Source organism: Typopeltis vanoorti, chromosome 2 (assembly GCF_054136105.1).
Source record: "Typopeltis vanoorti isolate ZY-2024b chromosome 2, IOZ_Tvanoo_1.0, whole genome shotgun sequence".
NCBI classification, from domain to species: domain Eukaryota; kingdom Metazoa; phylum Arthropoda; class Arachnida; order Uropygi; family Thelyphonidae; genus Typopeltis; species Typopeltis vanoorti.
Window position 1 is genome coordinate 143946502 of NC_143550.1, and position 72089 is coordinate 144018590.

At 34.9% G+C, this 72089-nt stretch overlaps 1 protein-coding gene and 1 non-coding gene across 2 annotated transcripts; one reads left to right on the forward strand and one right to left on the reverse strand.

Moving 5' to 3' along the window:
* Positions 1-10015: 10015 nt before the first annotated feature.
* LOC150109489 (SOSS complex subunit B1) lies at positions 10016-50246 on the reverse strand. Its single transcript, XM_090408578.1, has 6 exons — positions 49743-50246; positions 49428-49566; positions 42009-42080; positions 30000-30078; positions 27941-28052; positions 10016-10551 (listed from the first exon to the last, which is right to left on the reverse strand). Exons 1-6 carry the CDS (start codon positions 49822-49824, stop codon positions 10397-10399), a joined length of 639 nt encoding a protein of 212 aa, XP_090264704.1. The 5' UTR covers positions 49825-50246; the 3' UTR covers positions 10016-10396.
* A 298-nt stretch (positions 50247-50544) lies between these two features.
* Positions 50545-50616, forward strand: TRNAH-GUG (transfer RNA histidin (anticodon GUG)). Its single transcript has one exon. It is a non-coding gene; the product is annotated as a tRNA-His (tRNA).
* Positions 50617-72089: the final 21473 nt, after the last annotated feature.

Genomic DNA, 72089 nt, shown 5'->3' on the forward strand with positions numbered 1-72089 from the left:
CAAAGCTAGCGTCCTGTTATTATTATTATCTCTTAGGTTACAAAATTGAAAATCAGAACTTGCTCCCTTTCCTGGATACACTGGTCACACGTCTTTCCTCAGGCAGTCTATCCTTCACTGTTTACTGCAAGCTAACACATACCGGCCAATATATATATATATATATATATATATATATATATATATATATATATATATATGCTAACTCATATCACCACCCTTCGCAAAAACTTGGAGTAATTAACACCCTCAAAAACAGAGCTATAACAATTTGCTCTAATGAATGAGCTCTTAAACAAGAATTAAAAATTATTAGCAATATATTTATAAATAATGGCTATAACAAAAATACTATTAATAAAATTCTTCAAAAATAATATAGATTACAATAAAACCATAGCTATCCCATACATTAAAGGGTTATCAGAAAAAATTAACAGAATCCCACACCATTATAATCTTAATGCCACTTTTAAACCACCTTTAAAATTATAAAACATATTCAGCTCCTCCTGTAACCTAATAAATAATAATAATAATAACAGGACGCTAGCTTTGATGTAGTAAGTTTTTTTCCTCCCACCAGAGGTCAGGCCATTAGTTTTAACATCATCTAGTGTATACTCTAGATGATGATGATCTTAATGTGAAAGTCTAAATGTTGAATGTTTATTTTGGTTTATATTAAACTAAAGTTTTACTCTAATACGGTAGTTGTTTCCATAATTTTCATAATGTATTCTGATCACCGTGTAAGCACGAAGGAAAGGATTGCGAAACATCAGTTTTATATTTTGAAAGTGATAACAACAAAACCTCAGTTATTTATCTCAGAGTGAATCTGCAAAAGAAATGACAACATACTTTGATCTAGTTTGCTGTTAAGCTAGCAAATGCACCACATGTCTAATTTTTTTTTTAAATTCTGTTACTGTACTGAGTTGTACTGAAAAAAAGTTGTATCAATTCACAACTTTTTTTTTACAGAGAAATATGATCACTAGTTCACTGAAAATCATTTCTGCTAAAGCATCTTGATGATGCCTACAAAGCATTTATAAGAACATCAGTATGCACACATTAGTCTAACAGCATAATTATGTAGATAAACTCCACACATCTAAAATAAATGTGTAAAAAAAATTATGATAATAAGGTATCTCAAAATATGTATCTTATTTCAATGCAAAACATTTAATGTATAAATAAAGAAATTTGATATGTTAAGAATACCAAATGTGTATTTAGTAGTAATGGCATATAGTTAATACATGGCATTAGTCTAAGTGGATGTATGTTACCCATGAATCAGACTATAAAAAAATGCAGAAATGATTAATATTCAGGCTATCTAAGATAATTCTAAAAGCTCTATAGCAATTGCTACCATGACAGCATGACTCAACATTTGCAAGAACTTAAGCATAAAATTTAGTAATCCTTTGCGTCCACTGTGATATCAACAATGGCAAAGTAATATATATGAAAACTAAGAACACTCTGTCCACACGGTTAGCTGAGTGGTTATGCACTCCACAACCATACGCCTGGGAAAGGAGTGTCCTGTGTTTGATTCTCGTCGCCGTGAGGAGCTAAGGATCTTTCTCAAATATAGCCAAGTTAGCCAGTCTTGGGCATAGACTGCAGGGTTTTTCTCCAGTTTATCTAGAGTTTTTCCTCTTGCAAAGCAGGCAAACAGTGTTAAGAACACAAAGCTTCACAGATAATTACACATGGTTGAGCATGGGGTAACGACCCTACCTCATAGTGAGTTATGAAAACCCAAGAATGGAAGGACAAGGCCCTACATGGGACTGTAGTGCCAATAGAAGAAGAAGACTAAGAACACTTAGGATAACAAATCATATAAACTGTATAGCAAACCAAACTGCTTTGCTATACAGTGTTCCATGAATGTATTCATTTACAAATAAAATAATCTACCATGAAATATTCTTCACACTTTTTTTTTCTTTTTTTAAGTGGCATGAAGAATATGTTTATTTAGGACTGTCACTACATTCTTGGACATTCATATTATTAATTATGTTATTGTTGAAAATGATATCTTCAGCCTATCTCAAGATAAATATACAGAGAATTTAAAATAGGAAGTGATCACCATCTGGTTCTGACCAGGATAAAAATGGGTCACAATACCCAAAAGAAATATATATATGTGAAAATTTTAAAAAGAATTAAAGTAGAGCAGCTCATAGAGGTGAACTGTAGACTCAAATATACACATATTATTGGGGGGAAAAAAGTGAATAAGTTTGAAAAAAAAAAGAAACAAACCTAAGAAACCTAGTTGGAAAATGTAAAAAGAAGAAGACGAACAAAAAAAAAAAGCACTTACTGATTTAGCCAAGGAGGCAAGCAGTGAATTTGTCTGCCAGTACAGAAAAAATCAGAAATTATCAGTCAGGGGCTCAGAAGTTAAAGAGACAGTCCTGAAAAGGCAGAAATTATATCAAAAGTTCCTGACAAATAAGCCAGAGAGAGTGCCTTTAGGGAAGGAAATGCAGAGAAAAATTAAGAAAGCTATGTAACTAAAGAGAGGGAAGACTACAGAATATAAAAGATAAATATCATAAAGGTAGCAAAACATTCTGGATGCTAATGAAAATGCTTAGAAATGGAAAAAAACTGTTAAAAACAAAAAATCAAAACAAAGATAAGAATATTGTGGATATCTGGAGAAATCACTAAATAAAATTATCATCCTCATTGTATATCCTCAAGTGATGTACTTCTGTACATCACTTGAGGATAAACAATGAGTACCATCTTCATTCAGTAGTGTGTATAACTAGTTGAAAATATAGTACTTGTTTAGGTTCTCAATTCAGGATGATACAGTTGATATTTTCTGCATTCCTGTAATTTAATAATTTTAGCCTTTTTATTACTGATTTTCATGTCAAATTTGTTATGGAAGTTATTCAATTAAAGTATTCTAAAGACATGAAGGATTTATTTAAGAATATGACATTGTCTGTATAGAACTGAGATTTACATCTCCAATTTTGATACATGGCTTAATGCCAATTTCCTTCCTAATGTGATCCACACAGATTATGAATAACAGGGCTATAGCATGCATCTCGTCTTACATATGATTTTTCATCATACTATCTTTCCTCAACTTCCTTCAATTCTAACTGCTGATTACAACTCTATATAGACTATGTAATAGTCTGAATCATGTCCCATTTATCTCATAGAGTTGTTGCATTATAAATAGCTTTCCTCTTTTCAGCTTTGTTATATGCCTTTTTCCATATCTAGACAGCTATAAAACAATACAAATCTTTATTATGTTTCCATGATTTCTCAACTATTTGTTTTAAAGTGAAAATCTAATCCTGTTGACCACTATTTTGTCTAAATCCAGCTTGCTCAATTTTTCTTAACCGCAAGCATACTAGCATAAATCTTATCCAGAGCAGTCAGAGGCAAAATTCCTTTGTAATTCACATGTTCAATTTTATTTCCCTTTTTTATAGATAGTACTATGAAAACTTCACTAGAATATTTTAGTATAGAATATTTTATCTATGTTACAGTAATTACAATCATGTGTCTATTCTAACTCTAAAAACCATCTAACCAGGCCTTCTGCAATATGCAGGGCAGCCGATGAAAAAGTTTTATACCTCCATATTCAAATATTTCTGGTCGAATAACACAACTTCAGCTGCCTTTCCACATTTCAGGCTTCTGATGGCCTTTTTGACATCAAATATCATCCAAACTGCATTCAACATGAATATTTTCTACCATTGGGTCAGAGCTGTATAACTGAGAGGAGACCTCCACATAGCCTTTAAAGGAATCCGGAGAACTGACCAGAGCTTCTGACCTAATAACCAATCCTCACCTTCTCGTGGTGCACCCTGTTGGGTACCTACCCGGATACTGAATGAACGAGGATGGGCTGGCAATTTGGGATTTAGCCGACCAAATTGTATTCTTATCAGCTTAAACCAATATAGAAAATGATGGTACAACATCACAAAATTTCATGCCGGGTGGGGGGCGTCGCCCGGTTAAACAAGGCCCCCGTTGTTTTCACCAGGGAACCAGGGCAAACAGCGAAAAGTCAGCTACAGGAACAAATCTGAAACCACACCCAAACTCAACATCACCAGAGTTAAAGATCGGTACTATCAACATAAGAAGCCTGAATGGCAAAGAAATGGAGCTAGCTGATGAATCAGATAAGTACCAGATCGACATAATAGGGATGACTGACACAAAAAAGACAAAAACTGGTGAGATCTTTCTGAATAATAAATACAAAATGTTATATTCAGGAAATGATAATCAAGGAAAAGAAGGAGTAGCCACAGTATTCAACACAAAATACGAGGCTAATCTTCTTGAATGGCAGGCAGTCACAAGTAGAGTGATGTGGACAAATATCAGAATGGGGAATTGGACAATGAGACTTATTTGTGCCTATGGTCCCACAGAAGGTTCTACTAAGATAGAAGTGGAGAAATTTTTTGATGCTTTAGAAAAAGCAACAGACACAATGAAAAAGGAAAAGTTGGTCCTTGTTGGGGATCTAAATAGCAGAGTAGGAAATGATTGTCAGACATAGAAAAATATTTTGGGAAAATTTGGAGAAAAGAGCAAAGCCCATAATAATGGCAAATACCAGTTGGATTTCTGCTCAGGACATGGAATGGTTATTACTAACAACATGTTCCAACATAAAAATGTGCACAAATTCACATGGAGAGAAGAGGCAAGGAATAAGAAAAGTCTCATTGACTATGTTATTGTTGATAGTGATGTTTTCTCCCTAGTGCAAGACAGCAGAGTGTACAGAAGATTTCAAATTGGAAGTGATCACTATTTAGTCTTGAGCAGGATAAAATTGAATTTTGTATTGAAAAGAATAACATGTAAAAAAGTTTTAAAGCAAATAAAAGTCGAGCAGCTCTCAGATGTGAACTGTAGACTAAAATACACAAAGATTATTGAAGAAAAAATGAAAGAGTTTGAGAACAGGAACCAAACGTTGGAGATTCAGTGTCAAGCCTTGAAGAAAACCCTGATTGATTCAGCCAGACAGCCAGAGAGGCATGTGGTGAGGTTGTCTGCAAAGATAGAAAACTCAGAACTTCATGGCGGACACAGGAAGTTAAAGAGGCAGTGAAGGAAAAGAAGAAAGCATATCAAAAGTTCCTGGAAAATAAGTCAGTTTTTGCTCTTAGAGAATACAGACAAATGTAAGAAAGCAAAACACTATGTAAAACTAGCTAAACAAAAGTCATGGGAGGACTTTGGCAAGAACATAGAAAATAAATATCAAGAAGGTGGTAAGATATTCTGGAGGTTGTTGAAGAAGTTTAGAAATGGAGGAAAGAGTGCTATAAAAGGAGTTAGAGATGATAAAGGTGACTTGAAAACAGGAGAAAATGATATCCTTAAAGTATGTATCCTTAAAGAGTAATTACTTCGAAAAATTGCTAAATGAAATAAGCAGTAATAGCACAGTGGTAAAAAACACTGACCAGGCATGCAGTCAGGAATACATATCCATACTTGAAGTAGAAAAAAGCCAACAAAGGCTTGAAATGTGGAAAGGCAGCAGGAGTAGATGATATTCGACCAGAAATGCTGAAGTATGGTGGTATAAAAGTCTTGTAGTGGCTGCACTGCATAGTTCAGAAAGCCTAGACAGAGGGACAAATTCCCAATGATTGGAGTAGAGATCTAATAGTACCCATATATAAAAAGGGAAATAAAACTGAATGTGAGAATTACAGAGGTATTTCCCTATTGAGTGTTCCTGGCAAGATCTATGCAAGTATACTTGAGAAACGGTTGAGAAGAATTGTGGAAGAAAATCTTGGTGAAGAACAAGCTGGATTCATGCCAAATAGAGGCTGTCAGGATCAGATCTTTACGACAAATAGTTGAGAAAGCATGGGAATGTAACAAAGATCTGTATTTAAGTTTTGTCGATCTGGAAAAGGCATATGACAAGGTGCCAAGAGAGAAGCTATTTAATACGCTACAGTTATATGGTGTCAATGAGGCATTATATCAAGCAATACTTAGTCTTTATTTGAGTTGTAAGTCAGCAGTTAGAATTGAAGGAAATACAGGAAGATAGTTTAATGTTAAATTGGTGTGAGACAAGGATGTACATTATCCCCTCTGTTATTCATTATCTATATGGATCATATTATGAAGAAAAGTGGTATTAAACATGATATCAGAATTGGAGATGTTAATGTCAGCTCTTTGCTTTATGTGGACGATGTTATACTTCTAAATAAATCCGATACAAGTTTGCAAGAGTCCCTGGCTAAATTGAATAACTGTTGTAATAGATATGGTATGAAGGTCAGCATTAAAAAGACAAAGACAATAAAAATAGATAGAATTGTTGAAAATGTCAACTCTGTTGTGAACGGGGAATCTGTGGAACAAGTAAAACATTTCAGCTACTTAGGCACGATTTTTACTGAAGATGGTAAATTAAATATGGAAATAGACAACAGATTCAACAAAGCTGGTATGGTAGGCAGTCAATTGAATAAATTCATATGGAATAAGAGAGAAATTAGTCGGAACACTAAATTAGCTGTATTCAAGACAGTGTTCAAACCAGTTTTAACTTACGGATCTGAGAGCTGGGTCAGAAGTAAAACACTTGACCAAAGACTAGAGACTGCAGATATGAAGTCCTGAAAAAGATTAGAGGCTTGAACTCATGGTATCAATGCAATATCATATTAAAAATGAGGATATTAGGAAAGAACTTGACATTGTCAGCATACAGGAATGCGTTACCAGAGCTAATCTCAGGTGGTATGGTCACTTAAACAGAATGGGCGAGGAAAGGTTAGCATAACAAGTGTTTTCTGCCAGGTTGCAGGAAAACGACCCAGAAGAAGACCAAGATATAGGTTAATGGATACGGTACAAAGTGCCTTAGATGATAGAAATATAAGATCTGATAATGATAATATTGGAGTCTTGATAAGTAATAGACTGATTTGGAATAAAATTGTAGATAGGAAGTTAGTAATGATGTAAATTTTTCATGTAGTTCTATCATATCCTGTACACCCCTTGAAGGTGCATGTCAGGAATTTGATGATGATGATGTTCTGTCACAAGCAAAAAAAGAAAGAAAACAAAGCAAAAACAAAGCAACAGATATATCATAGCATGTGTATATTTTTAAAGCAAAGGATATTTACCTGACTTTTCCAAAATATATAGGAGAGTACAGAGTTCAAGATATCCCTGTTTTTGGTTTTGACCTGCAGTTATATACTCATAAATGCAGTTTATTCTTCATCAGGATTGTTTATGATGTTTTAAGATTTATGACCTATACTACGGATGACACATCATTTACTTACCTTGTAAATACGTACAGTAGGTGTGCTTTGTTCTATTATTATTAGGCGCTGTTAAATTTTTCTGATATTAACTTTCATCATTATTAATGTAAACAACTTAGCTTTCAGATATGACAAATGAGTGAGGTCCCAAAATTATTGAAATGAAACAAAAGAGAATTTTTTTTAATTTAGTTCTGAAAGAAATCTTTTATAATATTATTCATTTCAAAGCTTATTTTACACTAGCATATGGGGCAATTACTGTAAATATGCTATATTTAACATCAGTAATCAGATTCAGAAAATTTTTACTTATGAAACATTTTTTTAATAGCAAAATGCACTACTGTCATATAATTTATGATATTAGCTCATCCAAATGGCAAAGATTTTGATCTTTTGATATTTTTGTCTGGCAGAAAAATATCAAAATGACAAACCTTCCAACTAAAGCAAACATAACCTAATAGTATCTGAGGGTGTGACAAAATCCTTAGGGTATAATGTCAAGGAAAAAATCCATTTCTCATTCCTAGTTATAATCTGTTCCAACTGTAGCACATGACTATCTGATGATTTTGAATGCGAGAAAGAAAGAGAGAGTATAAAAAACAAGTGCTGCCATGTCATGATCCTAAATCCTGTAAGCCACAAATTCTCAAAAGATACATTCCTTAGACCTGCTACCATCTTGGTCACTTGTCTCTGGATCCTCTTCATCTCCTCCTCATCCCAAAGAAACTGAGGTGGTCAGATCTGTGCACAATAGTCAAGATGAGGTCTTACCAAGGCCCTGTAAAAAGGTATAATAATCTGCTTATCTCTGTTCACATCAAGATGTTTTTCAGTAACCAAGTAATCTGATGAGGTGTTTTAACCACTTTTGCAATATGCCATCTAAACTTCAATCCTATCCATTAACACCCCCAAATGCCTAGCCTCATCAATTTTTGGGATTACAGGTCCATAAATATGATGCACAGCTGGTAATCTTTTCACTCCAAAATGCCTTACACTTTGTCATATTAAACTGACATCCATTCTCCTTTGCCCATACTGCCAGTCTATTTAAATCATCCCACAAAATTTTAACATCATAAAATCATAAATAATAGTTGTATGTTTTTATTTGGTATATGCTCATCAACATGTGTCTCAATAAATGCTTCAATAAATTTCAGCTTCACTGCATTTGATTTGAAAAACAAAATATTTCATAATAGCATATGGGGCAATTACTGTAAATATGCTATATTTAACATCAGTAATCAGATTCAAAAAATTTTTACTTATGAAACATTTTTTTAATAGCAAAATGCACTACTGTCATATAATTTATGATATCAGCTCATCCAAATGGAAAAGATTTTGATCTTTTGATATTTCATAAAATTGTAGAGTATTAACTTTCTTTAGCCAATACATATGCAGTTGATAAATGCTCTCTTATAATTACAAAAGAACCACTTTATTTTTGTCTTTCTCTAGAAAATTCCTTTGAAAGAAAACAAAGTTTAAGAAATGACCAATGTTAGGAAAAGAAAGTGTATCAAAATTCATTTAAGGACTTATGTGGAGATCACCCATTATTTATAAGATTAATGACATAGAACACGACTGCATGCAATTTTTAGTTATTCAACTAGTTTCACTAATCCTATGATCAGCTTCTTCAGGAAAAAGATAATCATAAGTTCAGCAAATATTATATAATAGTTAAAAATTGCATGTGGTCACAAACTACAGTAATTCATCCTTAACTCAAAACAATTAAGCAATTATTACAGATTGAACAAATTCCATTTCCTTATTTAAAAACAGAAATCTAAAAGTATTCTCTTCTATTTTCTAAATGAATGATATGTGATTAGTTAAAGCAGGCAAAAGAAACTACATATGATCCAAAATATGTATGAGCAAAAAAAAAATTCAACAAGTTCTAAGCCAGTTGCAAAAATAAAAATAAATGAAAAACAAGCATTACAAGAAAGAGAGGCTTACATTTTTTTTTTCTTCGGGTATTATGGGTTGTTATGCAAAGTAAAATAAATCTGAAAGCAATACTGCTTTGTTTGTCAACCTAACTAAATTGTAAATTATGTAATAGCATATTTTTTAATCTATTTTATCAACATTAAAAAAGAACAAATTTCTTCTCAGATATATATTCAAGTAACATACCAGAAGAAAATATTTTCTCTACTTCTTTATTTTCCTTATTTTTCATGTAAAACTTCATAAAACTGTAAATTGCATTTCCAAAGTGGGACTATCAAACTCATTCAGTCTGATGATTACTGTAAAATAAGCCTTTGCAAAAGTGTGTGTTTTGTGAGGCTATGTTCTGCTGTGTACCGTAATAACTGTAATATGTAATGTCATATAATTGAAATATTGTACAAAATGCTTTTACATCAAATGTTTACATTTGGTGTAAAACTAAGGTAAAGAAACTGAAACATGCTGAGCAGAAATCATGTATGCACATATAATTTCTTTTCTGAAAAGTATTTTGTTACCATGTTTTAGTATATTATTGTAGCATTAACCAATAAAAATTATGAACTGTTTTAAAAAAAATATCTTCTTTATAATACTGAAACGTTGGTTTGTGTAATTTCAAAATGACTGATAAGCAGTAATGTTAAAATCTACTTTATTTTACAAGAATATTTCTAAATAATTATTTCGATATTTTATCTACCCTGGAAATCAAAAGTCTGACATCATTATGATTCTTCTGCTGTTTTGACTGTAGCAAAAAATTTGTATTTAGGGGGGAAAATTGGAGAATATCAAATGTAATTAGAATGTTTTTTTTATCATGATATCATCATTTTAATTTACAAGTGCAATGCTTTTTGCCAAAATCCTTAGCTTTCTTTTTAGCCCTAACCAACCATCTTCAGTTGTTTTTTTTTCCTTGATTATGCCTAATTGTTGATCCATAAAGAACAGCTCCAAATATCAATTCCGGATACCACCCAGGAAACAAGTTGTGTTTATCATTTAAACAACCCCTATCTTCGATTCATTCGCTGTTTGTTGTTATTTATTCCATTACTGTGATTAGCTGTTGATACAGGTGTTCGAATTGGCACCTGTGTATTTGGAAACATCGCTGGCCGAGGAATACCACGCTGAGTAAAAAGTGGAGGTCCTTGATTACCATTGCCTAAGATATATAAAAAAAAGCACACTTGCCAGAGTTATTAGCAATTCAAATACTTAAATTAATCTATTTTGTTTAAGAAAAATTTAAATGAAAGCAAATTTTTAATTTCATTTTATTGATATATTTAAATTGAACCAGAGAAGAAAGCCTAAATTATAAAATGCAAAAAAACACCTCTATTTTTTAAATTTCATAATACTACATTTTGAAACTATTTTCTTAAAGAAAAAATTTCATTTAATAAAGATAATAACTTAGCATATATAGTGTTAAATTTGATAAAACAATTTGATTTGCCAATTACTTGATGAAATGAAGTAGTTGTGTCATGAGGATCTTGTAGTGGAGGTACAAAGTATTTTTTGTTCAATAGCTAAAAAATTTGAATGGATTTTTGAAGGACTGTCAAATATTATAATTTTAAGACTTTCCAATCAGTTTTTATAAAAAGAAAGATTTTAAAAAGCTGATAGAGTATGACAATTATTTTGAACACATCTAAATGTCATAGACAAGACATGATGAAGAAAGCTTAAAAAAATGTCCTACTGGTAATACAGCAGACCCTCACTATTCACTGATTTACAGTTCAAGAACTTTAAGACTATTTTGCTTTCACCATCTGCAGTTGTATGAGTTAAAAGTCACTTTAAAAGTTAACAATGAAGCTCTGTAAATTCTCCAGAATCAGTTGTGTTTAATTTGAATGTTTATTTGTTAACTAACTGTAGAATCGCACACAGTCTTACGATATGCACGATGAAATATCTACATGACAAATTTATTTTTTAACTGTGGTACACATGTGATTCTATAGTTATGGCACAGGTCTCATTTAACAAGAAATATTTAATTATTAATTCCAATATTTCGTCAAAGTTTAACTGGTATCATCAGGGGGAACCATACAATAATCTAGACATACACTTAAATATAGCATGTCGATACTAAATCAGCAGCAAGCAAGACTGAGAAAAGCACAGGGAGGTGGCCAAATACATTCCTAAATAGTATCACCCATTGCATTTGATTGTGTGCTCTTGGCTACTGGGATAATTGCCTATGGATGAAAGTTTCGGTGATGAGAGAACTTGATGCAACCATATTTGTTGATATTAGGTGTAGTTTATGAGGACTAAAGCAGATTCCAGGCAAAGTCTCACATATTTATACTTGCGTCAGTGGAAAAAAAAAAGGTAGTTTTTTTGGGGATTTTTTCCCCCAGTGGATCCTGAGGTAAGTATCCAAGGCATGGTCTGCTCAACCTCGGTAGCCATTGGTGGAATGAGATGTAATCTTGATGCTGCTCTGTGATCCTACCTGTTTGGAGGAAAAGGAAAAAAAAGTTGCAGTTACAGGATACCTAGTAGAGTCCAAATGTTGCAGCTGGTCTTTAGAAGGATGGGGTAAGGGGATGCTAATTTCTTGTGTAGTTTGAAGACAGTCACAAAATTTTATTTCTTAGGATCTCAGCAACTTTTTCAGAAGTGCCACAGATATATGGGATGGCAATGGATTTGTTGTAGTCTTTTTTTTTTTTGGGGGGGGGGGGGGATATGTTAATATTTTTATCATAAAATATCATTACCAGAATCAGTTATGTTTAATTTTAATGTCTTTATTTGTAAAATTTTCGGCTAAGTTGCATAGCCATTATCAATACAAGTTATAGGAAAACACAAAAAGAGAACAATTCAATTGGAAGCACATGCTATTATGGCTGTAGGAGAATAGCTCCATCAGCATTAATAGATATTCAAAATAAATTATAATAAATTAATTTAATGTTCCAACATAAAAATGTGCACAAATTCACATGGAGAGAAGAGGCTAGGAATAAGAAAATTCTCATTGACTATGTTATTGTTGATAGTGATGTTTTCTCCCTGGTGCAGGACACCAGAGTGTACAGAGGATTTGAAATTGGAAGTGATCACTATTTAGTCTTGAGCAGGATAAAATTGAATTTCATATTGAAAAGAATAACATGTAAGAAAGTTTTAAAGCTAATAAAAGTTGAGCAGCTCTCAGATGTGAACTGTAGACTAAAATACAGAAATATTATTGAAAAGAAAATGAAAGAGTTTGAGAACAGGAATCAAACCTTGGAGATTCAGTGGCAAACTCTGAAGGAAACATTGATTGATTCTGCCAGAGAGGCATGTGGTGAGGTTGTGTGCAAGGATAAAAAAATCAGAACTCCCTGGTGGACACAGGAAGTTAAAGAGGCAGTGAAGGAAAAGAAGAAAGCATATCAAAAGTTCCTGACAAATAAGTCAACTTTTACTCTTACAGAATACAGAGACAAATGTAAGAAAGCTAAACAGTGTGTAAAACTAGCTAAACAAAAGTCATGGGAGGACTTTGGCAAGAATATAGAAAATAAATATCAAGAAGGTGGCAAAATATTCTGGAGGTTGTTGAAGAAGCTTAGGAATGGAGGAAAGAGTGCTGTAAAAGGAATTAGAGATGATAAAGGTGAAATGAAAACAGGAGAAAAAGATATCCTTGAAGTATGCAGTAATTACTTTGAAAAACTGCTAAATGAAACAAGCAGTGATGACAGCACAGTGATAAAAAACACTGACCAGGCATGCAGTCAGGAATACATATCCATACTTGAAGTAGAAAAAGCCATCAAAGGCTTGAAATGTGGAAAGGCAGCAGGAGTAGATGATATTCGACCAGAAATGCTGAAGTATGGTGGTATAAGAGTCTTACAGTGGCTGCACTGCATAGTTCAGAAAGCCTGGACAGAGGGACAAATTCCCGATGATTGGAGTAGAGCTCTCATAGTACCCATATATAAAAAGGGAAATAAAACTGAATGTGAGAATTACAGAGGTATTTCCCTACTGAGTGTTCCTGGCAAGATCTATGCAAGTATACTTGAGAAACGGTTGAGAAGAATTGTGGAAGAAAAGCTTGGTGAAGAACAAGCTGGATTCAGGCCAAATAGAGGCTGTCAGGATCAGATCTTCACTTTACGACAAATAGTCGAGAAAGCATGGGAATATAACAAAGATCTGTATTTAAGTTTTGTCGATTTGGAAAAGGCATATGACAAGGTGCCAAGAGAGAAGCTATTCAATACGCTGCAGTTATATGGTGTCAATGGGGCATTATATCAAGCAATACTTAGTCTTTATTTGAGTTGTGAGTCAGCAGTTAGAATTGAAGGAAGTACAGGAAGATGGTTTAATGTTAAATCTCGTGTGAGACAAGGATGTACATTATCCCCTCTGTTATTCATTATCTATATGGATCACATTATGAAGGAATGTGGTATTAAACCTGATATCAAAATTGGAGATGTTAATGTCAGCTCTTTGCTTTATGCGGATGATGTTATACTTCTAAATAAATCTGCTACAAGTCTGCAAGATTCTCTGACTAAATTGAATAGCTGTTATAATAGATATGGTATGAAGGTCAGCAATAAAAAGACAAAGACAATGAAAATAGGCAGAATCATTGAAAATGTCAACTGTGTTGTGAATGGAGAACCTCTGGAACAAGTAAAACATTTCAGCTACTTAGGCACAATTTTTACTGAAGATGGTAAACTAAATATAGAAATAGACAACAGAATCAGCAAAGCTGGTATCGTGGGAAGTCAATTGAATAAATTCATATGGAATAAGAAAGAAATTAGTCGGAACACTAAATTAGCTGTATACAAGACTGTGTTCAAACCAATTTTAACTTATGGATCTGAGAGCTGGGTCAGAAGTAAAACACTTGACCAAAGACTAGAGACCGCAGATATGAGAGTCCTGAGAAAGATTAGAGGCGTGAACAGATGGCATCAATGGCAATATCATATTAAAAACGATGATATTAGGAAATAACTTGACATTGTCAACATCCAGGAATGTGTTACCAGAGCTAATTTCAGGTGGTATGGTCACTTAAACAGAATGGGCAAGGAAAGATTAGCAAAACAAGTGTTCTCTGCCAGGTTGGCAGCAAAAAGACCCAGAGGAAGACCAAGATATAGGTGGATTGATACGGTGCAAAGTGCCTTAGACGATAGAAATATAAGATCTGATAATGTTGGAGTCTTGACAAGTAACAGACTGATTTGGAGGAAAATTGTAGATAGGAAGTTAGTAATGATGTAATTTTTTCATGTAGTACTGTCATATCCTGTACACCCCTTGAGGGTACATGGCAGGAATTTGATGATGATGATGATGATGGTTTTGTTGCAGTGGATCCTGTGTTTTGTAGATAATGCTTGGCTTGCCAAACTGGGTTTGTTGGGTTCTTTAAGCCAAATGTATTCCTGATGTTCTTCAAGATGAATTTGTGCAGATCGACCAGTTTGTCCATAATAACATAAGCCGCAAGAGCAGGGAATTCTCTAAATTCCAGGATAAGAAAGAGGAAGATATTTGTATTAGGTGAGATAAGGAAGATATTAAGTTTGTGAATTGGAAGGAAAGCAACTTGTAAGTTAATCTGTCAAAGTAATCTTGCTGTGTTTTCTGAAAGTCTATGCCAACCAAATAGTAGTTTACAGTTCTCAGCATATAGAAAACCAACTCATACTAGTCAATACATTGACTTTAACTTCTTTTCTCTTTTCTGAAAGTCCCTTAACATATGGAATACAAATTCTGGTAATTTCTTCTGGTAGCAGGTTAGGATGATGGCCATAATTATTGATTACTTTTTCGATAGTTTTTGCATTATAACAATTAGCAATAAAGGTAGTTCTGATGATAAACAGTTCTTTGTTTTAGTAGAGAATCTGTAGAACATATTTTATGAGCACTTTTGCCTAAAGATTTGATTACACCATATTTCTGGCAAGGATGATGATGTGAGTTAGAGTCAATGTATTTACTAGTATGAGTTGGTTTTCTATATGCTGAGAACATCCAGAAAAGGAAGACAATTGTTATCTTCTACTTCCTGGGTAAATTTGATTCTTGGGTTTATTGAATTAATTTTTGCAAGAAATTCATAAAGATCAGACAAGGAGGAGTTCCATACAGCAAACACATCATCAACGTATCTGTACCAAACTGATGGTTTAGATGAAAATATGTCTAGAATGTTGTTCGAAATGTTCCATAAAGTAATTGGCTAGAGCTGGGGGGAAAGGAGAGAGCCCAAGGCTGTTCTCTCTATCTGTTTATACAGTTTGTTATGACATCTAAGAAACTTTTAAAAAAAATAGCAAGATTACTTCGACAGATTAATGTACAAGCACTTTCCGTCCAGTTCGCAACTTAATACCTTCCTTATCTTACCTAAAGACAAATATCCTTCTCTTTCTTATCCTGGAGTTTACAGAATCCCCTACTCTTGTGGCTTATGTTATTATGGACAAAGTGGTCGATCTGCACAAATTCATCTTGAAAAACATCGGGAATACTTTTCACTTAAAGAACCCAAAAAACCTAATTTAGCAAGCCAAGCCTTATCTACAAAACACAGGATCCAGTGGAACAAAACCAAAATGTTACACAAAAGTTACTTTCATTTGGAAAGGCTGTACAAAGAAGGCTGTGAAGCACACATTTACATCCCAAACCTGAACAAAAGCGATTTGCCTAAAACTTTCTCAATTTTGGGAAGTTATAATGACTAATACTCACCATTCACATGTTTACCTTAATTTGTAATTAAATTTTTGTTTATATTTAAAAATAATTTATTAACTAAATTAATTTATTGTAATTTATTTTGAATATCTATTAATGCTGATGGAGCTATTCTCCTGCAGCTGATAGTACACATAATACCATGTGCTTTCAACTGAGTTATTGTTCTTTTTTTGTGTTTTCCTATAACTGTATTGACAATGGTATGAAATTAGCCAAAAATTTTTTTACGAATGAAGACATTAAAATTAAACACAAGTGATTCTGGCAATAATATTTTATGATGAATCTTACCTCTTACATCTCTATTTTTAAATGAATTCATTAATATTTTTTCAGCAGGGGTTGTAACCACTGGCTGAAAAGGTATCCTGTATGTGGCTGAGTTCAGAAGTCAGTGCAATGTCATTACAGCATATTAATTTTGACTAGGGTTTTTATGATACAATACTATTGGGGGGGGGGGGGTGACTGTGGATGTATTTACCTGTATATGTGTGTGTGGATTTTCTATAGACAGTGTAAGCCAAGGATCCATCACATCCCTTCTGTAAAGGTGGCTAAGATCCTCAAGAAATACAATATTGTCACTACAATCACACAAAAAATTAGCATCCATAACCTGCTCTCCTAAAGACCAGCTACAACCTCTGAATCTAGCTGGAGTCTGTCAGGTATCCTGTAGTTGCAACCTTTCCTTCTTTGGCCAAACAACCAACATCAGGATTGTGTAGCAGTGAGACTACATTTGATTCCATCACTATGGCCACTCAGGTTGAGTAGATGCCTTGGACAGGACACCAGCCACAGGATCCAATGGGAAAAGCAAGTATAAATTTGCTACCTCTCAGTAATGGAAACTAATCCATAGGCAGTCAGTCCAATGGCCAAGAACACAATCAAACTCAATATGTGGTGCTATTTAGGACTGTAGGCTTCCGTGCACTTTTCTCAGTCTCACATACTGCTTGCATGCACATGACTATACTATGTATGGTTCCCTCTGATGATGCCAATTTAACTTTGGATCATAAATAAAAATATTATACCATGATCAAAAATATTATTGACTTTATATTAAAGTCAATATTTTCACATACAAATGTAAAAAAGTATACTTTCAGTGAATGGGATGCATGATGCTTTTGCCTCTGAAGTAAAAATAAGGTTGTTGTAAAGCATTGGGAGGATTTAGTTATTATATCATAATGATAATATTTTACTTATTATTTGGCACTATTAGCGATATTTTTAGTGATCATTACTAGCAGCAGTTTAACATACTTTTCAAGTTAGAAATTGTTCAAATAACATAATTTAGCATAATAAATGAGTTTTAAAAAACTTATAAAGGAGTCCTTTGCTTTACATGACTGAATAATATAGTCAATAAATTTATTTAGCATGGGTTAAAAATTCCCTTAACACATTTCTTTCATGCTGGTCCCAATGAAACTGCCCTTCCTTGAGGACTGTATCTTATTGTACAGTATAGAGGCAATTAGAGTCTATATTTAGACTCTAATTACCTAGTCATAATTAGAACTAAATATGGTATATTTAGCAATAACTAGTATAATCAGGTCTGGTGAAGACCTAATTCACACAGAATTAATTAAATGGAGAGGAAATAATATCATTCACCATGTCACAAGCTTTACTAAATCTATGCCTAGAAGAGGGAAAGATACCAGAAAACTGAAAAAAATGCTACTCTGATACCGTTATTTAAAAAAGGGGACAAAGAAGAAGTAAAGAACTATAGACCAATTAGTATTCTCTCCAATCTGTACAGAATTCTCACAAAAGTAATAAACAGGTTAACCCCTCTTCTAGACTCAAATCAACCAGTAGAACAAGCAGGATTCTGTAAAGGCTTTAACATAATTGATCATATTCATGCAGTAAAACAAATAATAGAAAAAGCAGAAGAAAACCAATCATCTCTCTGTTTAGTCTTTATTGATTATGAAAAAGTATTCGATTCCATCAAAACTAATGCAATAATCAAAGCACTCCAGAATCAGGGAATTCCTGGAGAATATATGGACCTCCTCCAGGAAATATACCACACTGCAACTTCACACAAGTAGCAATAAAATATCAATTGAAAAAGGTGCCCGACAAGGAGACTCTCTATCACCCAAAATCTTTACAGCGGTCCTTCAAGAAATATTTATTAATATAAACTGGACTTGGTATAAAAATTAATAACAGAAACTTAACAGACCTAAGATATGCAGATGATATCATCATTTTTGCAAACACTCCAGAAGACCTATATCATGAAAGCAGAAAAGTCGGTCTAAAAATAAACAGAGATAAAACTAAAATCATGTTTAATAATTTTGTAACACCAAAAAACATAATAATAGAAAACAATTTCTTGGAAAGAGTCTCTTCATATACATACTTAGTTCATCTCATTGATCTGAACTGTGGACTCCAAAAGGAAATAAATAGGAGAGTTCAACTTGCCTGGGGTGCATTCAGAAAATTGAAAAGCATTTTTCAAAACAATGATATCCCACTGTTTAAAAAGGAAGACATTTAGCCAGTGTATACTTCCAGTCATCATATATGGTTGTGAAACTTGGTTGCTAACAAAAGCACTGGCAAATAAACCAACAACAACTCAAAGAAAAATGGAGAGGTTGATGCTAGGCATCACATTAAAAGATAAGAAGCAAAACACCTGGATAAGAAGCCAGACTCACATCACTGACATCATTCTTCACCATAAGCGACTAAAATGAAAATGGGCCGGACATTTCACTATACTAATGAACTGAATTCCAAAAGAAGGGAAACGAAGCTGAGGACGTCCTAAAAGAAGGTGGAGTGACGAACTGTCAAAATTTGTTGGGAAAAATTGGTCAACCATTGCCAAGAACAGAGAAAGGTGGAAAGAACTGGAAGAGGCCTTTGTCCAGCAGTTGATAGAAAATGGCTGTAAAGAAGAAGAAGTATAATCAGACACCAGTTTTAAGGTATGAATCTCTGAGTTGGATTAGAAATAAAGCATTGATCAAAGATTAGAGACCACAAATATGAGAGTTCTGAGAAAAATTAGGGGCACGAACAGATATAGCATCAACAGCAGAATCATATGAAAAATGAAGACATTATAAAGGAACTTGACATTGTTGGCATTCAAGAATGTGCAAAGGGCTAATATAAGGTTGCAGGACCACTTAAATAGAATGGATGAGGAAAGATCAGCAAAACAGGTGTTTGATGCCAAGATGGCAAGAAAAAGACCAAGAAAAAAAAATCCAAGGTCTAGGTGGACTGATTTAGTCAAAAGTACCTTAGAAGACTAAAATGTTAGATATGACAATACTAGTGTGCAGCTGACAAGTAACAGACTAATTTGGAGGAAAATTGTTAATAGGAGATTAATAATAATGTAAACTTAATCATGTAGTACTGTCACAGTAGTTTGAACACCCCTTGAGGGTACATATCAGGAAATTGATGATATTTTGCTATGTTTCTAACCATCACTCTAAATGTGGTCATAGAATAATGGCTTCTCAGATCTTTGGCAGATTAATGCAGCCATACCTGTTGAGACTAGAAGAGTGTGTCACAGCTGATGCTGATTCCGCAAATATTCTTTCAGACCTATTGTAACTTCTATACAGTACAGCTGTATTTTTTGATTAAATTCCATTTAATCCTGCGTGAAATAATCTCTACAGCATGATCTGTCAGTCCTGACTAATCATACATAATCAACAAATGCAGTTTTTATGTTCTTCAAAATACATATTAACATAACTAATCAGCCTGTCCAAAGTAGGCTAAAGCGGCACAAGGAACATTAACCACTACAGAATGTGCAAGTGGATGAAGCTGATCCTTATGAGAACGGATGAAGTTTGCTAGATTGAAGGTGTGGTTTGAAGATGCATGGAAATGATATTTATAAAGAACTTTAGCCATTTTTTCAGATGTGCCTGGAACACAGGGATGGGAATAATTTTGCTGTGATATTGCATATTGTTGCAGAAGGGTGGAGGATATCTTGCCTATTTTAAAGGGGTTGTAACTAATGGCTAAAAGTGTGTAAAGGTACCCGAGTTCAGTGGCAAGGGCTGTGTTATTCAAACAAATAGCCCTGAAACTGTGTGTTGTGTTTTGAGGATATTCTACTTTACTGTTGGAATGGGCAATGGTGTGATTGCTTATTTAAGCATTCTTCTGCATGTTTGGATTCCTATTATACAGAAAATATAATGAACCTTTCGATAGTCATGTAATTAGTGTTATCTAGGAAGAGAAGACAGTTGTTAGTTTACTTTCTACAGAGCAAAGTGTATTTTTCAATGGCTGTTTAAAATGCACTATAATGTATCAATATATCTAGGCTATGAGGCAAAATAGCAAACATAACATCATCTGCATAGTTATAGCCGAACTGTTATGTGTAGCTGTGCTGAGAGCTTGGTTTTCTAGAAATTCCGTATGGAAATTAGCTGAGTGGGGGGGGGGGGGGGTCTTATAGGTCTTATATACAAATTTCTTAGTATAGTTCCATGTAAACGGATTGTGCACTCAATTTCCTCCATACTCATGGAACGTTTCTTTCAGGTTAAGTTAGAAAATAAAATGTCCCGACAACAAAAATTTAATAATGGACTTCCATAAGGGTCAGTATTGGCACCCTTACTTTATAACCTATACACATACAACTTGCTGTCACCATTTCATTTAAGTTCTGTTATGCTGATGACACTGTAATTGCCATTCAACACAAAAATATGAGTCAGGCAGAAGAGATACTTACAAAAGACCTGAAAACAATAGGTGAATATTACAAAAAAATGGAGGCTCCAGTTCAACCCAGACAAAACAGAAGTATCAAGCTTTTACCTTAATAATCACATGGCAGATGTCACTTTACATATCTATTCTGAAGGATGCTTGCTACAACATAATAAGTTTCCAAAGTATTTGGGCGTGACCTTGGACCACACGTTCTCTTATAAGCAACACCTAACAAATGAACAAATGTTGCTGCTAAGTTAAGAACCCGTAACAATATAATACAAAAACTAACAGGCATGACATGGGGGAGCAACAGCCAATAATCAATGGATTACAGCTCTAAAGTCTAGTTTTCTCTGGTGCCAAATATTGCTCACCAGTGTGGCTAAATAGCACACATGTTAAACTTGTTGATAATCAACTAAATAATACAATGAGATTGATTTCTGGTACAATCAAATCAACACCCACACACTGGCTCCCAGCTCTTAGCAACATTGTTCCACAAAGTCTGCACAAGGTCAAAGCTCTCTTACAGGAGTATAAGAAAATCCTGGAGAATACAGCCCTGCCAATACACTTAGATCTCCCAGATTTAAGTATACAATGACCGAGATCAAGACATCCACCACTACAATTAGCCCAACAATTATTAAAGTGGCAAGAACAGTGGGAGAGCGAGGCAGATAATATTACAAAATTTTTTCTTACAATTACAAGAAAGTTTTAATGCTTGCTCTAACCTTCCACGAAAATTCTGGACTCAACTTAATAGAATACGAACTGATCATAGTGTATGTGCGGATATGCTTTTTAAATGGGGTAAATGACCGTCCCCACATTGTGATTGTGGAGCTCAAAGACAAACTGTGGACCATATTGTGACCCAATGTTATCTTAGAGCATATTCAGAAGACAAATCAGACTTTTTAAGTGCTACTCCTGAAGCTATGAACTATTTGACAAATATGGATATAACTTTTTAATTTTATTGGTTTTTAAAATGACTTTTAACTTTATTTGCTTTTAAAATGTCAGTGTATTGTACTGCATATTTTGTTATTTATGCCATATGAATAAATAAATAAAATAATAAATGAATGTATTTTAAACACAGCCAGAATTCAAAATTACATCTCATTATAGAAAAGAAACTATCTTCCCTTCCCAGACAACACTCTAGCTACCTAACTATGAAATGGGTCATTGCACATCCTGGAGTGTATAATGTTCCATGCATCTGCATCTTAGCCTACTTTGGACAGACTAGTAGATTTGTTAACTTCCACTTTGAAGAACATGAAAATTGCATCTATGATCATCTATATGGCAAGTCAGGATGGAGTCTCATGCTGTGGACAGTCCTTTGCACTAGATTACGTGGAAGAAAACTGCACAGAATAGAAGTTTTTATAGGTCTGAGAGACTATTTTTGGAATCAGCATCAACTATGACACACACCTAACCTCAACAAATATGGCTGCATTCATTTTCCAACTATCCGGAAGACTATCATTCTGTGTTAGCCTGCCTGACCTCTGAATTAACTTCATTTTTATGCAATCCCCACAGGGTGCCTTGGTAAGATATTAGTTCCTTTTCGATTACAATTTGAATTGTTTTTACAATCTAACTGAGTGCTGTGTGCTTTACCACAGTTGTAATTTGTACTTTGAAGATAATGATTAGAACAGCAAAATATTAAATATTTTTTGCTGGGTTTCTATTCAATAAATTAAATATACATTCATTTTCTTCTAGTGTTGTTATATTAGGTAGCACTGTTATGAATAACCACATACTCAAATCTATTTATACATATGCTGGACCAAACTTCATTAGAATGTTGTATCTGCAATTTATATTAAAAACTATTGATAAAATAAGTAGTTTTTCAAAAACCTATGAAAATTTAATATGTCTAATTAGTGGAACATACAAACATCCACATATTTCAGACAAATTGTATGTAAATAATACTATTTTTTTATTTATTTTTTTCCATAATATAATTTATCAGAAGGGTTGTAATATTAAGCAGATAATATAAGTATCATCATTTCTTGGTATGTGCTCTAGGTATTCTAACACAAGATATTGCAATAGCCCAATACAATTAGAATTTCCATATTACTAGTTTCTTACAACAATTTTCTTCCAAACTAGTTTTTTTACATGTGGGGTTTCTGATATGAGTTTTTTATCAGTGTCATTTCACATCTGCCATTTTAGTTCACCTAAAAGGATTCCAATAGTGAAATATATAATCATTCACTCATTTTCTAAAATAACTGATACTTTAAAGTTATCAATAAACAAGCAGTGCCTGTTTATTGATTCTGCATAATGTTTAATTTAGACCACATAATTTCAGCTATATGGACAGATTTTTTGCTTGGTACTAATCATATTCCTTTTCGAGTTAACAAGACATGTCTACAAAAGTTAAATACAGATCCATGTTTTCTTCTTGTGATTTCTCAACTATTTGTCTTAAAGTAAATATCTGGTTCCTATACCTTGATATAAAATTTTACCAAATTTTATATCAAGGTATAGGATCGACTATGCCACCTTTCAGATTTCTAAGTTTCTACCTTCAGTACTGAAATACATTTAGAACTGCATTCCCTGTGGATATTTTCTAGTATCAGGTTTGTGGAATACTGACTATGAAGAATTGCAGAGTCTGATAAATAATATTGTTAAAAGAAGCTTACCAGATTGACACCTCGGATATTTTTCAATGGGTTGAAGAAGAGAAAGAGATAGAGAGAAGAGGTTATTCTTGAAAATTGTATAAAGGTGTCGTGCATATGCAAGTAAGGCATGACTTTTTTGCATGGAGAGTGGTTGGTGAGTGGAATGATTTACTGAATGAGGTGGTGCAGAAACGCTGAATCAGTTTAAGATGAGATATGACAGAGATTATCTCTGTTAGGATGCATTCTATTGCCTCCCTTGATGAGTCTCTTGACTCCAGGAGGTATTTGCATAATATCGCTGATTTATCTCATTAAATAATTTTTCAGAGTACATACTTACTCTAGTCATATATAGCAACTTGAAAGGGAGCACTATTGAGGCCATGCTTGGACTGAGGTCTGCGTACTCCCTGCAGAAACGTCTACAAGTCTGTCATTCCTATTGCATATCCCTACTGTATAAATTTTCCTAATATGTTGTAATAGATTTAACGGTATTGATATGAACACAGATGGATAAGAAAATAACTATTTATTAACTTAAAAGCTAATATTTTGCTGGTATTATATCCAGCATCTTCAGAGCACACAACACAAAGTTTGTTACAAATGCAAGACAACCACAATCCGGTGTACAGTGGGGCTAGTATAAGTAATTGCAGCGTGCAACACAAGACTAACGTCCTAATAGGAAGCCATCTAGGTTTGAAAAAATAAATAAATACAATTTTTAAAAAAATAATAATAGTTTAAAGTTTTGAAATAGTAGTCCAAATAATAGTCTTAGAAAGTTTGAACTTCTACATAGAACATCTGGAAAAACTAGCTATCAACACAGCCACTCTCAAACCTAGTCTCTGGCTATGCTACATTGATGATGTGTTTGCTATTTGGCCACATGGCCCAGACACATTGAATACATTTTTAGTGCATCTAAATAGCCAGCACCCTAAAATCCACTTTACAATGGAACTAGAAGCCAATGATTGATTGCCCTTCCTGGACACGCTGATCACACATCTTCCAGAAGGTTCCTTATCATTTTCGATTTATAGAAAACCCACACACACAGGGAGATACTTACACAAACAATCACACCATCACTCTTCTCAACAATATGGTATCTTAAAAACACTAACCCATGGAGCTAGAGCAATCTGTTCCAATGACATTGCTCTCACTGCTGAACTTTCTCACCTACGTCACACCTTCTTAACCAATGCTTATAATCCCCATAAGATAGATAATACTAAATGCTACTCAGAAATCCCCTCTATCTACCACAGAAGACTACAACAAAACTATCACCATCCCATACATTAAAGGCACATCTGAAAAGATATCTAGGGTGCTTAACAAACACCAACTGTGCACAGTATTTAAACCTTATGTAAAATTACCAACTCTCATCCGTTCACCTAAGGATAAATGCACTCTTTATCACATCCAGGAGTCTATGAAGTGCTCTGTTCTTGCCATCAAGCCTACTATGGACAAATGGGAAGAACTGTGGACATCCGCCTCAGTGAACACAAAAAATATATCAGACACTTTTGCTATGGCAAGTTGGGTCTGGCAGACCATGCTTTGGATACCCCTGCACACAGGATCAATTGGAAAGAAACAAAAGTAATGCACAGAAGCTTCTACAAGTCAGAGAGGTTGTTCCTGGAATCAACAGAAGCCTTAAAACATACTCCAAACCTTAACAAGCATGGCTGTATAAATCTACCAAAGATTTGGGAGACAGTCATCCTAAGACCAAATTAATATTTATTACTTTTATTTTATATTATTTTATTTTTTTCAAACTTTCTAAGACTATTATTTGGACTACTATTTCAAAACTTTGAACTATTATTTTTTTATTTTTTATTTTTTAACCTAGATTGTGCCCTATTAGGACTTTAGTCTTGTGTTGCACGCTGCAATTACTTATACTAGCCCCACTGTTACACTGGATTGTGGTTGCCTTGCATTTGTAACAAACTTTGTGTTGTGTGCTCTGAAGATGCTGGATATAATAACAGCAAAATATTAGCTTTTAAGTTAATAAATAGTTATTTTCTTATATACCTGTGTTCATATACAGTTAAATCTATTACAACATGTCTGATGAACACATAAGCCTACCACGTGTATTTCCTAATATGTAATGATGGAAACTTGATGAAGGTCTCACAATGATGGTCTCCCAGATTTTTGATCACTGTGAGACCATCAGCAAGTTTCCATCTTTGCACCCATAGAGAATACCAGTTAGGACTGCAGGATTCTATCATTCACACTCAGTCTGTGTTTGCTTTCTTGCCAGTGTGACTGAATGCACATGCTCAATTTTTGATGCCTTGGTAACAAAGGTGAAATACTGGCATAATAATTTATTAACTGAATTAATTCAGTTAGTATTTATTATCTATAGACAGGTTTTTATTCCACTAAACATCAACATAAGTGATAATCAACATCTGTACCAGAGGAGTGCCTTTATTTCCAATTCCACTCAAAATCCCAACCCTCATCCATGTCTCAGTTTTTCCAACAAATACATCAAAAAAGTCAGTCCAAGCTGAAAACAAAATACCCTCAATAGCTCAAAGTAAAAACTCTGAGAACTCAGCTTAAACTACAGTCTATAACAACTGCAAAAAAACATCAGAAAATCTACAGTAAAATTCGTAAAGGCCAAAAGAACTAAGCTTGTCTCCTGCTCAAATGGCAGTTGAGCTTTCTGGTACCTTGTCAAAGCTGTTGTGTCAAGTTTCTGCCCTGCTAGAATTCTGATGAAACAACGGCATCATCTCCTAAAGATAAGGCAGCATCTAGGCATTGGTCTTCTCCTCTGAACTAATGTTTAGATGACCAAGGCAAATCTCCCCACATCCCACAAACCACCCTCAGCATGGCTCCACTGATCTTTCATCAGAAGGACATCAGAAAAATATTTAATACTAAATTCTCTTCTTGGGTTGACTTTCAAATCTAGTCTATGCTGGTATAAACACAACAAATCCATGGCTTGATATTCTTTTTTGTTCTAAACATTCCTTCTCTTTCTCAACTGCTAACACTTAGAAACTCAATATTAGAATTTGTTTAAGTTAAGGGATATTACATCCCATATCTAATAATCTATCAATATTAGAATATTATTTCCCATTATTGCTCATTCTCACATCTGGCATACATTCTGAGGGAGGATTTGGGTGCACCAAAAACTCCCTCAGCAGGATGGATGTAAAGCAACATCTTGAGAAAAGAATGTCTAGTTGTTTTGGATGTTGAGGAAGCATTGATGTGATGTGTTTATGCCAGGAAAGACCAGAGTAAATGCTTGTCAAAGAAAGACATTTCATCCCATCTGGGCAATTTGTGCATTACTGAAGGTAAAGGGAAAAGTAAACAGGTTTTTTGGGGGAGAAAGGCAAGATTGCATTTTGAAAGTAACCAGGTTATTCTCACCCCACTGAAAAATGGTATGTAAATCAGTGTTTAAGGCACAAATTGTAGATCTTGAAGTTTGGGATGCCTAAACATCACAAGATTTGTTGATTGAGCAGGAGTAATAGTGTGTACTATCATCAGCAAAACTACAGGAGAGAAGGCCGTCAAAATGTTGAAGAAAGAGAGTAGATGATAGAATGAAGCCCCAAGGCATTCCTTCATTGGTAGGGAAGCTCAAAAAGAGAAAGTTATCCACCATGGCACACTGAATAACCACAGAGAAAGCTGATGACTCAATTGCAAAGGATAGAAGATAGACTGAAAGATGGCTACTTATGAGCAGGCCTGGATGCCAAACACAATCAAATGATTTGGAAATATCAAAAGCAACAGCACATTTCTCTAATCAAATTTCTTAGCCTACATTGCATGTATTTTTGTTTCATTTGTAGTTCTTGTTGAAGTTAGTGTTTTTCCCCCTTTTTTTTTGTAGCATTGACATTATCGTTTTCCATAGAAAATATATGTTTGTACCTGCAGTGAGAGGAGATACTCTTGAACATGACACTCATATAGAGGGCAACCAGTCCACTTATCATGTTAATGGGAGGAGTCTGCTATGCAGCCTGTAAGGAACACAGAGAATTGAAGGGAATTTCTGATCCACTGTTCAATCCTCAATTCTCATTATTCACCCCATTAATAAATATCTACTTGGATGGCAAACAACTAATGATGAGTTAGCAATTTTTCCATCTCTAAACAATTTCCAAACTGTATTCTATACTGACTTAAACCATGCATGCATTACAATGGTAACCATTAATTATATTATACAAATAAAAAACATACCTGATATTGTAGATGCTGGTGATGTCACAGGTCCTGAAATTTGTTGATTTTGTAAAGGCTGTGTTGTAGGCAATGGCTGCTGTAGAATAGGAGAACCTCTCTGATCACCTTGCTGTGTAAAAAAGAATAGGGAAAATAAATAGGCATGCATTTTTTTTTGAATAAAGACTATCAGTTATATCAATATGTCATTAATTATTGTCTTCAAAAATATTCTTTGCATTCATATCTTACCTAACAACACAACTCAAAATTCCAATAAAAATAAAGTGAAAACACATTTGTTTCTCTATTACTCACAAATATAGCATATATCATCAAAAAAAAAAGAAGTATTATGATGTCACTAATAAAGAATGAAAACACCTTGAATCATCTTTTGACCAAGAAGCAAACTCTCATCTTCTACTTCATATAAAAATGCAACTCAGGTAAATAATGACAGGTTGGGAAAAAAAACAGAAATTGAGAAGCGCTGCTGAGCAACGAGTCTAAAGCAAACACAAATGTTAAATCCCTTAAAAAATACACACACACACACTGCTTGGAAAGAAGCCAATGGATACTTCCACAGGCAAAGTGCATCATGCCATGTAACCAGTCACATGTTTGTAACAGGTATGAACTGCAGGAATATGATGCTCCCAAGTCAGTGCAACTGCATCCAAGTGTAATGGCTGCAAGAAGGGAGAACTGATGGAGTTTGAAAGAGGCATTGTGATAGGATGTCATGTAGCAGGCCTATCAGTTCAGCAAACTGTTGACAAATTGGGCCATCACAGGTCATCAGTAATACCATACTGCAATAGAAATGCAGGGAGTCAACTGCAAGTGCTAGCTACCCAAAGTGGATGACCCACCACACTCACCGAACATGACTGTAGGGTACTATGAAGAATAATGTATAAAAACTGCTATTCATCGACTGACATGTTGAATGCAGACTTCCAGGCATCGACTGGAACACAAATCTGCACAAAAACATTCAGAACCAAGGTTCACAACATGGGATTCCATGGTAGGACCACAATATGTAAGTCCCGCATTACCCAAATTAACATGCAGCATCATCTTCAGTGGTGCAAAGAGTGTGTACAATGGGACATGGAAGCTGGAAAAGTAGTTGTGGAGCAACAAATCATGCAACACCCTATACCGAGCAGATGGACAGGTGTGGATGTGGCAGATGTCCAGTATGCATAACCCCCAACTATGAAATTTGCAGTGTGATAGTATGATCCTGTTTTTCCTGGTTTGGCTGCAGATCTCTGTTTGTGGTGCCATGAAATTGAACTCCGAGAGGTATCTGAATATTCTAGACAATGCAATGCTTTCTACTTTGGGGCATTTCTACAGAAATGACCATTGTCTCTTTCAGTAAGACAATGCACCGTGTTAAGACTGCTCCTGTAACTGCATGGTTTGTGGACTTGAAGTCACTACACCTGATAGGCCTACACAGTCCTGATTCAACCCAATGAACATAAGGTGCCCTTAATAAGATTGTATGACCTCCTTTTGCTGAGATGAACTGGGGTATCAGTTAATGTCAAGGGACATTGACCCCCACAACAGTCCAGGAGCTAATTACAAGCCTAACAGGAAAAGAGGTCCAAAATTTTCATTGATCGCTATCATATTCCTGTGGAAAGTATGCCCTGTAGGATTGCTATGGTCATCGCAGCAAAAGGAGGTCCTACATCTTATTAAGGTGGGCACCATGGCTGTCTGTTCCTCACACTATGGCATCTGTCGACTTCTTTCCGAGCAGTACACACACACACACTTTTAAAATTATAGAAAATACAGCATATTTTTCATTACACTATAATGAATGGTTGTAATATTTGCACTAGAACATGAAATTTTATTTAGATAATTTTCAGTATTCCTTAACCAACAAAACAGCTTTTTTTGAAATTCCTCTCATAACCAATGAACAATTCCTTTTATAATCACTTTTCAGTTCTCTCTGTAATAATAACAGCAACATCTCCAGGACTAAGATTTCTAATAAAGTGTATTAACCAATTCCAAGACTGTAAGAAAAGATACTTACTAATTTTGCCTGCATCTGCTGAATGAACTCTGGATTAGGATCACTCATATTTGGCATTTCGCTAAAAAGCATGCAGAATCTGAAAATTTTAAATATTGTTACAGTACACAATTTTATCAAGATAAGATTATACAGTACAAAGAATCTTCAGGATGCATGGGACTACTTTGAATTGTATAATCTTAATCTTCTATCATTATCTTCAGTTTTTAAATCTGACAATTCCAACCAAAAATATCAGTTAATGAAAATGTGGATTATTTGGTTGACTACATATTTATATACCACACACACACACACACACACACACACACACACACACACACACACATATATATTCAATCATCATCATCATCATCAAATTCCTGCCATGTACCCTCAAGGGGTGTACAAGATATGATAGTACTACATGAAAAAAAATTACATCATTATTAATTTCCTATCTACAATTTTCCTCCAAATCAGTCTGTTACTTGTCAAGACTCCAACATTATCAGATCTTATATTTCTATCGTCTAAAGCACTTTGCACCGTATCAATCCACCTATATCTTGGTCTTCCTCTGGGTCTTTTTGCTGGCAACCTGGCAGAGAACACTTGTTTTGCTAATCTTTCCTCGCCCATTCTGTTTAAGTGACCATACCACCTGAAATTAGCTCTGGTAACACATTCCTGGATGTTGACAATGTCAAATTATTTCCTAATATCCTCGTTTTTAATATGATATTGCCATTGATGCCATCTGTTCACACCTATAATCTTTCTCAGGACTCTCATATCTGTGGTCTCTAGTCTTTGGTCAAGTGTTTTACTTCTGACCAAGCTCTCAGAACCATAAGTTAAAACTGGTTTCAACACTGTCTTGTATACAGCTAATTTAGTGTTCCAACTAATTTCTCTCTTATTCCATATGAATTTATTCAATTGGCTTCCTACCATTCCAGCTTTGCTGATTCTGTTGTCTATTTCTATATTTAATTTACCATCTTCAGTAAAAATCGTACCTAAATAGCTGAAATGTTTTACTTGTTCCACAGGTTCTCCATTCACAACACAGTTGACATCTTCAATGATTCTGCATATTTTCATTGTCTTTGTCTTTTTATTGCTGACCTTCATACCATATCTATTACAACAGCTATTCAATTTAGTTAGAGAATCTTGCAGACTTGTAGCAGATTTATTTAGAAGTATAACATCGTCTGCATAAAGCAAAGAGCTGACATTAACATCTCCAATTTTGATATCATGTTTAATACCACTTTCCTTCATAATGTGATCCATATAGATAATGAATAACAGAGGGGATAATGTACATCCTTGTCTCACACCAGATTTAACATTAAACCATCTTCCTGTACTTCCTTCAATTCTAACTGCTGACTTACAACTCAAATAAAGACTAAGTATTGCTTGATATAATGCCCCATTGACACCATATAACTGCAGCGTATTGAATAGCTTCTCTCTTGGCACCTTGTCATATGCCTTTTCCAAATCGACAAAACTTAAATACAGATCTTTGTTATATTCCCATGCTTTCTCGACTATTTGTCGTAAAGTGAAGATCTGATCCTGACAGCCTCTATTTGGCCTGAATCCAGCTTGTTCTTCACCAAGCTCTTCTTCCACAATTCTTCTCAACCGTTTCTCAAGTATACTTGCATAGATCTTGCCAGGAACACTCAGTAGGGAAATACCTCTGTAATTCTCACATGCAGTTTTATTTCCCTTTTTATATATGGTTACTATGAGAGCTCTACTCCAATCATCGGGAATTTGTCCCTTTGTCCAGGCTTTCTGAACTATGCAGTGCAGCCACTGTAAGACTCTTATACCACCATACTTCAGCATTTCTGGTCGAATATCATCTACTCCTGCTGCCTTTCCACATTTCAAGCCTTTGATGGCTTTTTCTACTTCAAGTATGGATATGTATTCCTGACTGCATGCCTGGTCAGTGTTTTTTACCACTGTGCTGTCATCACTGCTTGTTTCATTTAGCAGTTTTTCAAAGTAATTACTCCATACTTCAAGGATATCTTTTTCTCCCGTTTTCATGTCACCTTTATCATCTCTAATTCCTTTTACAGCACTCTTTCCTCTATTCTTAAGCTTCTTCAACAGCCTCCAGAATATTTTGCCACCTTCTTGATATTTATTTTCTATATTCTTGCTAAAGTCCTCCCATGACTTTTGTTTAGCTAGTTTTACACAGTGTTCAGCATTCTTGCATTTGTCTCTATATTCTCTAAGAGCACAAGCTGACTTATTTGACAAGAACTTTTGATATGCTTTCTTCTTTTCCTTCACTGCCTGTTTAACTTCCTGTGTCCACCAGGGAGTTCTGATTTTTTTATCCTTACAGACAACCTCACCACATGCCTCTCTGGCAGAATCAATCAATGTTTTCTTCAGAGTTTGCCACTGAATCTCCAAGGTTTGATTCCTGTTCTCAAGCTCTTTCATTTTTTCTTCAATAATCTTTGTGTATTTTAGTCTACAGTTCACATCTGAGAGCTGCTCAACTTTTATTCGCTTTAAAACTTTCTTACATGTTATTCTTTTCAATATTAAATTCAATTTTATCCTGCTCAAGACTAAATAGTGATCACTTCCCATTTCAAATCCTCTGTACACTCTGGTGTCCTGCACCAAGGAGAAAACATTACTATCAACAATAACATAGTCAATGAGACTTTTCCTATTCCTAGCCTCTTCTCTCCATGTGAATTTGTGCACATTTTTATGTTGGAACATGGTGTTAGTAATAACCAGTCCATGTCCTGAGCAGAAATCCATCAGATATTTGCCATTATTATTAGCTTTGCTCTTTTCTCCAAATTTTCCCAAAATATATTTGTATGTCTCACAATCATTTCCTACTCTGCTATTTAGATCCCCAACAAGGACCAACTTTTCCTTTTTCATTGTGTCAGTTGCTTTTTCTAAAGCATCAAAAAATTCCTCCACTTCTACCTTAGTAGAACCTTTTGTGGGACCATAGGCACAAATAAGTCTCATTGTCCAGTTCCCCATTCTCATATTTGCCCACATTACTCTACTTGAGACTGACTGCCATTCAAGAAGATTAGCCTCGTATTTTGTGTTGAATACTATGGCTACTCCTTCTTTTCCTTGATTGTTATTGCCTGAATATAACATTTTGTATTTATTGCTCAGAAAGATCTCACCAGTTTTGGTCTTTTTTGTTTCAGTCACCCCTATTATGTCGATCTGGTACTTATCTAATAACTCAGCTAGCTCCATTTCTTTGCCATTCAGGCTTCTTACGTTGATAGTACCGATCTTTAACTCTGGTGATGTTGAGTTGGGGTTTGTTTTCAGATTTGTTCCAGTAGCTGACTTTTCGCTGTTCGTCCTGGTTCCCTGGCGAAAACAACGGGGGCCTTGTTTAACCGGGCAACGCCCCAGCCGGCATGAAATTCTGTCATGTTGTACCATCATTTTTTATTTTGGTTTAACCAATAAGAATACAATTTGGTCGGCTAAATCCCAAATTGCCAGACCATCCTCGTTCGTTCAGTATCCAAGTAGATACCCAACAGGGTGCACCACAAGAAGGTGAAGATTGGACATTAGGTCAGAAGCCCTGGTCGGTTCTTCGCATTCCGTTAAAGGCTATGTGGAGGTCTCCTCTCAGTTATACAGCTTTGACCCTTAATATATATGGGGATATATATTCAAATATATATTCAAATATACTCTTAATATAAATTGCAAATGACATATACAATAGTTATAATCACATGCCATTTAAAAATAGCACTGTGAATATTAATATCAGTATCTCTGTGGATGTGCATGCATTAAGACTAAACCAGTTAATCTCTCTTTGAATCATACTAGTTCAGAGTAATGATTTAACTTGAGGACAAAAACTTCATTCAGTAACTGATAAAGCAAAATCAGCTAAATAAATAAAATCAGAATTTTTCTATCTGCTCATTAATTTGTTATATTGTTATCCATTGGAACACCTCCATTTCCACATTTCCTAAAGAGTATATTATATTCCAGTTGTCAAAGTCAATGTTAACAAGTTTCTTCTTCCTTAACTTTCTGCTCATCCACAGTACTACTGTACCGAAATGAACCACTGTGCTGTATGGTACTGGAGACTAAACAGCCAATTATGTTTGTGATTATCATTAAAAAAATTAAAAGAAAAAGACTGAGGTGTTTAATGGTCAAAACTGTATAACTGAGAAGAGACCTCCACATAGCCTTTTAAGGAATGAGGAGATTGGACATTAGGTCAGAAGTCCCGACTGGGACTTCTGACCTAATGTCCAATCTTCAAATTCTCGTGGTACATATTGTTAGGTATCTACCCGAATATTAAATGAAAGAGGATGAGCTGGCAATTTGGAATTTTGCCGACCAAATTGTATTCTTATTGGCATAAACAACACTGTAAAATGATGGTACAGCATGACAGATTTTCCTGCTGGCTGGGGTGTTACCCAGTTAAACAATGCCCCCATTGTTTTCATCAGGGAAAAAGGGCAAACAGCAAAAAGTCAGCTACTGGAACAAATCCCAAAGCACATCTCAACTCAACAGAGTTCAGGATTGATACTATCAACATAACAAGTATCAATGGAAAAGAAACAGAACTAGCAGAAGAACTGGATGAGTACCAGATCGACATAATAGGTGTGACTGAAACAAAGAAGATGTTAGAAATAATTATTTTCATTTCCCGATGTTTCGACCTTCATATTAAGAACATCATCTTCTTCCTTACTAGAACCATCTGCAGGACCATAAATACAAATAAGGCTCATTGTCCATTTTCCCATTTGGATATTTGCCCATATCACTGTACGTGATATTGCCTGCCAATCAAAAAGATTATCATCATATGATGACCTTAATATGAAGAGCAAAACATCAGGAAATTAAAATAATTATTTCTAACACAGTTGTGGAGTCCATAATTTGTCAAAAATGAATGCTCATCACCGTGTAACAGTAAAGGAAAGGGAGTAGCCATAGTATTCAACAAGAAATATTCAACACCTGGATACTGAACGAACAAGGATGGGCTGGCAATTTGGGATTTAGCTGACCAAATTGTATTCTTATTGGCTTAAACCACAAATAAAATAATGGCACAGAATGACAATTTTTAATAAAGATGGTAAATCAAATATGGAAATAGACAACAGAATTAGTAAAGCTGGAATGCAAGGAAGTCAGCTGAAAAAATTTATATGAAATAAGAAAGGGGGTGCTTAAGGGTCAAAGCTGTATAACTGAGAGGAGACCTCCACATAACCTTTAAAGGAATCCAGAGAACTGACCAGGGCTTCTGAACTAATGTTAAATTCTCATCTTCTTGTGGTGCACCCTGTTGGGTGCACCACGAGAAAGTGAAGATTGGTGAGGCAATTTGGGATTTAGCCGACCAAATTGTATTCTTATCGGCTTAAACCAATATAGAAAATGATGGTACAACATGACAAAATTTCATGCCGGCTGGGGCGTCACCCAATTAAACAAGGTCCCCCCCACCCCGTTGTTTTCGCCAGGGAACAGTCAGCTACTGGAACAAATCCTAAAACACACCCCAACTCATCATCCCCAGAGTTAAAGATTGGTACTATCAACATAAGAAGCCTGAATGGCAAAGAAATGGAGCTAGCTGAAGAATTAGATGAGTACCAGATCGACATAATAGGAGTGACTGAAACAAAAAAGACAAAAACTGGTGAGATATTTCTGAGCAATAAATACAAAATGTTATATTCAGGAAATGACAATCAAGGAAAAGAAGGAGTAGCCAAAGTAATCAACACAAAATACGAGGCTAATCTTCTTGAATGGCAGGCAGTCTCAAGTAGAGTGATATGGGCAAATATCAGAATGGGGAATTGGACAATGAGACTTATTTGTGTCTATGGTCCCACAGAAGGTTCTACTAAGGAAGAAGTGGAGGAATTTTTTGATGCTTTAGAAAAGGCAACAGATACAATGAATAAGGAAAAGATGGTCCTTGTTGGGGATCTAAATAGCAGAGTAGGAAATGATTGTCAGACATACAAAAATATTTTGGGAAAATTTGGAGAAAAGAGCAAAGCTAATAATAATGACAAATACCTGTTGGATTTCTGCTCAGGACATGGAATGGTTATTACTAACACATTATCCAACATAAAAATGTGTACAAATTCACATGGAGAGAAGAGGCAAGGAATAAGAAAAGTCTCATTGACTATGTTATTGTTGATAGTGATTTTTTCTCCCTGGTGCAGGATACCAGAGTGTACAGAGGATTTGAAATTGGAAGCATTCACTATTTAGTACTGAATAGGATAAAATTGAATTTCATATTGAAAAGTATAACATGTAAGAAAGTTTTAAAGCGAATAAAAGTTGAGCAGCTCTCAGATGTGAACTGTATACTAAAATACACAAAGATTATTGAAGAAAAAATGAAAGCGTTTCAGAACAGGAATCAAAATTTGGAGATTCAGTGTCAAACCTTGAAGAAAACCCTGATTGATTCAGCCAGACAGTCAGAGAGGCATGTGGTGAGGTTGTCTGCAAAGACAGAAAAATCAGAACTTCATGGTGGACACAGGAAGTTAAAGAGGCAGTGAAGGAAAAGAAGAAAGCATATCAAAAGTTCCTGGAAAATAAGTCAGTTTTTGCTCTTAGAGAATATAGAGACAAATGCAAGAAAGCTAAACACTGTGTAAAACTAACTAAAGAAAAGTCATGGGAGGACTTTGGCAAGAACATAGAAAATAAGTATCAAGAAGGTGGTAAGATATTCTGGAGGTTGTTCAAGAAGCTTAGAAATAGAGGCAGTTTAAAAGGAGTTAGAGATGATAAAGGTGACTTGAAAACAGGAGAAAAAACATATCCTTGAAGTATGGAGTAATTACTTCGAAAAATTGCTAAATGAAACAAGCAGTGAGAGCACAGTGGTAAAAAACACTCAACAGGCATACAGTCAGGAATACATATCCATACTTGAAGTAGAAAAAGCCATCAAAGGCTTAAAATGTGGAAAGGTAGCAGGAGTAGATGATATTCGACCAGAAATGCTGAAGTATGGTGGTATAAAAGTCTTGCAGTGGCTGCACTGCATAGTTCAGAAAGCCTGTACAGAGGGATGAATTCCCGATGATTGGAGTAGAGCTCTAATAGTACCCATATATAAAAAGGGAAATAAAACTGAATGTGAGAATTACAGAGGTATTTCCCTACTGAGTGTTCCTGGCAAGATCTATGAAAGCATACTTGAGAAACGGTTGAGAAGAATTGTGGAAGAAAAGCTTGATGGAGAACAAGCCAGATTCATGCCAAATAGAGGCTGTCAGGATCAGATCTTTACGACAAATAGTTGAGAAAGCATGGGAATATAACAAAGATCTGTATTTAAGTTTTGTCGATCTGGAAAAGGCATATGACCAAGATGCCAAGAGAGAAAAACTATTCAATATGCTACAGTTATATGGTGTCAATGGGACATTATATCAAGCAATACTTAGTCTTTATTTGAATTGTAAGTCAGCAGTTAGAATTGAAGGAAATACAGGAAGAAGGTTTAATGTCAAATCTGGTGTGAGACAAGGATGTACATTATCCCCTCTGTTATTCATTATCTATATGGATCATATTATGAAGAAAAGTGGTATTAAACATGATATCAGAATTGGAGATGCTAATGTCAGCTCTTTGCTTTATGCGGACGATGTTATACTTCTAAATAAATCTGCTACACGTTTGCAAGATTCTCTGACTAAATTGAATAACTGTTGTAATAGATATGGTATGAAGGTCAGCAATAAAAAGACAAAGACAATGAAAATAGGCAGAATCATTGAAGATGTCAACTGTGTTGTGAACGGGGAACCTGTGGAACAAGTAAAACATTTCAGCTACTTAGGCACGATTTTTACTGAAGATGGTATATTAAATATGAAATAGACAACAGAATCAACAAAGCTGGTATGGTAGGCAGTCAATTGAATAAATTCATATGGAATAAGATAGAAATTAGTCTGAACACTAAATTAGCTCTATACAAGACAGTGTTCAAACCAGTTTTAACTTATGGATCTGAGAGCTGGGTCAGAAGTAAAACACTTGACCAAAGACTAGAGACTGCAGATATGAAGTCCTGAGAAAGATTAGAGGCTTGAACTGATGGTATCAATGGCAATATCATATTAAAAATGAGGATATTAGGAAAGAACTTGACATTGTCAGCATACAGGAATGTGTTACCAGAGCTAATTTCAGGTGGTATGGTCACTTAAACAGAATGGGCGAGGAAAGATTAGCAAAACAAAGTTTTCTCTGCCAGGTTGGCAGGAAAATGACCCAGAAGAAGACCAAGATATAGGTTAATGGATACGGTACAAAGTGCCTTAGATGATAGAAATATAAGATCTGATAATGAATTGGAGTCTTGATAAGTAATAGACTGATTTGGAATAAAATTGTAGATAGGAAGTTAGTAATGATGTAAATTTTTCATGTAGTACTATCATATCCTGTACACCCCTTGAGGGTACATGTCAGGAATTTGATGATGATGATGATGATGAAATAAGAAAGAAATTAGTCAAAAACACTAAATTAGCTATACACAAGATAGTGTCAAAAGCAATTTTAACTTATGGATATGAGAGCTGAGTGAGGAAAAAAAAACACTTGATCAAAGACTGGAGATCATAGATATGAGAGTTCTGAGAAAGATTAGTAGAGTGAACAGATGGCATCAATAGTAGTATACATTAAAAATGAGGATATTAGGAAAGAACTTGCCATTGTTAGCATTCCGAAATGTGTTAGTAGAATCAATATCTCAGGTGGTATGGTCCCTTAAACAGAACGAGAGAAATGAAAGATTACAAAATAAGTGTTCTCTGCAGGTTGGAAGGGAAAAGATCCAGAGGAAGGTCAAAATGTAGATGGATTGATACAGTAAATGACCTTAAAAGACAGATAAGATCTGACAATATTGGAATCTTGAAAGATAACAGATTAATTTGGAAGAAAATTGTTGATCGGAAGTTAGTAATATTGTAAATTCTTCATGTAGTACTATCATAATTATCCTATACCACCTGAGGATACATATTAGAAATTTGATGATGATGACGACAAAAATAATTTGTATACTAAATGAGATTGTGTGAAAGTTACTTTGATTTATAATGGTAATGATTTTTTTAATCGACTAGAACAATACATTACACATTAGATTACTACTGTATGTCATTGTTTTCCCTGGAGGCACTCAGTATTTCAGAAATACTGTTGAATCCTGTCTTTTTAAAGGATTTCCTTTAGCTTTGGGGAGTTATTGTCAAGAAATCCAAAACACTTGCTCATCCTTTAATAATTATTGTGTTTTTTTATTTTATTTTTTTTGGAAATCATTACATCAATGGTTAGCAAAGGATTAGATAATCTGGAAACTCTGCTCCAGAGACCAAACACAGAATTTTGTTAAGCTACTTTGGGTCTCCAATAAATAGGGTGAAGGATTCACAATAAATTAAAAAAAATTTTTTTTTGAATTTCATAAAGAGTATATGGGGCATTCAAGAAAATGCAATAACTTAATATGAGGTTTTGATTAAGTCTTTCTTGGTGCTTTTTTTCGGGAAAGTACACCGCACTGTTACCGTTATTACCAGTGACATATGGATGAGGTAAGTTAAAATTTTCAACTTTGCTGGTGGCAAAGAATGCATATCAACACCTACTGTTTTACAAAAAAAAAAAAAAGTGCTGGTTTTTCTATTTTCTGGAGATGCAATACCAATATCATCTGAACTTCATCTAAACAGTAAACACTAGAAAAAATAATTTGGGATAAGGTTATTCTTCTTATTACAAATGAAACATTGTTAAGGTTTGCTTAGGATTGCAACTAACTTACTGCAGATTTTATCTAACCAATTAGTACCACAAGCACCAAATTTGGTGTATGATCCCTGTTATTACAACTCATGAAGGGCTGAGACACTTAATTCTAGTAACAGTTAAAATTTTTGGTGTGATAAATAACCATATGTTTGAATCTATAACTTTAAAAACATCATAAAAAAAAGTTCTGTTTTGTTGCAGTAAGAGCCACTGTACTGCTCATAATTAAAATCTTTGGATGGAGGGACAACTGTAAAAAATCCATTTAAAAACAAAAACACATGTAACCACAGTAAATGTATTTTAATAAAATGAAACTGCTAATACAGATATTTCTGCTTATGTATCACAAACCATCTTCAATGTAGAATATAATGGAAAATTCAAACATGCTGAAACAATGCACTATAAATAATTATCTTATCACATGCAGTTACATGATTGTAAACTAGTACACTATTAGAATATTAAAAAAATTATAACAAGTTTATAATTATAACAAGCTAATAACAGTTTCTCAGATTTTGGATATACACAGTCCATTGAAGTTTAGATTGGGACAATGTAGAAAAAAACCTGGGCGCACTCTCTCTCTCTTTTTGAAGAGACAATCAAATTTTTAGATGGTTCTACGCATCAATTTTGCATAATTTCAAATACTGTGGCTAATGTTCTTAATCAAATGTGTGCTGCAAGATGAGACTTGTAATGCTCAATCAATTGAATAGGTGATTAGTGTACTGACATGTTTAATTGATCAGCTCATCTGTCCAAAATAGGATAAGTTGCAGGTACAGAGAGAAAAAAAATAAGAACTTAGTCTACTTTTGCCATCTCCTAAAGATAAAAAAATTTTCCCGTGTTGATACCTGGTATCTATCACATTCTCTGTACCTGCAACCTCTTTTAGAGAAATAGGCCAACCAATTAAAAAATGTATATCAAAACACCACTCCAATCAAGCATCATAAGTCCAGACTTGCAGGACTTGTAGAACAACACTAACCACAGGATTCTTTGGAATCCTGTGGTTACTAACGATGTTTATAAAACAAAAATAGTGTTTTATAATAATAATCATTATATATGAAATGCTTTATTTTATTTATTTTGCATGTATGGTAAGTTCATCAGTTGCAAGTGTGCCAGATTGTAAACTATTACCCTATTAAGATCTTAAAAAACAGTTGCTAATAACAATTTCCAAGATTTGGAGCATAGATGGTCCATCATTAAGGGTTAGTTGGGACAGTGTAGATAAACTTGGCACTTTCTTGAAGACGCATTCGAATTTGTATATAAATCATGCAAAAACGAATGCCTCTTCAAGAAAGTGCCGAGTTTATCTACACTGTCCCAACTAACCCTTAATGATGGACCATCTATGCTCCAAATCTTGGAAATTGTTATTAGCAACTGTTTTTTAAGATCTTAATAGGGTAATAGTTTACAATCTGGCACACTTGCAACTGACGAACTTACCATACATGTAAAATAAATAAAATAAAGCATTTCATATATAATGATTAATATTATAAAACACTATTTTTTGTGAAAAGTATCTCATCACATCATCGGAGTGAACTCAAAAAGGATCACTGTTACATGAAGCAAAAAAAAGGAATGACAACAGGCATTACAGAGAGTGTTGTTACTCCTTGACAGAGTAGCAAATGGCAGAGTTACAAAAGTTAAAAATATTTTAATTTTATTAAAAGATCTTTACTGTGATTATGTATGTTTTTATTTTTAAGTCTTAATTAAAATATATTCTTAGTAGTTAGTGTTTAGCAGCCAATCGTAAACATCAGGTAGAGTTACTAACATCGAAGCATGGCGACTTTCTTTCCCATCTGTTACCATGGAAACATAGCCCCTTGATAAATATGTTATACTACATTATGTTAAAAATAAATACTTACATTCAGTTCAGCACAGGATATCATGCCATCTGCTAATGAATGCAGTTTCTAGAGTGAATTTCTTTTACTGTTCTCAATATTAGCTGAAAATAGCATTGTACACTATAGTATACATCTGGTAGCAAACAACGAAATAATAATAATAATAATATTACAAATGCATACTAACTCTCCTATTTTTTGAATATCTCCTCCTTTTCCGGTATACAATGTTAGGCAGCCTTTCCATAATGATGCATACCTTTAAAAAAAATAAGAAATTAGCATATTTAATTACACTGAGATCACCATTAAATAGAAAACAATTGAATAAACGAAAATATACCATGTACACATTCACATGTATTAGTATGGATTTTTCATGTTGATAAACATGCAGACTGAATAAGTGATTAATGCCTTTGCTTTGCCAATCACAGGTTGTAGATTTCCCACTGTGGCACAGATTTTTTTTTTTTTTTTTGAAACTCTTGTAAATATGTTATGTTAGGAATGTAAACAAATTAAGTTGTAAATGATTTTTTATAATATATAATATATTATGCTTACCGAAGTCTATGCCTACTAGCATAAACCTCTTGATCTGCTTCCAACATTACTATATTATAGAGATTCAATAATTCTTGGATAGAATGAATAAAAATAATAATTTTTTTTATTACAATATAATGACTAATGTCACAGTTTTCATAAAACAATTTAAAAAAGGTCAATCATTCTGTTTCCCATTTTCTTACTGATGCTAGATATAAATGACAGAGCTACAAATGAGCACAATTACCACCTTAAAAGATACATAGTATTTAGCATAATATAAAAACCTAGGATGAAGAGATTTGGGGAAATTCAGGTAAAAAGAGTAACAACAACATAAAGGTAACTACAATGTAACTGTAGCATTCAAGTTTAACTGTAATATTTGCAATGTTTTAAATAATAAGTTATTGTTCATTCATTCTTGAGTAACAATGATAAACACTATTTGGACATAGAAACACTAAATATAAAGCACATTACAGCAAAAAAAAAAAATCAAAGAAAATATCTTAACAGAAATGTCAAGTTCAGGAAGAGGGATAAAAATGAAGTGCAAATTAATATTAGAAGATTACCAGCACATTCCCCTGTTGAGTTTGGATATTGCATGATTTGGATTTAGACAGTGCTGTCATTTGCTTTTCAACCCAGATTAAGTAGTTTGCAGTGATATGAGCATGAGTACTTATGAATTATTATTTATTATTCCAAAAGCCATTATTCACAGTTAAAAGTATTTTAACTGAATAATGGCCTCCAATTTATTTATTTATTCTTATGGAGTTTTCCTCCATTTTTCTCCCCTGTCCATATTGGGGCGAGTTGAGCCCCCTCATGGGGGGGTTAAGTATTTATGGCTGTAGATCCATGTGTGTTCAAGGGGCCGGTTTGCCTGCTTGTGGGATGAAAAATGCCAGATAAACTGGCGGGAAAAACCCTACTGCCCGTGCCCAAAACCGGCTAACTTGGCTATGGCTGAGGAAGATCCTCAAATTCCTCAAGTCTTCGATGGGAATCGAACCTGGGACACTCCTTCCCCAGTCATATGGTTGTGAAGTGCACAGCCACTAGGCTAACCATGAGGATATGGCCTCCAATAATAAGTATACGCTAAAAAGAAAACATTGTAATTTAGTTGGATAAAGAATACTAAGAAATTAAAATGGATGTATAATATACTGTCATGTTGTACCATCATTTTATATTTTGGTTTAAGCCAATAAAAATACAATTTGGTCGGCTAAATCCAAAATTGCCAGCCTATCCTTGTTCGTTCAGTATCCAGATAGATACCTAACAGGGTGCACCACGAGACTGTGAGGATTGGACATTAGGTCAGAAGCCCTGGTTGGTTCTCGGCATTCTTTTAAAGCTATGTGGAGGTCTCCTTCTCTCAGTTATACAGCTTTGACACTTAAGCACCCCCCCATCATATACTACCATATCCTGTACACCCCTTGAGGATACATGGCAGGAATTTGACAATGATGATGTATAATATACTATTAAGACTGTGAAAGGATTCTGTGTTTAAAACTCTGCTTAACTTAAATGTAACTAAAACAAGGTTAAACAATTTGTTCTGAAGCTTGAAGTGAATTATTCTGAAAGTAGATATAGTTATAATCATCAGCCATTTTCTGTCCACTGCTGGATGAAGGCCTTTACTAAAGTCCCTCATTCTGTTCTATCTTGAGCTTTCCTATACTGCCACTGAGTTCCAGTCATCTCTTTCCTCTCGTTCTCAAAATCTCTTCCAGCTCTTTCCATCTCTGGGAAACTATTCAGATGTTATCTTTGCCTTTTTGAGTATTTCTTCTTTGTTACTTGCAATATACCTGCCTATTACCACCTGGATCTTTTAATGGCTTTTACAGTGTCTTTCAGTCTGGTCTAAGCTTGAACACAAGTATTACCTTTCTATGAAGTGATACCAAGCAATGATCTTTCACTTCCATTTCAAAATGGGAATTATACAACTGTCAAATATTTTATTTTTAAGGCAGATTGGGATGCCCTCATTGAGTGTTTCAGGCTAAATGAAACACTCAATGAGGTTTCATTTAGTGTTTCATTTCATTCATTCATTGAGTGTTTCATGGTATTTTCCAGGCTACCCAACAAAACTGAATGCTCTTTGTAGAACTTCTTCCACACAGCTTTCCTCTATTGTGATCTTCTGCCATAGGTAAACCATAACAACATATCAATCTCCTGTTTCATCTGTAATAATAGTTTTTTGGTTATGCATTTATTATACATTCTTGTTGTTTTGCAGGTTCATATTTAATCCATTTTTAAAAATATTAAGGCTGTCTAGTGATGAAACCTGAGTGAAGCTGAGCATATTCAAGAGGCAGTCACATCTATATCATGAATTTCAAACTGGTGCCACAGAACTTACAAATCGATTTTCTCTTTATGAACTAGACTAGTGAAAGCTGACAAAAATGCTAATTGGCATTAGTCAGCTCTATTTGGCCAAAAATTATAAGCATCAGTGAGACCTGGCAGAAAATGATATAGTTACAGGGACAGAATGTAAAGAATATTGCATTTTCGGGGGGGGGGATAGAGAGAATAGGACAGGAAGTTGGGTACTGCTGATGAATTACAACCAACAAAATTATAAGTTAAAGAGGATTTTAGGTCTGGGGAAAATGGCTCATTTGAGGCTGTTTGGTGTGAGATAAATGCTGAAAGGACAAGATATGTTGGGTGCTGCTATAGATCAGATGGGTTTCATAGGATGATGCAGATATAGATACCATGTATTGAAAGATTAGCACGAGTGCAAGACCGAACAATCATTATGGGAGACTAACTATGGGGATATAGACTGGATGGAGAAAAGGAGTATGGCAAGATGGAAGTAGAATTTATAAAGTAGCCAAGGGGTAATTACATGAAACAACATGATACAGAAGGGACAAGGGGGTTTGAGAATGTTGGATCTAATAATAACATCAGATGATATATCCATAACCAAGGCAGACACTCTGACTCCAATTGGAGATGGTGACCATAAGTCTTGTTCTGGGAAGTTGCCAAACATGTGGAATTCTCTGTCAAGAAAGGGTTTATGTTGAACTATAAAGCTGGTAACAGACTTAGGAGTTATCTTCAAGCAGTGCCATGACTTGAGAAGCTACAAAGAAAGAATGTTATGCACTTCAGGTTGAAAATACTACACAGAGTATCATATTGATGGTATTGGATTGCAGAAAATTGATGAGGCTAGGGACTTGGGGAAAATGGTGGACAGAGAATTGAAGTTCAGAGAGCATATTATAAAAGTTGGTAAAATAGCTCAAAGAATTACTTGGATGTTGAAAAACATGCTAACAACTAAAGATAGGAAAATTATCATCCCTCTTTATGAGGCTATGATTCGGCCACATCTTGACTACTGTGCACAGACTTGGTCACCTGGGTTTCTTGGGAACAGAAGGTGGTAGGGAAGATTCAGGAACAAGTGACTAAGGAAGTGAAAGGTCTCAAATGCTCCCTATGAGGATAGGCTGAAGGTTTGTGGGCTACAAAGTTTAGTTGATAGGCAGAAAAGATGGGACATGATAGAAACTTTTAAGATTTTAAAGAGGATTTATAAATTGATACACAAAAATTTTTTTAGTATATGACAAGTAGTCAAGAACTAGGGATCCATCCATGGAAGATGTGTAAGAGTGTGGTTAGTAGAGGTGGAGGACCAATTTTTTTGCCAAAATTGGTTGCGAGTGCCCTGACAGTGAATGAGTTTAAGGAGAGGAATGTTAGGATGTGTGTGTATAATAGTTAGCTTGGGTCTTCCACGATGAATCTCCAGACTCTATGGAGATACCATATAATAATAATATATTGTATTTACATGTAATCTGGCTTTACAGTGGTTTAGACAGCAACTTCAAAAATCTGAATACAAGTGCAGTCGCCTGATTTTAATAATGACAGATGCATCACGGCTTAAATCAGTGCTCCAGTAAGAATAGTTGAAATCATGCTCAAAACGAATGTTAAATAGTCACTGTATACTATTCATAAAAGCATGACAAGTACATAAATAATAATTAAGTTTATTTCAGGCATCAAGTAAGCAATATGATGGTCTTACAACAACAAAAATCATCTACCAACTAATTAAATTGCATTTAATATATATGACTATTTCAGTTCAATTAATGTTAATTTATACAATAATAACAACATGAAATAACTTATTTTGGAATCATGCAAAGCAAAACACAATCTATGAAAAGACTATATAATATTAAATAAAATTAAATAGTAATTTTATTATACATTAAGAAAATGAGCTGAAATAGGACATTGCCAATGGCCAGCTTTCTTAATTCCGTTAATTAGTAAATATTCTGATGTTCAAGAGTGTTAATCAAAAATATTAAAAAAACACCTACTGCAGTTGCTTAGTGATTTATTCAGAAATATAAAAAATTTAAAAAAGCTTTGGTTCTTTTATAAACAAAATAAAACCTGCACGAACTGGTTCATATAAGCTTTGGCTAAATTTTGAATTAATTAATTAATGTGCACAAAAGCAAAACACCTATATTCAGCAGAAGGCAGAAAATTGACCAAATGAAAAGAACCATACAAGCAAGGAATCATTTGAGATACCACAACTGCATAATTCTACAGTCCTGCATTATCCTCAGACAACTTTAACTTGGGTCAGCAGGAAATCAGCAGGCATTTATCTTAAAAGATTTTTTTTTATTCCTATGAAAAATTCAATTTGAAGATGAATGACTTAGATCTGCTCTTAATAACAAATGATATGCAATAATATGAGAAAATCCTGTTTCTTTTTGAGAAATCATTTTTCGAAACATGTTTGTTAAAGGATTTCAGTGATTTTATTTGATGCAGAGTTTCTATGAAATGTAATCTGACTTGTAGGATGTTTAAATGTTTCTAATTTGCAATACACAGAAAGTTTTGTAAGTAAGAAATCTAGCTATCAGAGAGAGAGAGAGAAGTTGCAGTTTATAACGTATGTTTGATTATGCATAAAAAGTTCTTGCTTGTTCTAAGAATAATCGTACTAATTTTTATGTAACAACTATCCATGAAAAATTGTAAATCTATAAGTGGGCCAATTTTATTATATATATATATATATATATTTTTTGTTTGTTTGTTTGTTTTGCATAATCCAGAAACCCTGTTTTTGAAACCAAACATGAACTTTATTTAAGCCACTTCAGGCCTGTAAATAAGCAGGGTAGTAGCCTCATACTAGGCAAAAGAAATTTATCTTCCACCTAAAAACAATCACAAACATCCATGCACATAGTGGGATTCAAACCCACAGTCTGTTAGAGAGCAGATATGTTAATTCCTCAGCCAACCAGGCATGCATTTATGAGATAAATGTTGTATTTATCTGTTTTGCTGTGTTATCTATTTGCTTTTTTTTTTTTGGTTTGGATATCTAATAATTCATTTAAACAGAAGGAGTGAAGAAAGGTTAGTAAAATGTGTGCACTGACATGATGGCAGGAAAAAGACTTGTAAATGGCTAAGATCGAGGTGGATTACAATTTAGTAAAGTTTTAGAAGAATGAACTATAAGATTTGAAAATATTTGATGCCTGATCAATAACAGATTAAGTGGGAAGAAAATTTTTGACAGGAAGTTAGTAATAATGTAAACTTGATTATGTAGGTATCTTGTACACTCTCTCTCTGTTGGTGTATATTAGGAAATGAAGAGAATAATGTTTCAGCCTTCAATTCTACCCTCACAGTGAGGATTCCATAATTATTTTGATTAGCTGCCTCTGCATCTTCTTCAATATCTTGGTTTTCAGAAATTCAGATGACCAATTCTGTACACAGTAATCAAAATGAAATTTGATCAAAGTGCAACTTCTTTATCCCTCGTTGTCAACACTATTTTCATTACTAAGCAATGCTTAGTGTTGGCTTAGTATCTTATCAATGTTTCCCACGAACCTCATCTTGTTGTTCAGATTGCTTGCCATCTCCTCTATAGCACCATCTCACCAATATAGCCACTAGCATACCAATGCTAGTGGCTATATTGGTGAGATGGTTTGATCTAAAGTTAAAAACTGCACCCTGAAACATTCTAATACATTCTCAGCTGTAACTAGTTTATTCAGTGTGCCCGTTGAAGTGCTAGCACATCACAGTCACTTATACTTCCCAAATTTACATGATCAGCAAACAACTGAATATCTCTTTCAATTTCAATATATCAGTGCAGAACAGTGATAGCTCAAGAACAAAATCTATCTATCCAGAAATACAAACAAGTTTCTAATTTGCTGATTATTGGAGCTTTTTATAGTGCAATCATACAATCCTACTTTATGTCTGCTCCTATGGAATGCCCAGGTTAAAAAGGTGTCAACTTTCTTGCAAACTATTTTAAAAAATATGACATCTAATCCAACTCCAGTATTTGTACATAATCTGAGGCAATATTTCAGACACCTTCTGCTTATTCATTCCTATTCATTGATCGACTCTTCCTCATTGAGCAATCACTCGTTATTTTCCTTGATATCATATATTTTGGCAAAATGATCATTAAATAATTTAGTTACTTTCTCTGGTGTCACCGGCTTAAATTATCAAAATTATTCGTGCACAATCACCCTTATTAATATCACAGAACTATTCCTAACACACCTTGAAATGCAAGTGCTACACAGAATGCAACTGGATCTTTGCAAGACTTAATCTCTAGAATAACTTTCTTGAAAAAGAAAAAGAATAAAATACAAAATTAAAATTATCTTGATTGTCATAATGATTAACTCAGAAGTTTTTAATATGCAAATAGGTCATTTGGTAATTTTTAAGAAAATAGAATCAATAAATGATGCCATTACTTGTCAAATTGTGTTAACTTTAAATTGCTCTAATTTGTACAACTATATATTCTAATCTTCCTACAAATGAGAATAAAAATTGTCAAACAATCTAGCAATAAACTAGATTGTTACAGTAATAATTTCAGTGGTTGAATAAAATTTTATTTTATTTTTTTTAAATTACTTACCCCTTTGTTAATTTACATATGTCTCCTGGCTGAATATGATTCCCTGGTTCATCCCAAACTGACAAATTTATTGAGGCAGTGCGATCAGCTATCTTACAAGTTCTTACTTCATGACCATCTTTTGTGGTGTTTGGTTTACCTAATTGTTAAATAGGTCAAAAATTATATAATTAGCTTTATTTTTCTACGTTACATGTATATTTAATGAAATTCATTTGGCCTACATTAAGAACATAAATATTTGGGAATGTATCAACGATAATGGACAAAATAAATATAAGGTCACCACACCTCAGTCTATGAAACTTTACTTACCAATGTCAAGTATAATGAAAACTAGATTAATACTTTTCATTCCTGGCTTCAAGTCGCGGATTGTTGTAGAGGTGTAATCCATTTATAATTGTATATAGAGATAGATAAAGAAATGTAAACAAATAAGAAAAATTCTGTCGCCAATATCCTGACAAATATACAACTTAAATAAGCATTATGGTATGAGCGCTTTGGGTTTCACAAGCTGTGTGTGTAAAATATACATATATATATACACTACGTGTATTCATAAATAGTGTTACACATACGTAAATATATATATATAATTTTTGTTGCTATTGTTCAGAGGTCCACTACGAAAAAAGCGAGTATAAAATGGAATGGCCAAACTTCCTACATAAAGGATCGCCTCATTCAATTATTGTTCTTAATAAACTAAACCTATGTAAGAAAAAAGATCATATAAATATTGTTGTTTTTGTCGATATGTATTAAAGCACTATTTAAAAAATAAAGTGAATATATAAAGCCTTAATGAGTTCATCTAAAACATGTATAAATATATTCAACTCGAAATAGAACACATGGGATACGTCATTAATCTGCAGTCTGAATCAAGCTGTACATTTTCTATTGGTCAAAATTTAATATATATTATTTTCCTATTATTTAAAAATGCTGTTATAATGATCAAAAACTAGGCATTCACATTTCAAATATCTCTTTGTAAAATTTCTATTATAGTAAAAATTAAACTGTAAAAAAGACAAAAAAAAACAGACAATATTTGATCACTCAGCTTAAAAGAAATACTGAGAAATAACATGCGCGTTCTGTCACAGCCGTGATCGTCTAGTGGTTAGGACATTGCGTTGTGGCCGCAATAACCCAGGTTCGAATCCTGGTCACGGCAAGTATGTATTTGTGTACGAAGTTAATTACAAGAAACAAATACATTCATTTTTTTTTTTTGTTCTTAAACTACTTTTTTTTCCCCTTTTTTTACTATATATATGACTTCAGAATTTTGACCCGAATCTTACACTCTTAAATAAATAAATTAATAAACAATAAATTAAACATTAAATGTCGAAACGAAGACGATTATTCGGTACACACATGCCACTGTTCGACCTTTCATATATGACGTTATCATTAATAATAATAATAAATAAATAAAACAGAAATAACAATAAAATTTGTTATTTCTGTTTTATAAATAACAATAAAATGAATTATATGTGATTAGCAATCACTCAATCGCTTCTTGTAGCGAATAATCCATTGTTCCAACAATTTTCATTATTTTATTGCAATGCATCAATTTGAAGTTTACGACTGTGATGAAAGTTCTGAAGTTTCACATTGAAAACGAAAAGAAAAAATAACAAAAATGTCGAGTATTACATAACGTAGGAAGAGCAAAAGTGTATCCTTTAATTTGTAATTAGGCAAAATGATCTATAACTGCTGCTAGGAATATCACACACACACACATGTATATAATGTTCCTGCTAGGATGGAAATTAGATAATGAAGCTGTTGGTCTTCCTGCTCAGCAAGCACGAACTGATTCTTTCGTTCCAGCGTTGGCGGAAAAGGACAATGCTATTTTTTTCACTGTGAGAACGATGCTCGTGGCGAAGGTGGCTGCTCACCTTTTATTAGAAGACTCCAGGGAGGCAATTAGCCATCTCTCTCTCTCTCTCTCTCTCTCTCTTGGTCTCTCGGTGAATGTGTCTACTATGGAATGTCGAAAATAGAATTTGTATATCATTGCTTTCGCATGAAATGAAAAGGCAGTTGCAAACTACATAGTTTCTTGACTGTGCCCAGACACAATTCATGTATTCTTCTTCTTCTGAATGCAGGTGACGGAAAGTTAGAGTTGCAGTTTCATGAAACGACAGCGCGATTTGCAATTAACGGGGTACTGCAGGTAGATATGCTTAACTGTTCCAGTTCGGTAGCAGCAGAGGCAGTTCTCCAATAAATACAGATTAAATTTGTGTAGTAGGGTAGGGTAATTAGGACTTGTGTCATATTCTTCACTGAATATGAGCGTCGAGTTCAATGGTTATACTCTAGGTAGATTCCAATTAATGGATATTTACTGAGAAGATGAAAGATTCTCTGGTGAAGCTGCTAGATGTATAGAATTTATACATATGAGTATATGTATAAATTATATGCATTGGATTATAATTGCATATAATTTATACATATGCTCCTTCTTGCATCTCTCCCAAACTCTTCAAGGAAGACTAAGGGTTTGTCAGATAAGTGCCAATGTGCTGACAGTAAAAAGAAAATGCGATTGAAATCTGATGCCAAAGAACAAAAGAAAAGACTCATGGCGGCTCGTACGTCGCCCGGTCAAACAAGGTCCGCGTCCCAAATCGAGTAATCAGCGTTGGATCGAAAAATCAGTTACTGAAAACAAAGACAAAAAAGTCAACCTCAGGCCTGTAAAGGATGGAATATCAATTGGTACATGGAATGTCCGTACACTCTGGGCAACTGAAAAATTGCAGTTGCTTCAAGAAGAAGTGAAGAAATGCAGATATATATATTCTGTATTTGATACAGATGTGATATATTCCTGACAGTGTCCATCAGCAATAAGATGGACACTGTCAGGGGAATCAAATGGTGGAAGAGTTCTCTGGTCAGGAAATGAAAGTAAGCATGAAGCAGAGGTAAGTTTCCTGCTAAGTAACAAGGCCTGTCAGGCTATGACAGGATACAAACCAATTAGTGAGAGAATAATGGTTGCTAGATTCAGTGCCCAACCATTTAATATCACGACCATTCTAGTATATGCGCCCACTGCAGAGAGTGCAATGAAAACATTGAGAGATTTTACAAGGATCTACAACTAGAAATTGATGAGGTGCCTAAGCAGGATATATTCAACATTGGAGGAGACTGGAATGCAAAGATTGGCAAAAATAACACAGGATGGGAAAAGGTTATGGAAAAATTTGGATATGGAGAAAGAAATGAACTTAGAGAGATGCTTCTGGAATTTATGACTGATAACAACCTGATGATTTGCGATACCAAATTCCAAACAAAAAGATTGTCGTAAATGGACATGGCGCTCCTTCAATGGCAAACACAGGAATATGATCGACCTGATATTAATAGACCAGAAATGGAGAACCTCAGTTCAACAGTGTAGATTATTCCAAGGAGCTGATATTGATTCGGATCACAGCTTAATGATTGCGAATATAATACTAAAACTGAAACTGAAGTACAAAGGAAAATTCCAAAAAGCTAGAGATATCTCAAAACTAAATGAAGACAGGCTAAGAACAGCATATCAGAACATATTGGAAACTAAGCTTAAGACCCCAAGTGAAAAACAAAATATAAATACAAGAGCAGAACGACTGACTACAGTGCTAAAAAAAGCAGTAGAGGAAGTAATTCCTGAAAGAGAAGAGATCAACAAGATTTTGATAACTCAAGTAACCCTAAAATTGGTACAAGAGAAAAGAGAACTGAAACTTAAAAGAGATAATTCAGAGGCAGCAGATGAATTATACGGTCAAAAATGCAATGAAGTACGGAAAGCAGCAAGATCTGATGAAGTCAAATGGTTGGAGAACACAAAACTAGAGAGGTCTACAAACTTATTAGAAATGTCAAACAAGAAGTGGCAAACAAGATCAGTAGCAGTCAAAGATGAAGATGGTAAAGTATTGATGGACAAGACCGAAATCATACACAGATGGATAAGATATTACAGCGAACTATATACATATCAACTAAATAATACTGCAACAGAAGTAATCAAAGAACTAAAAGCAATCTCTCCATAGCAGAGATCTTTGAAAATGACATGTTGGTAGGGGAGGTGAATAAGGCTATAAAACATCTCAAGAACAACAACAGTCCTGGAGATGAAAACATAATAGGCGAAATGCTAAAATACGGGGGAGAATCAGTTGTAAAAGAAATGCATAAGCTGTGTAATGAAATATGGAGATCAGGATATGCCCCAGAAGATTGGAAAAAATCGGTCTTGGTTGTTGTTCTTCATAAGAAAGGCAGTGCTTTAGAATGCGCGAACTACAGAACTATTGCATTAATGAGTCATCTTGGCAAAGTGCTGATGAAAATACTAACAGAATGCCTGAAGGGTTATATGGAGGCACATCTTCTGATGAGCAAGCCGGATTTCGAAAAGATCGAAGTTCAGTGCAACAAATACTCGCACTAAGACTAATAGCAGAGAAAGCTCGAAAAAAGAACAAAAAGATATACTGCTGTTTTGTGGACTTCCAAAACGCATTTGATAATATTGACCAAAATATAACATGGGCTGTCTTAGAATCCTGTGGTGTGGGCAATAAATTGATTCCCCTGCTGAAAGATATAAACAGCCAAGCACAAGCAAAAATCAGGATAGCAGGTGCGATTAGAGATTGGTTTGCCACTATTCAAGGCACAAGACAAGATTATCCAATATCACCAAGCATCTTCATCACACATCTGGGAAGAACACTAGATAAGATTAAAGAAGAAGGTGGAGGCATTTCGGTAACTGGCATGAGAATAAACTACCTCTGCTTTGCAGATGACATCGTCCTGATTGAAGAAGACGCAGCAAGGCTTGAACGGACATTGCAATCACTATACACAGAAGAAAAGAGATATGGACTAAATATTAACATTGAAAAAACTAAAACAATGATATTTGGACAACAGGAGTTACTGAACAGAGTTACCATAGACATATTTTAACTGGAAAATGTGGACCACTTCAGATATATTGGATGCCACATGGCGCATGACGTGGACCCCCCCCCCCAAAAAAAAAAACAGATAAAAATTAGAATAGCCAGAACAGCAACTATTTTAAAAGCCATGGACAAAATATTGAAGAGCCGAGCTATAAATATGCAAACTAAACTGAGCATTGTAGAAACCTGTATCTTCAGCAGCATGCTCTGTGGATGTGAGTCCTGGATACTCCTGAGAGAATATAAAAGGAGCATATTAGAATTTGAGAGGAAGTGCTATAGAAAGATCTTGAGAATAAGCTGGATATGGAAAGTGAACAATGAGGAAATCTTCAGACGAATACAACCAAAAGTGATCCAGAAAATAATCAAAAGGAAACTACGTTTCTTTGGTCATATATGTAGGAACGATGAGAGGAAAATAAAAATGCTGCTGTTTGGGATGATTGAACGAAAGAACAAAAAAGATGACCAAACAGTGAATGGGACGATGGCATTGTCAAATGGTGCGGAAACTCTATACACAATCTGAGTCATCTTGCACAAAATAGAATGCAATGGAAGAATCATATCATGATGGCATCAGATACCTGCGGGCATTGAGCCCATGGTTATTGATGATGATGACGATGATAATTTATACATATTGGATAAGTTCAGTGCCAAATTGGTATTGACGTATTACCAGTATGCAACAGATATGTAGGCATGAAGTCTTTTTGAAACCTGAATATTTCCACCACATTCTTGCAACAACAGCCTATGGTTGTCAAAGACGCTTCAGGTGCGATTTCTGACATGGCCATTGGAAGCGCAGATTTGATAACGTCCATCTCTTCATTTTGGTTCCCTTATTCCAGGGTTTTTATGGAATGGAGGAAGCACTATGTGAGGTTTAAGAATAAGATGCTCCACAGTACTTAAAACTCCACATTGAAGAAATGCTTGTCTATGACAGAACATATTATCATGTTATAGTATTCCCTATGCCGCTGTCCCATTGCAGGAAGGTAATGATTCTTCCTGCAATGGGACACCCTGCCAGGTGAAACTTGCAGTTCTTCAGAGAGAGCATAGCTTTGCCCTAAGTTCACCTCCCCACCAAACGGAGATGTAAATCCGCCTTGTGGAAGTTTACTTGAAATAGCAATCTTATATTCAGAGATCATTTTACACTACTTTTCACATATTTCACTACTTCTATGAAGAAAATTTCTTATATATATTTCATAGTCAGATCATCACATAAGTGAGAAAAGAGAAAAATCGAACTCAAGTTTTAAATCAATAATGCTATTTCACGCATAAGGCTATTGCCTTATTTATGAAATATAATTATTTCTATTGAGGAAATCTACAGACGAAAACAACCAAAAGAAAACCTGATCTATAAAATATATATAATTAAGTAAATGAAAAGCATTTTTTGCATGAGAACCAACTTTGCTGGTATTGTGCTGAGAAAGTAGTTATTTTCTTTCATTCCACTGTTGATGGAAGAGGTCAAGTGTACTGTTTTCCGTATGGTGAGGATATGCTTGCAGCAGACGGATTCTCATCTTCTGCCCGAAGGTTGCAAGCAGAAAGTCAGCTGCTTTTATGATAAAGGTTTTGTGCTATCGTGTCTCTGGTTTATTTGAGGTAGAGACTGTACATCGCTGTCATGGCTATAATGAAGAAATAGTTACAAATTTGGCTGTGGTAACTGACGGTATATATGAATGAGGTTGAAGTGTTCATTTTCTGAATGGAAGTGGCCACAAGTGAACTTGCAGTTTGAATAGATCATTTTTAATTTACGGAGTATTCTAAGTACAGGTGCTTTTGAATGAACTGAAACAAAAATTATTTCAAAATTACGAAATATATACTTCCTATAGGGAATAAGAGGTGTTAGCTGATTTTTTGGTAATATAAGGAAAATGGATTGTTTAAGCATAAAATAGGACAGAAACGAATATTGATAATGAAAGAATGAAAGAAAGAATGCCTTTTTCTTGGAGGACACATTACAATAAGCATTTTCATCTGTATTTAGCATACTGCCTTTATCAATCCTGAAATGGTATCATTCGGGTTATATTCTTCAATGAATTCAGCTAGAAATCTTCTTTCCTGGTGATAGTGAGAGCTTCAAGGGAGAGATTGCTTTGTAGTTTTCTGCAAAAGTTCCATATGAGGTGGTGGTGTTGCCTTGTCTCGGTAGATGATGGATATTGTTAACTCTTGTGCATTTAAGGTAGAGGCTGTAGACGACGGCCTTAGTGTAGATGAAGAGGAATGGTAGATATCAATGGTCCTCACGTGTGTGTGTGTGGGGGGGGGGGTTACAGGTGCCAGACCAGAGTATAGGTGATAATGCTACAGGTGATAATCAAGGTGTTTATTGATGATTGATGCTGCAGAAGAGACAAAGATCCAGTTCGTTAAGTTGGAGTTTTGGAGCTTAGTTGCAGAGGCGAAAGTTGTCGCTATGTGGTAGCTGCCACTCTATGTCTTCTTTTGATCGTCTGCACTTTGTTTTGTATGGAATATCTCATTCAAATGACCTGTATAGGTTTGCTGAGGTGAATAAAAGTGGGGATGTACTTGCAACAGATGAAGTTGGAGGTACTGACCTGAGGAGGTATATTTTCTTGAAGTTGGTGGGAAGAAGTTGTAGTGAAACTGCAGATGAAGTTAAAGATGGTATTCATGGATGTTTCCAGAGGATTTTCGATGGTAGGCAATAGTGAGTTTTAACGTTAGGTTCTGTCTCAGGAGATCTATGATTCTTATTCTGTCCAGTTTCAAGTAGACAAAAGCTGTTGGTCATTTGTGGGACTTATGGTTGTGTTTGAGAACAGTGGTTTTGTAAGTATAGCTGACTATAGTGACCTTATCAGTGTTTGATTAGGTTCTGTACTTTAACAATATTGTAGAACATCTCTGTAGAATAAGATTTGGGAGGTGATTGCGGATAGCATGAGTCCCCTGATGAGTGTTTTCAGATTGCGTTCGAGAGTTCTTAATAGTTATGAATTTTCTGAAGTGTTTTAAGGAGAAAGTTTATCCTGAAAGATAAAAATAAAAGAAATTGGCGGTCTTTTATTCCCAAAGGAGCATGGCTGTTTCAGCCATATCTAACATTTTAGAAACCAAATAGTAAATAATCCCCACTGTTATCCAATCGTGGATATCTGGTCGAAGACTATCACTAATTTTAAACCAGTGAAAATCCCGTGAAAAAAGTACAGCACACAGCTGCTTTGACCTTGTGTTTCCTAATTTTATGGCAAAATAGTATTGTCTGAAATAGTGTGTTCTACAGTTGATTTTGTTTGCAAGGAAAATCAGACCTCCCTTATAATTGACTTCAGAGTGTTGAGTTGGTTATCCAGTTGGTTCGTTCTAGAGGAAGTGTATAATTGAGTTTTGAATATGATGGAAAAAGTCTTTGGGGGGGGGGGGAGTAAGTAGTTTACAGGTCTGCCAGAACACATTTGCAACCATCTGATGGATGATTAGAACTTTTCGTCTCAGTGAAGAAGATGCTTGTGTGCTGTTCCATTTGGCCGGAAGGGATTGTGCAGTTTTATTCAATTGAGCATATTATATACTAGGATGCTGCCCAAGTGTATGCTAAGTATTTTATTCTTCATTTGAATAGTTCATTAAATTTGAGAGTTCAGTTCTAGACTTCCATTTATCTAACCATAAGCCAGTAGTTTTTGTACAGTTAGGTATGCATCTGAAGCTTGCGTATATCTACCTTCATTTTTTCATCATGTATATATATCATAATAGAACAATTCATTATCGTATGTATGCTGATAATCCAGTTTTCAGATGTGGTACTATTACGGTTCATTTGAAAAGGACGGTTCCGTGTGCTTTTTTTCAAGAAAAGTTCAATGTCTAGTGTATATAATTATCCAGAGAGAGAGAGAGAGAGAGAGAGAGAGAGAGAGAGAGAGAGAGAGAGAGAGAATATCCCGGCTTAATCCTTCGAGAGTATAATATGCAGGTGAGTTGTTTATTTATTTTTAAACAGAAAACTCTTCCTGTATAACAGTTGGACTGTTTCAATTCTGAGAGGACCATATCTCTAAGGACTTAAAAAAGATATTTATGCTGTACTTTGTCAAAAGCTTTCTTTTTTTTTTATCAAGGCTAATATGTATTAAGTTTTAATTGTGAGTGTTTCCAACATGGATTAGGTATCTAATTAGTTGTGGATCATCATCAAAGTTAACATTAAAATATTTATCCTTGCGAATGCAATATGAGAATAGCGAGAAGGGAGAAACCACTGATGGTGAGTGAGCAGAGGGTATATGAGGAAATAAATAAACCTGATGCCAGTATGACTGTGAGACTTTATGGTATATCACTACATATCTTGAAGAAATGTTCCAGGGAGCTAACAACAGCTTTGATGTACCTTTTTAACACGAGTCATAGATTAGTCAAGTCCCAAAGGAGTGCAAAGAGGGCAAAATTGTTCCACTACATAAGTGAGATGATAGCACTACAACCTTGAGTTATAGGCCAATCTGTTTTATGTAGTATTTGTGGTCAAATGTTAAAGGCTGATGATGACTATTTAGAATTCGAATGACAAAAGCATCATTCTATTTGGTGGACAGCATGGATTTGCTAACGAAGACCGTGTTTTAGCAATATTTTACTTATTATAACAAGGTGGCAAATGCATTGGACCGGGGTGGGGAGTGTACGCAGTTGTATATTTAGAGTTTTGCAAAAGCTTTTGACAGATTGCCAATATGATGACAAACTAATAATAAAATTGTAACGGATCAGGTTGGATAGTATATTAATGTGCTTGATTGGAGATTGCTGTGTGATAGATATCAACAAATTGTGTAATATCCCTGAAGACCCAATGGGTCTGTTTTGGACTGTTGCTGTTTAACGTTTATAAGATCGAGACTGGCTTGAATGATAATATACAATTGTTTGAAGATGATTTGAAGTTGAGAAAAAAATATGAGCAGTAGAATGCTGTAACCTTGTAAGAGAGGGTTAATGCACTGGGTGAATGCACGAATGAAGTGGGGTTCACAGTTTAAGTGTAAGGTTTTAAAATTCTGTAAGCTAAGATGGAATGCCGAATATAAGATTGATGGAGATATCTTAAACGTGAGGAAGGAGGTGAGAGGTCTAGAGACCTGAAATTTTGGGGAAAGTTTGCCAAACTTGAGGGAAGCACAGTGGATTATGGCAACTATGTAAAGGATACTGACATATAGAAGTCACGTTATGATTATACTGCATAATACTTTGATCGATAATGCTTTGATCTAATGAATATAATGCTTTGATCAACTGTATAATGCTTTGGTCTGGTGTTGGGAGAATAGGTTGTCAGAGTCTGTTGATGTCATGACTGTGAGTGAGTTCAAAATAAAGTATGTTACATATTGTAGAATATTGGAAAGCGCATGACATAATTTTTAAGGTCTCCCTTGATGAGTCTGCTTACTCCATGGAGTTGTCCATGTTATAATAATAATCACAAGGATTAAAAATAATAATTTCAGGAAGAACGTTTGATGCTGTTATTTCAGTTATTGCTAGATACCGAAATCAACGTCCATTCACAGTACTGTTTGTCCACGAGGTGTAGCTGAAATACACTAGTTTATCTGCCTCGCGGGATGCGTCGGTGATATTTTTTGTATGCACACTATTGGCAATTGATATCAAATACTCTTCCAGAGACGGTGTCTTCTTTGTTGACGAAGATTACAGTTGCATTTTCTCGAGAAATGGCGTAAGTAACCGTGTTGGTTAATAAAGAGTTAATTAGTCTGTTAATAGTGTTGTATTAACAGACTGATGTTTTTGGGAGTATATTTCCTTATGGTAGTAATAAAATTGATTGGCCTGTTTGCTTCGTCCAAGGTGTGACCCTATCCTTCTGAGTCCAAAGTGGTGTCTGTGTGTTTGTTTTGCTGCTTCAGTTGTAGTCTAGGACTGTCTAGTTGCCATGGTAAGTGATCCTTCGCAGGTGATAGCTGCAGGTAAGGAATCCCTGTCCAACAAGAGGAGGAAACGAGACACGTTTACAGATAGTTCTTTTTTAAAATTAATTTTTATAAGATAGATAATTCCTAAGAGGTAAAGTAACACAATCTAAGATTTTATGAATATCATTTGCATACTAATTATCAGACAATCATTTAATCATCGTTTGAATGATTTCGAACGATGATTGAATGATTTCTCATATACAGTGTTTCTTCTATTTTCGTTCTATTACATAAAAATTCACAACATTTGTTCTTTGATCTGGTGACGAAGGGCGTTCTCTACCCCCCCCCCCCCCATTTCCACAACCACATACCAAGAAATCAGAACAGAATTGTGCAGCTAATGCCTTTTATCCCTTTACAGGGTAGGCGAGGCCATTTCACCCCTATCTAACGTTTTCCAACAATACCAACATTATTCAAAAAAATAATAAAGACTAAACTTTATTCGTTTAGAGTTAATTATATGTTCGTTCTTCTTCTTTTAGTGCCATCTCCTATCGGAGGTCGGCAACCACCATGGCAAATTTTCAGCGATCCTCAGACCCTCTGAACAGTCCCTCAGAGCTCATGCCAGTCCACTGTTTGGTGTCTGCAACCAAGATTTTCTTCGTCTTCCTTGTCCTCTTCTTCCATTTATCTTCCCTTTTATAATCAATTGAAGTATCTTATATTTTTCATTATGAAGTAGGTGACCAAGTGCCTGTGTAGCTAAGTGAATGTGGTGTTGCATACCACAGCACTTGACCGCACGAAGGAAGACTTGCTTTCGAATCTAGTCAGCGAAAATCGAAAGCCAGGTGAAAATCCCTCTACCTCTGTATGAGACTAGCTAACTCATCTTTAGTAGAAAGACACCAGATAAGGGTTCCTCACGTCTTGGACTGAAATCGAACCCAGGTCTTTCCGATCAAAGGGCTTCGTCTATACTGACTAAGCTATGGAGGCTCTTACACAGCATACTTGTTAAGTTAAATAAATTTAACATTAACAATGATATCAGGTTTCACATTATTTTGCTAATCATGTGCCCATATGCATTATAAATAACGAGACAATGACACACACACACACACACACACACACACACACACACACACACACACACACACACACACACACACACACACACACACACACACACACACACGCAGGACAACACTAGTAGGCTTGGATGTACCTGAGATCGTGCCTCTTTTTACCTTGATTTTGTGGGGTATCGAAAAGGAGGTGTAATCCTAATAATAATAATAGTAATAATAATAATATTGCGGACTGATAGCTTGCACAGTACTCTTTCTAACAGTGAGTAATTTACTCCATAGCTTCATAGTCTAAACGAGTGTAAGTGAATTTTATTCTATCTTTATCAACTGAATACTGCTTGTCAGATTGTATCTATTGTTCGTCTACCCTTAAAGACAACGTTCCGCTCATAATTGGATTAACTGCTATAACAAGGGCTAGAACTCCCTCCCCGCCGCTGCCACTGGAAGGTACAAAGGTCACAAGAAACAACCCTCTGAAGTCCAATTCAGTGGAAGGCGTCACATCTAGAAACAAGCAGCAAAACGAATGCATTTTCTTGAACTTTGTACCTTAGAAAACTTAGCAGTCCAATAGGAAAGTTATAATGCTACAACTTTGAGTAACATTAAGATGGCGGCAGGGGATGAATTAGAGTTCGAAAAAGCCCTCGATTTGCTGCGTAACATTGCTAAAGTAAATGGTAATTTAAGAAATGATTTTAAACAAGACATACTAACTGTAGTGGGCAAACTAACAAGGGTATTCAATAAAATGAAAAATAAAACAAAAGTATCAATAGAACTACGGTTAACTATCAGTACAATCAAGCAGGAACAGACTAACTTAGCTCAGCCTATTCAGCTATACTCGCATGTCGTTAAAAGCAATGCTAAAAATAAAAAAGAATCCGGAAACAATCCTTGCTGTAAATTAATAGTGAAACAGATAACTCAACTAAATGGTGAAGAAACCAAAAATATCATAAAAGAAAAAATAGACCCAAGAAAAATCAAAATCGGAAGCACAGTATTAATAACGGAGGAGTCTTAATTGAATGCAAAGAAAAGACCGACATAGACTTGCTATGTCGGTCTTTTAATTTAATACTAAATCACTGATGATGATGCAAAGACACGTTAGTAGCAAATCCCAGTAAGAAACATCTTCCAAGGCTAATTATATATGATATTCCCAGTGAAATGGATACGAACAACGCAATTGAATCATTCCGCATGCAGAACGAAGACATTAGTGGGTATACAAAGATGACACAGAAATTCATCATGACAAATAATTGTGGTTATGAATTACCCGAATTCATAACCACAGTTTACAACGAATGCCTAAAGAGAGGGACCATTTCCTTTAGTATGGAAACTCTCTAAAGTATACCCATAATCAAACCAGAAAAAGAAACATCCGACGAAATTAGCAAATACAGAGGCCAATCAGTCTTATAAACGTTGCTGGTAAAGTACTAGAAAAACTTCCGATCAACCGAATAATGCACTTTGTCTACTCAAGAGAATATTAAGCAGCAATCAATATGCATTTAGACCTCAATCAAGCACAGTATACACAATTAAAGGTTAAAGAGTTCACAGAAGACAGTCTTCTGTGAAAGCCTTCTTTCAAAAAAAAAAAAAAAGACGTACTACTGATCTCACTCGATGTACAAGGAGCCTTCGATGCGGCATGGTGGCCAGCCATAATCAATCAAGAGATTTAAAATGTCCAAAAAACTTACTCTACCTCAGTGGCGTAGCTAGAGCTTTTGTCACCAGGGAAGATCCCTGAGTTTTCCGCCCCTCTCAATTCATACCAAAAATACTACAAAAAGTCAAAACGACGTATAGGGAAAGAAATTAAAACATTATGTTTATTTTGGAAGTAAAACTTTAATTTCAACATTCTAAAATGTTATTTTTCTTGCTTTTCTGTTAGCAAAATCGTCGATGACATTGGCGAAGTATTTCATAGTAATGTAGGTAATTCTTAATTGATTTTATTTACAAAAATTCCTCTCACAACTAGCAAACTTACAGCAATTGTGAGGAAAATTCGCAGCAGTATTACAATATTTGGAAATGAGTTCTCGAGACTGTATTTTATAATTAACTGCAAAAGTTCAAAAATGTTCAAAGTGCCGCCTCCCCCCCCAGTTGAAATTATGCTCTACCTTACAAAAAAATATTTTACAGACAGAAGAGCAACCATCAACTGTAACGAAAGAAGTCAAATGAGGCTGTCCGCAAGGTTCCTTCCTGTTGTGGACCAGGTTTCTGGAAAATCCAGTACGACTCGCTATTAAGACTTTCTTTCACTACTGAAATAAAAGTCATAGCTTTGCCGATGATGCGATGATAATGATTGGGAACGTGACGGCATACAGTTAGAAGTAACGGCCAACGAAGAACTCTTTAAAATTGCAGAATGGGCATGTGAGAAGAAAGTTACTTTCAATAGCACCAAATCTATAGTGCTTTACATCTCACGTGAAAAATCAAAACAACCTGTAACGGTCTTCCTAAACGGGAAAGTTCTCGAGGTAGCAGGGAGTTAATATACCCAGGAGTAACAATACATGAAAAATTCACATTCAACAAACACATATCATATGTTGCCGAAAAAAGCTTACAAATAGTTAACCTTCTAGCTAAGTCGGCAAGGATTAAGTGGGGATTAGGTGCAAAATAAGATATCCATTGATATCTTATTCTGCACCTGCTTGGAAACATGCACTAAAATCAAAGAAAATCTGACAAAAGCTAAAGAGAGTTCAACGCCTTACAGCCGTACGTATAATTAAAGGATGCAGGATGATATCTCTAGAGGCAGGTTGAATTATTACTGGTCTAACACCAATTTTCCTGAAAATGCAAGAATTCTATCTTGTATATGAAGTCACTTCCGGAAGATATAATGAAAGTTACAACATCGATCCAAATTACTACGAACGTCCGCTTCACTACAGAAGGTGGCCTCACCCAGCAAAGAGAACATATATTAAGGAGAAGGAAAGCTCTGAAAGTGACGATTTCCATATATATACTGACGGAAGAAAAACCGAAGGGAACGTCGGTTATTCTTTCATTACATATAACAGAGTGTCTATTATACAAGAACGCTGCTCTAACTGCATCCTCTTTGTTCCAACAACTAAGCAGAACAACTTGTTACAGTTCATTCACTTACATATCTCCGGGGAATTAGAACTCAATACTGCTCATCAAAAGACAGTAACAATTTACAATGACAGTAGAAGCACTATAGATGGCATAAAAAACAGAACAACCTTATAGAATTAATAGAACAGACAAATCTGGTTTGGAATCTCACTTTAGAGCAATGGGAAATTAAGTTCTTTTTGGTGAATGCGCATACTGGCTTTAGCCAGCTGATATGCGCATGTCAGCTGGCACACACACACACACACACACACACACACACACACACACACACACACACACACACACACACACACACACACACACACACACACACACACACACACACACACACACACACACACACACACACACACACACACACACACACACACACACACACACGAAAGAGCTGTAGTTTTTGAAACCGAGAGATAAACGGTGCAGTGTGAGCAAAAGCTAAAATATGAATAAATGAAAGAGATTGTAGCACTGGGATTATACATGCATATACTACCATTGATATCTTATTCTACACCTGCTTGGAAACGTGCACTAAAATCAAAGAAAATCTGACACATCTTTTATTCCCCAAAGGGCAGAGGCGGAGCTCTTTTAGTACCTTTTGAAGATAGATGAGCAACCACTCTCAATCTTCCAAACCTTTACTGCATGTGAAGTGAGTCACTTCACATGCAGTGAACTCACTTCACTGCATGGACTCACTTCACTGCAGTGAAGTGAGTCCAAGCTTCGATGAATCGAAGCTTTTCAGGAAAGAGAATACACAGACAAGTGGCACTGTCTCATGGATCTAAACTCGTAACACTCATGTGTTACTGTCTGTGATATAGATTTCTATATTCAATTTCTAAAAGGTTTAAAAACTTCAGTTACAGAAAAAACTCTACTTGCCTGTGCCAAAGCTCAACTCTCTCTCTGAAATGCCAGAAGAAGGCTTGAAAAAACTTCTAGTCAACAACTAGAATCGAACTCATGACTGTTTTTTCCAATGACCCAGCACTTTGGATGTAAACACTAATTCCACAGGCCTACACAAACATGTCTAGTTCCATTATGTATTATCATATTCAATTTTTTAGAATTCTGAAAGTTAATTTTTGTTGTTGTTGTTGTCATTATTATAATTTTCATTACAACTACAACTCTTAAAAGAGACTTACAGGGTGTCAGGGACTCATTTAGGAAAGCTGTATTATTCACACCAGCTGTCATATCTGTTTTTGAATTCATTCACACTACTTGCATACATCACGTCCAATGGCCACTATTACAACCACACGCCGCTCTACTAGATACAAATCTAGCCCTCACTCTTCTTGGCAGGATTGACCCTCAAATTCCAATGAATGCCGCCTTTGAGTTCTATCTCCCCCCACTCTCCATAAAACAAAAAATTCCATCTACAGAAATATTGTATGACCCTTTCAGAAGTTTGTAACTCTTAATCGTATCTTCTGTTTCCTAAGTCTACAGTCTACAAATTCTCAATGTCTTCATAATCATGATTCCATAATATTTTTATCATTTTAACACTCTCCTTAGCACTCTCTCTACTGTATCAGAATGACCACGAAAACCAGGAGACCAGAATTGCACACAATAATACAAATGAGGTCTTATCAAGGCCTTGTAAAGACGCAAAATAACTTCCTTATCTTTAGTTCAAGGTTCGTTTCAGTATTGCAATTATGCTCTGTATTTGAAATCTTTGCAATATGACCATTGAACTTAAACTTCCTGTCTACTAAAACTCATGATCAGTTTCTTCTAGCATAATCCCATGAAAATAATATGACATTGGATATCTAATCATACCAACGTGCATGACTTTACATTTACTAACATTGAATTGATAGCCATGTTCACATGCTCATAATTCCAGCCTATCAAATCATTCTGTGAATATTGCATATCAGCAGCACTCCTGATTACCCTACCTATCTTTGCATCATCAGTTATTAATGTCATTAATGCACATATTGCAGAACAAAGAACCAAAAATTTGATCCTTGTGGCACACCACTGGTTATCTTAAATTTTGCAGACTCACATCCTCCATATTCCACTTTTTTATATCTGTCAGCCAGCCATCCTGTTATCCATGCCAATAAATTATAATCCAATCCAATATTCTCAAATTTCTGCAACAGTCTTTCATGCTGTATTCTGTCAAAAGCATTAGCAAAATCCAAACTCATTATGGTGTATCCATTCCCCTTGACTAACACAACAGTAGCATTATTGTAGAATGTGAGCAAGTTGCTAAAACGTTATCGTCCCTTAATAAACCCATGCTGTTCATTACAAAGTATAGTCATGTTCACATGACTTTACTAGTTGGATAAATCGGTCTTTGCACCAACTTTGTGATGGGATTACAATACATTCATTCCACTCCTACAGAATCTTCCCTATTCTGAGACTTAGATTATATTGCCTGGTCAAAGGAATAGCCAGTTCAGCTGAACACCCTTTTAGCACCTGTGCGTACCCTCATACACCTGAGTTTCTTCATCCAGTGAAGCGGTAGCAGTGAGCTCAATGTTGAATACACCAGTTTGATAGATTTTAGCAAAATGGCCACTGATTGTTTGAAGAATCTCTTCTACATCAGTCACCTGCATACCATTTGCATTCAGTAAGATTATTATTATTATTATTATTACATGATACCTCCAGGGAGTCCAAGGACTCATCGAGGGAGGGCTACTAATCTACAGCTCTGCCTGCACCACTCAATCTACACCAACGCCATCTACCGCCAATCACCACCACCACCACCACCACCACTAGTATATTTACAGACAATCACAAACATCTACATACCCATCATGGGATTCGAACCCACAGCCTTTTGACTGGAGAGCAGATACACTAACCACTTGGCTAACCAGGCCGGCATTATTCTTCCATATTCATTCTTTCTTTTACTTGCAGTATAACGAACGATAGAATTATTTTGGGTTGTCTTTAGCTTGCAGAGCCAGTTATTTTTTTCATACTCAGACTAAAGTTCTCTGTACAAGCTGTGACTCTTCTGGCCTGCAGCTTATAATTTTAACCATAATACCATAAGGGTATTATGGTTAAAATATTGATACCATACCGCTTAACCATAATATTGATACCATAGCGCATAACCCAGCATACATACTCCTCAGGTAGTCAAAATGTGAACACATTCTGATATGTATCATTTAAGCATTTTTAAGCATTTAAACAATTCCCATGCATGGGAAGTGTTTAAGTGTTTAAAATTGCTTATATCCTTCCCATCCAACAACTGATACCATAGCGCATAACTTAGCATACTTCTCAGATGGTCATACTTTCCTGCTTTGTAGTTCAGCATATAACCTTTTCTGAATGGAACATTCATAAACCTAGCTACTTCCAGAGTGAGTACCACATGATCACTGTTACCAACTGGAGACAGAATAGTTACGTCTTTAACTGAAACGCCCTCTTACACTATAATCAGCTCTAACGCTTTTTGACCTCCAGTTCCTTCTGTCACATGATGCTTCAGGAAGTTGTCTCGCTTAATAAATTTTGTTTCATTCTTCTCATGAGTTTTCACAACTCCCCAATCAACGTTCGGATAACTAAAGTTCCCCATTATGATTATTCGTTTCTCGTTCATCATCTTTATTTGGTAACGCATTTCTTAGCTACTGGCAACTGTTCCACTAGGTCTGTAACAACAGATTATTGTGTATTCTTGTTAGATTCCAGCTCAACGAGATGGCTTCAAACTCACCGCTACATGAAAATTTGTTACTAGTATTGCGGTCATATATCTCAACTCTAACTGGATTCAATTCATCTAATATCATTAGCAGCACACCCCTCCTCTCTAATACTGTTCCCTTTACACTCGATACCAATTAGTATGTTTGCTTCTGATAGCTACAATTCGAGTTCCCAGAATCCGAGAACTACCCCTTTGTTTCTGATATTGCTGGCATTCGTATACTGATGTAATAAGTTGCCTGCAAGCTTATTCGTATTGTCTGAAGTCTGCGTGACACAACTGGACAACTTGCAGATCTGTGTTCTTAATTGATGCCTTACTTATGAGGAAATCTGCACAAGTGGTAATGCTTGATAGATTCGAACCGGACGAACACAAAATCGTTCTCTTTTTATACAAATTTCCATAATGATGCCTATTCCCATCATTAACAGCGTTACGAAACATTGTTGCATAACATGCTACATGTCAAATAACATTCATGTTACATACATGAATTCCAGATGATTAGAATAAAACTCTCATAGCAACAACCCAAAGAAAAAAGGAAATAGAAATTAATATGAAAATTACAGAGGACTTTCTCAACTGAGAGTTTCCAGTAAGATTTATGCATACTTGTGAACAAGTTAAGAAAAACTGTGGAAGAGTAATTTAGGTTCAAGCTATATAGCGATAGTCAGAACCAGGTTTTTAAGTTTAAGACAAATAGCAGAGAAATCATAGGACTATAACAAGGTATTTAAGTTTTGAAGATGTGGAAAATGCATATATAATAATAATAATAATAATAATAATAATAATAATAATAATAATAATAATAATAAATTTGGAAGAAAATTGTTGTTAAGAAGCCAGCAATAATGTTAACTTAATCCTGTAGCGCTATCTAGTATCCTATATGCTATACTCCTTGTGGGTACATATCAAGTATTTGATGATGATTTTCATATTCGTTGTTATCCTATAACACGTAGATTCCAGAATTAAGTTATGCCTTGAAAGAAGTTTTTATACTAGTGTTTGTAACATGCTGGGGATGGAGGGATGATTTATATTACCATACGTTCCCTTCACATTTCAACTGTTTATATATATATATATAATAAACAATCAAAATTAATATTTAAAGATAAGCTAATTTGTAAATAGTAAATAAATCATGACTCTGATCGGTTCCTGAAACCTTAGCCAAGAAAAAAAAAAAAAAAAAACTACTACACTTGTAAATGCTTTAATATAATTCTTGTGACTGGCCAAGTGGATATCGCATATGTCCCAACTAAAACACGTTGTTTCAAATATCATTACAAATATGGATGTCTGTGAATGTCTTTAGTGGAAAAAGAAATGCATTGGCCCTATGTGTCTTCCCCGCTTACCGGAGGCCTGAAGTGGTTTTTTTAAAAAAAGTTCTGTACTTGATCTCTAGAAGAACTTTCAGATTATTTAATCCGTAATCCGTTGCTGAGCTTTAGATGATTCCTTTAGTTCAGAAGACTGGTGTTTGAATCACATTTAAGTTGCAAATAACCTCCATTAAGGCTTTTTAAGAGAAGGTGATTTTGTTGATCTTATATGGAGGTGAAAACGTTTTTCATCCTTGGAAATCTCGTTGTTGTTGTCGTCGTCATCATCATTTATCCTGGACGACAGGAAAACTGTCCAGAACAACTCATGCAATTCACTGACAATACACTGGCCTCATAGTCAGTGTACTAATCAAAATAAAAATAAAATAAAATAAACCATCCCGTCCATGGTACTCACATAACGATAGGTTTATTTACAACCTACAGTAGATAGCATTCTTATTAAAAAAATTGTTTATTTAAAATATTATAAAACTAATAAAAATAAAATTGATTCGTCATTATAAGATTATTTCAGTATGTTTTATTTTATGTTTTAGTATGTTTTATTTTCAGTATGTTTTATTTTATGTTTTCAGTATGTTTTTTATATATATATATATATATATATATATATATATATTTCCCAATTCTGAAGACAATCCAATATAGTGTGAAATTTTTGTTGCATACCAAAGAGAAAATTTCTTGTTATTCAGGATGATGAATGACAAGTCACTCGTATGTAATTTGATAAACTCACTTTCAATAGAACACGTGTCTGAAGGCGAGCTTGTGCTCTTTACTTCCCTTTTCCCCCATCTGAATAAACAGCTGCTTTGTTTGCAGACTTACTCATGTTCGCCACCTGATTCAATGTTAGCATGACAACAATCAAGTAAATGAAAAATAACTCCAAAAATATTCCTGTTCTGAATAACGCTGCACAAAATCACCGAACTTTTACTGCTGTAATTATATTCAGGTGCCTTCGTAGCTCAGTCAGTATATCCTTTTGGTCGGAAAGACCTGAGTTCGATTCCCGTCCATGACATGAGGATCTTTATCTGGTCTCGTTCGACTAAAGGTGAGTTAGCCGGTCTCATACGGGGGTAGAGGGGTTTTCACCCATAACAGGCAAAAATGGCCCCGTGAAAACACACACACGCGGATCTACAGTCATGATTATTTGTCCCGGCTGCATTAATTCGTCGTAAACCCTTCATTAGAGGACTCAACCCGTCCTAAGGGACGGATGAAAAAGGAAAGGAAGGAAGGAAGGAACTATATTCAGTGTAGATTTATTCCGTATTGTTAGAAATGCCACTCTGACACAACAGCATCAAATAAATCAATACTAAAATTACTGACCGCTATTACATCAATGCTCTTCCAGGAATTAAGATTGGTGGCAGAAAAATAAATAATTTAAGACATGCAGATTATCTGATACAACCTTCATAGCAGAAATTAAAGAAGATTTTGAGCGGTTGATTCTGTTGGTTAAGAGGGAAAGCAAAAAAAAAAAAGAAAAAAAGATTTAAACATCAGCGAAACGAAAGTGATGGCTTCTGGCAATTTGGATGAATTAAGATTGAAGGAGGTAAAATAGAGGTGGTTGAAAATTATGATTTACTAAGGTACAGAATAAGAAATGATGATCAATGTGAAGATGAAATTAATAGAAGGAGAGCCATTGGGAAAACAAAAGCTATCTTAAACCTGACAAAAACTATGAAAGATAAACATGTTGGTTTTCATAATTTTTACGAAAGTTAAAATTATGAAAACAATGGTATTTCCAATAGTTATATATCGACGCATAAGCTGGATCATTAAGAAGAAAGACAGACAACGAATGGAGGAGACTGTTAAGAATCCCATGGACCACAATATTGACTAATTTTAGATTGACTCAAAGTTTTAGAGAGTAGAAAGACAGAATACTCCTTGGAGGCGATGGTCGCTAAACAGAAGTTAATGCACTTTGGGCATATTATGCGACAGATGACTCATTGGAAAAAAGCAGTTATGTTAGGGAAGATTGAGGGCATGAGAAGAAGAGGAAGACTGCACGAGAGTTGGGTGGACAACATAAAGGAACTTACCAACTTCAACTTACAATTGTTGAAAAAAAGACAAGAGGCTGAGTGAGATGAAGAGTCTGTGTTCCCAAGATCACCAAGAGTCAGAAACGACTGGATGACATAACATACATTACATCAATGGATAATTTTAATCTTGAGTGTGTTTTATCTAGACAAGGACATA

Coding starts and splice junctions, on each gene's coding strand:
- LOC150109489 (XM_090408578.1), bottom strand. CDS start 49,824: ATGGATTACACCTCTACAACAATCCGCGACTTGAAGCCAGGAATGAAA. Junction 30,079..42,008: donor GATATTCAAAAAATAGGAGA/GTTAGTATGCAT, acceptor TAAAATTTTCAG/ATTCTGCATGCTTTTTAGCG. Junction 28,053..29,999: donor AGCAGATGCAGGCAAAATTA/GTAAGTATCTTT, acceptor TTTTTTACACAG/CAAGGTGATCAGAGAGGTTC.